Below are 72,089 nucleotides of genomic sequence, written 5' to 3' on the forward strand. Positions count from 1 at the left end.
CCAACGTCAACAAAGAAGCAACACTCTGTTCAACCTTTCTAAAGAGGATATTTGGCATCATCAATTCTTCTGAATTTAGATCACACCTTTTCCAGAAATAAAACGCGTTTGGCTAAGAAAATTTTCAAGTCATTTAACTAATTTGTCCACCTACAAAAGAAACTATAAAAATATCATATGCGTAAGCAATAAATATAAATTGGGAGGTGGGTAAACCGATACATACAAATGTGAAAATACTTAAATTATTAGGAGGTTGACCATTTTTCGGTTTGTATGGTGAAAATCATGTATGAATCATCTATTGCACGATTCTGGCTAAATCACATTTTATATTGGTTTTTTCCTTTCCTTTTTTAATTTGTTTTTCAATAATTAGATATTGTAGGAAAAGAAGGCTCATAGATGGAACGATTTTATATGAATACTAAAATTTAAGACACTAAAGACACAATAATTGCAAGAACAATATACTTAATAATCGATTTTTTTTTTTTTTGGGGATAGTAAGAGAGCTTCCTAAACTGGCCAACAAGAGATTTTAAACTCTGCCAAAGATTCCATTCAAATTCCACAAAGTCTGTGCACACTTTTTTTTTTTTTTTTTAAATATAACTTCATAATCAAGAGTATTACTACCTCAATTATTTGGGCAAAATACACTTTATTCCCCTATAGTTTAGTAATTTTTTTTATATAATCCTCCTATAGTTTCAAAAGTTATATGTAATCCCTTCATAATTTGAATTAAAGTGTGAAAATGACAGAAATGTTCATTTGTAATGGAACCCATGAAAAGATCTAAATTACCCTTGTTTAAAAACTAAAATGACTGAATTAATCAAAATATATGAACATAATATGTAGTATAATACTTTAATTTGTATGGTTTTATGTTTTATCATAAAACTCTCTTATAGTTTAGTATTTTACTATATAACCCCCTTATGATTTTCAAAATATATATATAATTTCCGTGATTAATAAATAATTTTCAACTTTACATAGAGGTACTTTTGACATTTAAGCTGACTCCGTCATGGAATGCAAATTCTGTCATTTTGGCACTTTAATCCAAACTATGAGGGGGTTATGTATAGTTTTTGAAACTGTAGGAAGTTATGTGTAAAAGTACTAAATCATAGGGGGATAAAGTGTATTTTGCCCCAATTTTTTGATTTCTAACTTCTCATAAAACAAATTAATAAATGAAATTATTATTTTATACTAATTGGACGTCATTAAAAAAAAACCAGATAAATTAAATGCTTTTGGTGATTATTTTTGCAAAAAAAAAAAAGCCTTAATTTCATTTTCCACTTCCCACTGAACTAAACCCTACTGTAATCGCACTATTCCCCCTGGTTTGTTCTTTACTCTGTCTCCATCTCTCGCACCCCATTTTTTGCAGCTTCTTGGGGGAAGCATAGATAGATCGGTAGATTGCAGAAAATTGAGAACGAGAAACCTCAAAGATGCTGAGATTGTTGAAAGAAGTGGTAGTCGGATCTGGTAGAGGTCTTAGACAGTTGCCCTACAATATTGGCCAGCCACATTCCTCTGCTAGGGGTCCTCTGGTTCCCTTTAGCGGCACTACCAAGGTCCGGTTGTCCTCTTCCTTTTTTTTTTTGTAATGTTTGTTTCGTCCTGCTATAGAATTTCATTTCTGAAATGGGTTTCTGTTCTATGTGAGAATTTGTACTCGGATATAATGCATCGATTCGTGTACTGTTTGTTTTAGTTTACGTTATAAATAATCGAGAATCTGTTAGAAGATGCGGTTTGGACTCTCTTTCTGAGTAAAGCCTTGAAGGCGTTGGATTTTTGCTATGGGGTTTACTTATGTGGGATTGCATCAGATGGACTTTCAGATTGCTTGCTTCAGTGATTTTGTTGTATTTTAACAGTTTTCTTGCATTGGTTTCTCTGTTCATGGAGATGCTTTTAATTCATTTTTTCTTCTTATGGACTGTGGGCATTTGTTGATATCATTATAGGATAGCTGGTATTAGCCCCAAAATATGCAAATATGTGTGTTTTGTGATTTGCAGAGTTGCTTCTTGTTTGACCGTGAGCAGTTAGTCGTCTTCAAGTATGCAGAGAATATGCTTATATGTGTTCATAGTTTCTGAGTGGCTCTAGTCTAAATTGTGTTGTTTAATGATTGGACTAAATGCTGAATTTTCCGTACAACATGGGGAGCCTAAATTGCTCTGCTATGGGCTATTTGGTTCACTTTGCTGGTACTAATGTGTTCCAGCTATCCTCTTCGTTATTTTTATTCGTGCTACACAGAATTTGATTTCTAGGTATATGTTTTATGTGTAAAACTGTACTCTGCTGTAATGCTTCAAAGTTCCAGGTTTGTTCTGGTTTACGTTAGTAAACAAGGATGATGCTTAAGAATTTGTAAAAAGCTTCCGCTTCTTACTCTATTTCCAGTGAAGCCCTACAGATGCTTGACTTTTGATGGGATTTTATCAATTGGACAATCGTGTGGATGATTGAGATAGCTTGCTTGCTGGCCTGTTTGGGTTAGAATTTGAGAGTGACTGTGTTGTTCATTAACAGTTTCTGGTTTCTCTTTCAATGGAATTGCTTGTAACTCATTTGATCTTCTTATGTCTTGTCTACTCTGGCCATTTTCTGACACTGCTGTAGAACTCTTACTAGCTCCAGAATCTGCAAATATGCTTCTTTTGTGACCTGCGAATTTGCTTCTTGTTCGAGGGTGATCATTTAGCTGTGTTTAGAATGCAAACACTAGGAAAATATGTTTGCTTTGTGGTCATATTTTCAGAGCAGCTCTATTTTAAATTCTGTTATTAAACAACTGGACTAAATGCTGAACTTCTGTTTCTCGTTTTGGTAATGACTATTGCAGTTTGGTGGATTATTTCAAGTTGCTAGCTTCTCTTCAGGACGATCTATATGGAAGGGCAGCTTTGTTGATGCCTTCCTGATGAAAAAGAAGATGAGAAAGAACGTTTCTAACATGAAAATTTGGTCAAGGAGATCTACTATTTGGCCAGAACTTGTTGATTCCACTGTGCGAATTTACAATGGAAAAACTTTTGTCCGTTGTAAAATTACTGAGGCAAAGGTTGGTCATAAATTTGGAGAGTTTGCTGTTACACGGAAACGAAGACCTTCGAGACCGAACAGTGGACCAGTAGGGAAAAAGGGGAAAAAATAAAATGTATGAGCAGATAGATGGTGGTGTTTCATGCACTGATTTTTGTTCTTGTAATAACTTGTACTAATTCTATTCATCTTGTTTAGTCTCTTGAAATGCAAATCTGTTTGTTTAGTGTCCTGATATGTAGCATATGATTTTGACAGTTTATCTGGTTCTTGATAATTGTAGAACTATGAACATATGGTTCTGAATTTCATGCACTGATTTTTGTTCTTGAAATAACTTGTACTAATTCTATTCATCTTGTTCAGTCTCTTGAAATGCAAATCTGTTTGTTTTTTGTCCTGATATGTAGCATTTGACTTTGACAGTTTATCTAGTTCTTGATAATAGTAGAACTAAGAACATATGGTTCTGAATTTCATGCATTGAGTCTAATGTGATGAGTGGGGGTATTGAGATACAGGTAATGGCTGAATATGGAGTTGAAGGGTCTTTGTCCAAGCAGTTTACCCTTGAACACTTAGAAGTGGTTCTGTGGCCTCTGCGATCTTGGAAAGATGGGGAACTTCTCTTCAGATATGAAGATGAAGGTTCTAAGAAACTGATATCCTATGATCCTTCTAGGAAAAGAAAGCAGTATTATTCTGATTTCAAGTCCCCTTCCTTTCAAGTCTTTAATTATGTTGACAGCCTGGAATCTGTAGAAGGGTGTAGAAGAGCAGTTTGTGGGAATGTTCCCTGCTGACTGCTGAAATGTAAACTCTCTTTGGCATGATTTATAGTGGGCTTTGGCCACTGCAAATTCTTTTAATACTGTTGCATTGCTTTCTTGTCCTGCATCTTGGGAATGGTAATGTTATGATTTATGTTTACATTTACTTCTGATTGCTGCAGCTTGTATGAAGGGTTTGATATATTTTGATTCCAATTATCCAATTGTTGCTTCGCAAACTTTATATGTCCTAGGGCGCCTCTTAATCTTGCTAACATGTTGTGTGATGCAATGATATTTATGCTTGTTTTGTATGTATTCTTGAGCATGGTAAACTTTTCGAGCTTATTATAATGGCTGTTGTTGCAGCTCCTGCTGCTGTGTTTCAATAAAGTGCATAGTCTTTCCTGTGAATTTTGGATGCTGCATGGAATTAATTGCTTTGATTCTGGTACCACGGACTGATTTTGTTGAGCCATGCAGTAGCACATGTATCTTCACTTTGTATCTTTAGATGGTTATTTTGAAGCTTCCCTTGTATGGTTAATTGGAAACTGCTTTAGCTTGTGGAAGAAAGACTTTCGTAGCACGTAATTTATGGGACAGATCTGCAAAACTGCTTGTATTAGACAGCATTCTTTCGACTTATTTTGCATAAGCAATTTAATTTGAACTGAAATCAGGTTGCATAATCATCAAAACCCTATTAAGATGGGTTCTATGAATGTGTACGAGGGCATCATGGTGTTTGAACTTTCATGGACTCGAATGAAATATCTAGACTAGAAGCTTACCAGAGAAAAGGGGAAGATTTCTTGCTTTTTCTCCCAAGATGAATTTCATCATATTAGTCTTGTTGGCTCCAAGTTATACACAAAATATATTCCTTTACCTTTTTTATGCTTCTTCATCTGCTTATTTTCCTTTATCTCTTTCTAAATATTTAATGAAGGTATGCTAAAAAGGGAAAAATAAAGTTTTATATCCTCTCCATATATCTGTAATTTCTGTTTTTACTTTATTGCAAATTGTTTGATTCGAGGACCTTCAGACCAACTTGAAATGTCTACTTGTGCATAATTCCTCAATCAATTAAAAGGATAAGACAATATCCAAACTGCATGCAGGCGAACATTCTTGCCGTTGAGTTGTACATTATTGTTTTTAGGGAAATGAATGAAATGGTGAATAATTTGGCTAAAACTGTTATACCATATACATGTTTGATTTGTATTCCAATCCTCTGAAGGATTTGAAAATACCAACAGTAAAAGCGCACAATTCCAGCTGCTTCTCATTTGCTTTAGAAGAGAGGACACACATATGGACTAGTAATGTAAACTGGCCAGTTGGCACAAATTAAGGGTAATTTCAAAAGACTTTCTTGAGATTTCTAATAATTTTACTGTTCTCTTTTGAGATTTTGAAAATATCACTTACTCCCGGATATGGGGCAGGAGCGGTCGTCAGGCCGACCGCTCCTGAACGGTCCTCTCACAATGGTAGACGAAAGGACCACAACGAGCCACGTCGAACAGTTTTGGGAAGCGGCAAAAACGACAGTGTTTCAATTAGTAATGGGAAAAAGAAAATGAAGCTACTAACGGAGCCCGTCATGAAGCGTCAGCTCCAGTCAACAAAATCCCGCGCAAACAAAGCGTCAAACACAAATGCATCGTCAAACACAAAAGTCTTTTGGTTTCCCTCTACACTGACTATTGCCAAATTTCAGTCACACAGAACACTAGAAAACGGAAGTAAAAAGAGAAAATAAGAAAGTGGCTGGAGGCAGAACAAGCAAGTGGCTACAGGCAAGAAAGTGGCTGGGGCAAACTAGGGAAAGGGGAAAGTAGGGAAAAATACATTTGTGACGAAGGAGCAATCCAACATGCAGAGTTGTCACGGTTTGAAATCTGGAAGGGCTTGGTAAAAGTGAATCAAAATTGTAAAGTGGAACGTTGGGGCATCTGAAGAAGAGAAAAAGTAGGAAACACCCAGGTAACAAAACAACAATGTTATGACATCACTTTCGAAACTTAACAAGGTGGTGCAGCGATGTGAGTAGTTGTTAACGTCATAAATGAATAGGTTAATTGATCTTTAATGATTTTGATAGAACAGAATGTTTATTGGTACTAAATAGTATAAGGTATGTAATTTGGTGGCCAACACTGAGGAGAACAGGTGCAGAAAACTTAGTACGCCAAGTGTTTGCAAAATCGTGTGAATGGAATGTGGAATTGCTTGGGTAATAATATAACATTTGTACTAGTTATTGCTTTGAACTTATTGCAGATTTTGTTCGCTAGCAATGGTTGTGGGCGGATTATAGTTTGTTTGTTTGTGGTTTGTACATGTTATTGATGGTGACATACAAAGCGAAAAAAAGTGTTACAAAAATAGTTTCCTTAAGTATATATCAGAGTGTTGTATAAGGAGACATTTGATATGAATAAATAGTGACGCAGAGTAAAATTGTTAAGCTGCGTGAATGCATATAACATTGAGATTGATAGATGCATTGTGGGCAAAAAGGTTACAAGTTATTTTAACCAGGCATGTTGGACAGCAGGTTGGATAACTGTTACATGCAGTGATTCTGAAGTTACAGTAGCAGAACTGTTGTGTAAAATTGCATGAACATATTGTGAACTTTCTAGCTATTGTTTGTTAGTTAACTCATATTTGTATAAGCACAGGATAAAGAGAAGAAGTCGATTGTTGATAGGTAGGGCAGCCGACGACAAGCTGAACAAGGTACGAAAAATGATTTATATAGTGTTCAGTTCGACATACTGAGTGTGGAAAAAAGATTACAAGTTTTGCTCCGCTAGTGTGACTGAACATGAAGTTGGATAAGTGTAACACTCAGTGACTTAGCAATTACAATATAAGAACTACTCTGTAAAATAGTATATTACATAATTGTTCAATTGGTAACTCACAATTGATACATAACTCATATGTGTACAGTAGAACAAGAAATAGAAGAAGAAGTCGATTGTGTAAAAAATGATAAATGAGTGAGAGTAGATCATAAGTGGAATTTGCCCCATAGAATAATTAACTCACTGTTAATTTTGGCAAACATAGTGTAGAAGGAAAGTTACAAGTTTTTAAAAGTATTGTTATTGAGATTTGAGAGTGATGTATTATATATGTTATTACTTTGTAATGCATTCAGAATAATCTGGGAAGTATAATAGAACTGAAGTGCAGTTGTATAACTCTTAGTTCAGATGGCAGGAAAAAGATCGAGAACTTCAAGTGGCCAAGGTGGTAGAGATGAACCAGTAAGAGAGTTTGGTGGCAAAGAACCCGAGGCTTCATCTAAATCACTTAATATGTAAGTGGCTAATGTTTGTGTCTCACAATTTGTATAGCACTCAAAAAGTGAAGTTGGTGATAATTTATCGGCATATTGCAGTGGGAAGAAGGCAGGGAAAAGAAGGAAAAAAATGGCCACAAACACAGCTGAAGATGAGCAAATGGAGGTAGCAGGAACAAGTGAGATTGCGGAACCACTTCCACCGTTGAATCCATGGATGAAATTCAGGTCGGATTGTAGGTAATAGAAAATAGCAATCATTATTTAACAGCAGTATTAAATTTGTTTCACTGGACTTTGTGGGCAGGAAAGAGTATCAATGTAAGGTTTTGGCGAAAGGAGTGAAGGTGACAGAGATATGCATATCCATCATAATAAAGAAAGCAAGCAATCTACTATTTAGAAAGAAGTATATGGAATATAAGTGAGGACACAAGAAATAGATGAATTTAACGTAGGTGATATTACAATGCAGTATAATAATATTGCCCGAGCAGCATACAATGAGTTGAGTAAGGAAGACATGATGAAGCGAAAAGAGGAGTACCTGAAAGAGAAAAAAGCATATGAGAAAGAAATGGCACGTCAGGGAAAAGCAGGGAAAAGCAGCATGCGATCTGGTCGAATCATTGTATACGGAGGAAAAAAATAAGGACCAGAAGGTGGCAATGTACCGGGATACCGATTGCAAAGAAGGATTTGAATATGAATCTGCAGAAGAAGGACATGATGGTGAAGAAAACGAGAAAGATGATAATGAAGATGCGGGTGCCAAAGATCATAATGAAAACCTTCAAGCTAGCGATGGTGAAGGAGGTTGTAGAGCAACAGATGATGCTATGAATGTGAGTGGACAGAGTGAGGGAGAGGACCACAGAAATGGTAAAGGTACAGTGACAAATAACAATGAGCAAACGGATGAAGGTCCTTGCCCATCTTCGAGCACTGTGACACCAATGAGGACAGTCACGGGTGTTGAAAGTAGACGTCCAGCTGAAGTAAACAATGATTTCTTAGAGATGAACAAGAAGCTGCATGCGAACATAGAAGATCAACAACAACAGGAGCTGCATAATAGTCACAGCCGTGAATGTGGTGAAGATAATTGTCTAGAGGAACAACCGTCAAATCCCAGTCAGCATGAAAATCCTGCATTTGATGCAAACACTCCGAGAAGGCTACGTTCATATGGTCGAAATCGACAAGGTTGGTTAAATATTTTTGTCTATATTTTCATGGTTAATAAATAAATGTACGATACAGAATAGTTTTAGAGAGTATTTTGAGAATTTACTTGCATATATTAGATATATAATCTAATGAACAGTTACAAAGTGTTCATTGGTTATTACAAATACGTTGACCTCAAATTACATGCACAAAACCCATTTTTACAGTCTCCAGTTATAACACAAGCTCTGAAATCCTTAATCCTTGTCTTCGATTGTGTCAGGGAAGGAAGTTGAGCAAAGGCCTACTCGAGCAATGAAGAAGAGCACGATGTTAAGGTCGACCGAGTATATCCTGCTGGCACATGTGACAGTTAACTTATATGAGAAAAGGGTTGCTGCCTACGCATGGGACCCAAACAAGAATCCCAAGTAAGTTTCTCACCAAGGCTTTAGTCCGATATCAGCATTTTCTAGCATTTTATTAAGCTGTACAGAGTTGCTTATTGTACCAACTAATTATTGTAAGATTTTGTGTAATGCAATGGTAGGGACATATTGGTTCAAATGTTCCAATTCTCCCTAACACGCGTTGATTTGAAGACACTTGGCAATGGCATGCATGTCTTGAATCGGGTTAGGAATTTAAATTTGATGGCCATGATTAGCTTACTTTTTCAAGCTGCCTTGTGACCAATGATACAGTACCTCTATATTATTTATTTGCTAATATTTAATTAAAAAAAATCGATTGAGGATCAGGTCATTGACATGTTTGCCCGCCTGCTAAATTAGGGTGGGAAAGGTGTCGCAAAGAATAAGATGGAACGTTACATCGTTGAACCCATAGCAGTTGTGAGTTTTTAAATTACTCTTGCCATGTATCAGCCAATTTATTTTTTAACCCAAAATTTGAAGTTTGCTTCGACGTGAACATAAATGGATCAGTAATGGAACTGAAATCCCCAACCCTGTGTGTCACCTTGATGCTCGCAGGAAGGCATTTTGAAAATGCCAAAATTGGAATCACTTTCAAATATCAGCCTATCTGCCAAGCTAACGAAGTTGTTCATATATGTATATACATGTATTGTTTTCCATTTTTGAGAGCAAGTGACTCATTTATGGATTGGTAATATTGTGATGTAACTGCAGGCTGAGTTAAACGAGCTGTATAACATTGCTGTTAATAACCAATGAAGGATATTAAAGATTGCAGAAATATTGTGTTCTCATTCGAGAGCAAAAGCTTCCACTTCTGGGCCTGAAGCATTGGACAAAGGAAAAAAATCTATACATGAGGACTATACAATGTACACGAGTCCTGATACCGAAGAAGAGCTAGAATTTCAATCTGCTGAAAAAGAGGGCAACGATAAAGATGATGATGCTGATGAAATTGATGAGAAATGGTTTGAAGAAGATGAGCATAATGCAGCGCAGTATGAAGAAAACGATGCAATTACGAGGACAAATATTGAAACCAGAGAACTTCCAGAGCTGAATGAAGATGTAATGGACATGGAGAATCCAATTTATACCTCATCAGTTGTGTCTGATAACATCAGTCAGGGATTGCAACAAGGGGCCACCATGACAACAACTGAGCAAGGAAGCAACAGTATGTTTGAAGAGTGTTACAAAATAGTTATTGGAAAGTTACGGTATGTTTGAAGAGTATTACAAAATAGTTTTTGTAGTGTTACAGTGTTTAAAAATTAATACAGAACTGTTATTGTTACTATTAGTTACAGTGTGTTTGAAGAGTGTTACAAAATAGTTATTGGTAAGTTACAGTGTATTTGAAAACTGTTATAAAATAGTTAATAGAATGTTAAAGTGTGTTCGAAAATTAATACAGTGGTGCTTGAAGACTATTAATTACAGTGTGTTTGAAAACTGTTACAAATTGGTTTACAATTTGTTACACAACAATAGATATGAAATCATATGAAATACATGTTCTTCGCATTTTAGGAGGCCTTGACATTGAGATTAAGCACAAGTCTACACATGCAACAAAGAAGAGCACCAATATGCAATCAGTCGAGTAAATTCTACCAGCACATGTGACAGTAAGCTTGTATGATAAAAATGTAACTGCATTCGAGATTGTAACATCGGAGCCTTGTAACATAATCACCTTGCTACATCCAATTATTATGTTTATTGAACTTAACAAGATTGTATGGTCCATGCGCTGTATTTGAGTAAACAGATTCCATTCCTGTGATGTACTAGTTGGTCTCATATATGTTGGGGTCTGATATTTTACCATATTAGAGGGTATTGCGGACTATAAAAGAACCCCCTTGCAGGTGTATATCCCTTACACAGACAAGACTCCAGTTTGTTCGTCCCCCTTTCATTTTCGTCCGTATTATTATTCAATTTCACACTTCAAATTTCTCTTCATATTAAAGTGGCAATGGATCTGTGTACTCGATTCATTTTTTGCTATCTTCAACCTCCCTATAACAAGGATTACAGTCTCATCAATACAGTGTTCAGTTTTAAACCAAGTCTTGGGAGCCAATTAAACGCATCTAGATTTGCTTAATGTTCGGGAAGATCTCGCTATTTTAATGAGATGTTCGAGAAGGCCTCGCTACATGTAATGTTGTAGGGTTCGAAATGATCATCTCTATATTAAGTGTCTAAGAAATTTAATGTGCCGAGAGAAGGAATTATTGTTGGTGCCAAGAGCAATTGCACAAACAAGAGAAGAGGAAAGGTTCATCGGACGTTAAATAACTGTAGTATCACTAGTTGTAACATCGAAAAATATCATTAGTTGTAAAATCACTAGTTTTAACTAGAGAAGACGAAAAGCTGCCGATTGCCAATTCATTGTTGTAATGAATTGTAACATACACCTAACTCGTTGTAACTCAATCTGTACATCTCGTTATGACTATTTGTTGCATTTTAAATATTAGTTACCCCACTTTCAAATTAGTTGTCCCAATGAAATATCATGTTCTTTTGCGAAACTGTTACTTGGCATGTGGTCGTGTGGAACCAATCCGAGACGCCAATTGTAATTTCATTTCCGTACTAAAGGAGTAATACCTATTGAAGTGCCTGTAATACTATCTATAATACTCATCATTAACACAATTATAAGCCACATATCTAAGTTTTAACATAGACGAACATGACAAGGTACCTGTACAAGCACATCAATAAGTTGTAACAGTTTATTAACTTCTTGTAACGTACATATGCGGCATTCCCTGGTAGGGACGACATGGCTGCATTTAGTAAATGTTCGTCCACGAACACCACAAATCTGGTTCTAGACACCTTCATGTCTGAAAAATCTGGTGCTAGACACTGCAAATCTGGTGCTAGACACCTAATGTTTGAAGTAATTTTAGAATTACAATCAACAAGCATAATTCATTGAGAGATTGTACATTAAAACAAGCTTACAATACGGAACCGATCGAAATTGAGCAATATCTTTTCTGGACAAGTACGAACATCAGTAAATGAGGTGAACTTGGGGACGGAGAGCAACAAACTCAATTGTTTGGAATAACCAATTGTTTTGTATTCATAAAAATTGTAGGTACACATCATTCATCAACCTGCAACTGAGGGGAGTTGATGTCAATAGTTAGTCGCAATCCCAAGGTGCTATTTCTTTCCTGAAATACGTAACGATAACAAATCAGTCAATACAGTTAATGATACATACGGTTAATGATATACGCTGTCGAAATATCCAATTAACAAGACACCATATATATATGGGGTAATGATAAAAGCTTGTCACCTGGGGTGATGGTGAAAATACATGATATGCATCCTTATTACAGTGTGTTGAAATTGTTGCACGCTCCGCCTACGTTGTACAATATAATTATTCAATTATCAACAACTCATTAGCAATGCCTATATTGCTCAGTTCCAAAGCTAAATTGGTCTAGACACTATAAAAAAATGATATTTCAAACCATTAAAATATCTCTGACGGAGTTATGTTTGAAAAATATAAAAAATTTGGGGTGCATCCATTCTGTAGGGACACTGCCAGAGGCCCCTGATTAGCCAATCGGTGGATTTTCGGATAATACAAAATAATATGTCATTAAAGCATTATATATTAACTACAAAATATGCATGCTTAGATAGCGTTCGGGTGCCCACCATTACAATTAAAGAAAAAGTAGCTCTACGATACGAAAAAAGGACCTTATTTTATCTACTAAATGTATGCATACCATTAGACTTTCCTCGATTTCGGGAGCAACAGTGTTTAGAGGGCCATTCACTGACTATAACTCATTGAATGCATCTACGAATTTTGTATGGGTCAAATAATTATATAAAACAGACAAAAAGAGTATATCATGAGGGATGTCAGCCATAACAAAATCATCACACAATGTAACATCATCATAACTAATTGTGCTGTAAGAAACATCCAAATAAAAGTTAAAGCCATGTTTATTTTATACTAACCGAAACTGAGTCAATTGATGAACGGCATCCCATAAACATGTGTTCATCAAATGAAATCGATGTCGGCTCCGATTCTGAGACCTGTATTATTGACACGACAATAATGTTATTTTATAGTGAATGGTACTTATGGATTGTAGATAGGGAATTACGATAACATTGTTGTAGCATAAATGTTTACCATAATAGTTATTGGATCCATACCGTAGTCTGTGTAGTTCTTGACAATCTAGATTTTCTTTTTAATCTGTCAAATTTATCGACCCAACTTCGCATCACTTTACTTCTCTTCCCACTGGTACATTTTTTAAATCCTCTTGCGATTACTGCCTCTCCCATTTCATTCACAAATTGAATCTTATCACGTTCCTCCACACTCAGATCATTTTCGTCGGCGCTCGTGTCCTCTTTGGCATCACATCACCTTCGTACTTGCACTTCACACTTTTCTTGTAGCAACTATATCTCCTAGACGTGGTCACGCCATCTTTATCTTTATTCAGATAGTTTTTGCGTATACTAAAACCCATTTTAAAGGCATATTTGTTGTAAAACTTGTACGTATCCTCTTCACTGTTAAACTCCATTCCCAACTCAGGGATCCTATCTTCTGTCAATTTGCTGCAATTCATTATTTCTGCTCCTACCAATTATGCATCAAACACCATAATTTGTAACACTTCATGAATTGTATGTACATAAACGACAAGATAAATGTATATTACCATTCATAATGTATTATGAATCACACATTACTCGTATACCAAATTCTATTATTACACTTATCAATACGATTAATGAATCACATCACCTTACTTTTATTCTAAGACAACGGCATTATTTATGTACTAATAGAACTCCATGTACACTAAGTTATATAGACTGTAACGTATTGGTCACACGGTGTAAGTCTATTTTAACTGTATGTACATCCACTCTGCTGATTATATTTAGGTTCTAGGTTCTTTAGCTCACTGGATCTTATATCATTCGTTAATAACAAGCGCCTAAGCCAATTGCGCATTTTCTACTATTTCTACATTTTGAGGGCCAAACAAAGTATTTTCTACTCATTGTAATATATTTCTTACATTATGTAATTAACTTACAACACCAGGTACACCCTTTTATTATTCACATATATGTCTTTTCATCTGCTTCACCTCAATGAACTTTACGTCTTCATTTTATACACACTGCATGGTCAGGAGAGGAGCAAACTAAGATTGCATGATGAGCATAGACCAACTACATATTACTCATTTAACAGACTGTATTCAGTAACATTACCTTGGTCTTCACCATACGCTTTATGTTTCACCGAACTCGGAGAGCGCAGTTGCTTATGCTATTAAGTTGCACGACAAAATCTGGCTTCGTGAGATGATTAATTTCCTCTGTTTGCTTCTACCTTGCCGCCTGCCTTGCACGCATTCAAAATGGATACAACACTCTCATACCCAGCTTCAAAATGCATACAACACTCTCACTGCACTGTTTGCTTTCTTCCTTATGCACTCAACACCATACCCCAACTCTCTCCACCCAATTTTTTGTCAATTGCTACCTGCAGCAGGACGTCTCCTCTCTTCCCTCAGTTTTGTTTTGTGTGGCTCTCCACTTTTTTGTTTGCTTTCTTCCTTATTCACTCAACACCATACCCCAGCTCTCTCCACCCACTTTTCTGTCAATTGCTACTTTCAGCAGGATACCTCCTCTTTTCTCTCAGTTTTGTTTTATGCGGCTGATTCAAATTTTGAATTTGATTTTCAAAATTCAAACTCTTCCGTTTGGTCCGTCATGTTCCCGTTTTGGCTAAACATTTTTTTTTGAAACGCCGTCGTTTTTGGGGCCTGTTGAAGGCTTCCTGACGTGGAATATTTCTCGCCTCACATTTGGGTCTTGTGAGGAGACCGTTCAGGAGCGGTCGTTCTGACGACCGCTCCTGCCCCGTATCCCTAAAATTGCTGCCGTGCTGTGGCAGTATCAGTGTCAGCAGCTGGATTGGTAATCTCTGATAATTAATTAATATCCGCTTTGCGGCCATAAACATTTTCTTCGCAATCGGACGAATAAAAATTTTCACGCCATGATTACGTTCTCATGCATTAAGTTCTTGTAATAAATGATCGACTCTCACTGAACACGAACTCACATTGGCCTCTAGACACAACAATAGAGAGTAATACACGGTAACATTATAGACATTGTATTCTTGAAGTGAAAAATATTTATGAATTGTCAAAGATTTTAGTTACCATATGATATGAGTGTCTTAAAAAAAAAATAGGGATTGTCAAGTCTAAAGTTTGTTTGTAAGGGGCAAACTGTGAGAACCCGTAATTTTCATTTTCTAAGTTTTATTATTTTTCATGACTTGTTTTCTGCATTTTCGTGATTAGAAAATTTTTCTAGATAAATTTAAGGAGCAGATATAATTTTTAGATGATTTTTCTAGTATCGAATAGATTTTGAGAAATTAAGAGCAGATACCGGACGTGGGACCCACTAGTGCGAAAAGTCCGGAAAAATTCGGCCAACTAGATTAAGTTTTGAATACTGGAATTAATTTATCGGGTGTTAAGAGATAAGTAGAGAGTGCTAAGTGGATTGATATAAGGGAGACAGGGTAGGTGAGCATTTAATTAAAGGTGACAAGTGTCACCATTTGATTGGGCTACCTTAAGACTTTCTTACCATTGACTTAAATAACAAAAAATGATCCAAAAATCATCAAAATTCCTCCAAGGGTGGCCGACTTTCTTGAAGCTCAAAGGAAAGAAAACTCTTCACAATTTTGGTCTCCAATCTTGCTCAATCTCTCAAATCAACCGATTAATCTTCCAATTGTTCCATAAAACTCCTCCACTTAGTGATTTTGAGGTGATTGGTGAAGTTATTTGGAAAGTTAAGGTGGTCCATAGCTCTCTCTCTCTTGTTTTAAAGGTAAGTTGTGAAGAACCACCCTCCTTCTTTAATTGATGCTCAAATCATGCTTAGTGGAAGTAGAAGATGCAAGTTTATGGATTAATTCTTGATTTGAGGTTGAATTGATGACTTTTATTATTTTTGGGGAATTTTCTGTTTTAATTCAAGCATGATGGTGTGGCTATCTATGATGTATGGAAATGATCTATAATGACTTAAGGAGGTGGGAAAAGTGATTAATTACAACCAATTTCTGTTTTGGAAGAAAATTGGAAAATCTAGGGTTCTTAAGGGTACATTCTGTCCGAATTTTTAGGTACTAGATAGAGGCCGAATTGGCCTTAGCTCAAAACATGAAAGTTGTAGGGAATGACATTTTAAAGGTGCCTACAAAATTTCAGGTCAATCGAAGTTGTGTGGAGTGAGATAAGTCGAAAATACTATTGCTGTTCTGTTTTACCCGAAATTGGGATTTGCGACTGTAATGGGTTGTTTTGACTGGAATTGCTTCCGAATTGAGCGTTGAGACCTTCTGATGAAATTTAGCCCTATTTCTTAGCTTTCATTTGGTTTTGGAATTTCTGGATTTGGACATGTAGAGCCTGAGTTATGATATTTCCGCTAGAACGCGTTTTGGTGAATCTGTTTTACATTGTTGATGAAGTATCTTGCATTTTTGACCTGTTTGCACTCAAATCTGGGTTGAGTGACCTTCGGTGATGTTGTAGCCCTGTCCTTTAGCTTCGAGATGGTGGGTCTTTCACCCTCATCCGATACTCGTAGTGGAATTTGTGCTATTACCGTAAAATGACGTCAAAACTGTATTTTTCCGGGCCAATGCTAGTTACATTTCCGAAATTTCTGGTTTCCTCTATTGTTTGTAAATGTTTATGGAACCTTATTGGGGTCATGTTTGGCCTTGGTTTATGACTCGTTATCGAGTCTCATTGTATTTGTTTGCATGTTTTTAGGGCGTGACGGTGGTGCACAACGTTCTTTTGACTAAAGTGTTTGAAACCACATTGTGCTAGCTTGGTGAGTGTACTACTCACTTATGTGCTATTACATGGCTTTGATCTTTGTACTTGAGATGTTGAATGTTGATTGATCCAAGTGAGAGTGTACTTTATCACTTTCACTTATTGTTTCGCATGTTATTGGAAAGTTATATGAAATGTTATATGAAATGAAATACATGACTTCAAATATTATCCATGAGCTCAACCCCATTGGTTATTGATTGAATCGAGCCGGCGAGGGCTTGGTCGTGCCAATTAATGTGCCTTGGGGCAACATCATAGGGAATCTTGTAGTATGAGAGACTCTTGATTTCGGTTTACTCGAGTAATACCACAATGTAAGTGTTTGGATTTCGGGCCCGGTTGAGGAATGTTAGGAGGAAGGAAATGGAAGTTAAGAGGAGTCTACGGTTGGTTACCTTTCAGACATTGACGGAGAGTCAATGAGACCTGATCAAGAATTCAAACGAGGAAAAGGGCTCTTGAGAGCCACCCGTATCCTTTTATCCTCATTATTAATGTGTGGCTTTATTTATTTTGGTAAATTGGACTATTAAGCTTGATGTATCCATGAACTTGGTTGCTTGAGTTGTATTCTCACTGGGCAATTAGCTCACCCCGTTCCTTTTGTTTTCCTTACAGGAATATGACTCTTTTGGAATGAATTTTGATAAATGGTTGCCGAATGAACTAGATGAATGACTCTTTTGTATTATATATAAAATGGGACCCTAAATGTATCATTAGGGCCGTTTTCACTTTTGTTTTGGCAAACCATATATGTAGTGACTTTTGTATCACTTTTAAACGTCATTTTTGGTTTGTAAAGGCTAAATGTTATGTGGTATATGTAATTCGATGTTTGGTTGGGTTCGAACGAGTCGGTTACTATTCATGGCCGACTCCAGATTTCATTTTCTTTTATTTTGGGTTATTTTGCCTTTTGCCTTATTTGCGCGCGTTATAAGTTCCGGAACGTGAAAGATCGCTCTATACTGCACCGTTAGTCCTGGCGAGAGTTGGGCAGGCAGTCCGCTAACCTCTTTGGTTCGCCTTAGGGGAAGGTGGGGCTGTCACACAAAACATTGAACGATGTATGCTGGAAAGTATCATGGCCGATCTTATCAACCTCAATTTTAGCAGCAGGTTGAACTATGTGTGCTGGAAATGATGCCAAGACACAGATAGTTTCTTAAATTTGCACGCAGCCTGAGTATTGTCCCCCCAAGGCCCAAACTCTTGGCTGCAGCATCCGCTGCGCTTCGAATAATCTTAGAATCCTGCATTATTGAACCTCCCTCATTTGTTATTGGAGGTGGCTTTCTTTAGCATTGTATTGCCACCAGCTATGCTGAAGTGCAGAGGCAATTGCCCAACGTTCTTGTTTATAGGGGTGGGCAAAAATATCTGCTAATTCCAAAGTCTATCATATCCGATTCGATTAGATCTAAAAATTAGGATATCCGATCCGTATTATTTAATTGGATCAAAAAGGGTTAGATACCTGCTTATATGCAATGTGGGTTAGAGTCACATAATAAAAATATCCGACCCGTCTCGCACATATATATTTTTAATTTTTCATTTTATATACATACTATAAAATAATATTTTTAGAGATAAGTAAGCAATTTCATTGAACAAATTATATTACAAATATGAAAGACTATAGTTTGTTTACAAAAGTTATTTGTAGAGATCATGATCTTATTTTTTTTAGAAAAAAGTTTAATTAATGTGGACTAGATATTTAAAAAAAGGTGCTACTTATTTCAAAATTTTATTGAATTGGAATTCCTTTAATTTATTCCCTTTTTTCCTTTTTCTTGTATTCTCTTCGAGTACTTGTTTCTTGGTGGGAGACATTTTTGAGAAAAAATATTTATTAAATTTTGGACGAATATGTTTGCCTCGGCTTCTTTCGTGGTGTCCAAGTTCATGCAGCCCATGCCCAAGTGCGGTTGGATATTCTTGGGCTCTTTTGTGGGCTAATCTGATTCTTCAATTATTGGGCCGCTTGATTGAATGACTTACAGTGCGTTTGATAAAATTGAAATTTGAAAACTGAAGTCTGAAATCTGAAATCTGAAATATGAAATCTGAATCCATTAAATTATTGAATTATTAAGTATTCAATCTAATATATTTGAATGCATATCATATTCAGTGATAAGTGAATAGCATGATAAGTGAATAGTATATCATTTAATTTTGAGAGCAAGTTTTACTTAGAAAATTCAGTGTCACTTGATTAATTCAGATATTCAATTTTTTGTTATCAAATAGTCTGAATATATTAAGATCTGAATCCATTAATTTAAAATAGTGAACTGGATTATCAAACAGGACCTTAATTTGAAGTCATTCTTCAATTTCTTACACGAGGCACCGCTTGGATTGAAGGAAAGAGAAAGAAAGGAGAGGAAAGGATCCTAGTGGAAAAGAAAATAAACGAAGATAGAGAAAATCGAAATCAATGCATCTTGTTTGGATTACAAAAGGAAAGGAAAGTATTACACTTAATTCCTTTTTTATTCATAATTTAAAAGCTTAATTTATAAATACATAATATGTGTTTTAGGAAATTTTAAAATTTTCATCAATCTTAGTGTACTTTCCTTTCCTCTGTTTCCACCCACTTTTGGACGCAAAACAAACTAATAAAAAATAACTATTCTTATCCCTCCCTTTCCCTTCCAATCCTTTTGTTTACCTCCTATCAAATCAATCCAAACGTAAAAAAAAATGTTATTTCTCCATTTCCTTTCCTTTTTTTCCCTACCATTCCCTCAAAACAAACAGTCGCTAATGAAATATAAACCTCAGGATAAAACTAATCTTCAATTTTCTTTGGAGATTTTAAGTCTGTTGAGTGACAAGTCCTTTCAAGTTCTTCAAGTTCGTCTTCTTGAGTTCTTCAAATTCCCATGCGTTGCTAAATTGTCATGTTCATTTGTCAACAGGATAGATTAAAAGACATTCTTTCTTAAATCTTTCAGTGCCCTGTCACATAACCATGGAGTAATCTAGATTTGTAGTCTGAATTAGTCCCATGTATACCAGTATCATGGAGAAAGCAGGAAGAACTAATGGATTATATTTCATAAAAATAACATAACACACAGCCCAAATTTATTTTTATATACCTTTGTGATTACAAAATAAAATTTGATGATTATCTGTTTGCGATCTTTAGCATTGTATCCATGATCCAAAAAAGGCAGCTTAGTATCATCATACTTTGCTTCAATCTGCAACGATATAGACTTTGCATTGACCCAACAATGGTTAACAAAAAGATTTCGGCACGAAGGAAGCTTGATAAAGAGTTGTTAGTAACTAAACCAACATTTTTTAATCTATAAAAACATCAGTTAGTACGTCGAATGTCCTTAACTATTAAAAAGAAGGGTTATCATCACTTTACCCCTTTAACGTTTGGTGATACTATCAATTTCCCCTTAACGCTATCTTTTAGTCACTTTACCCCCAAAACCAACAGTCAAACTTAACGAAATTTGTTAATTAAAGTGAAAAGACATGTTTAACTCTTAAAATTATTATCACTTTACCCTTATAAACTATAGTCTTATTATCAATTTACTCCATGAAATTATTTTTTAAACAATTTATCCTACCATTAAACCAACTTAGCAAGTTAAAAAACTTTAGAAAAAAATACTCTCCTCTTTGCATAATAAAAAATTTAGAGTGACTCTTCTCCTCTTTAGTATCAAGAAAAAAAGTTAAAGTATTAATTTCTTAATTCTTGACAATCTTATTAATATCAAAAAAGAATAGAAAGATGGAGAGGGGGTGGGGGTGGGGGAGAGGGAGAGAGCTCAATTCTTTTTTTAAAAGTTATGAATAAGAAAGAATTAAATACTTTTATTATTTTAAAATTATTTCACTTTTTTGTTTACTACCAAATTTCAATCATAATCCCGACAACCTTAATGTAATACGATAATATTAGACTTTTTTTTATTTTCTTTCGTTGTAAAATCTAATTTTCTTTCTTCTTCTTTTCTATCTCTTTTTCTTTTCCTAGTATTAATAAGTGTGAAAAAAAGAAATTTGAGAAAACTCTTTTAGTTTTATGTTTTCCGATCTCTTAAAGTGAAAAAAAAGGAAGAATAACCATTCCAACTTTTTGACTTTTAATTATATAGTAAAAGGGATTATATTTAAAATTTTTTGACCATACTAGTTAGAGTAACAATGAAGTAAAATGCCTAGAAAATAATATTATGAACTAAAGTGATTATATCACTACAATCTAAACGAATAAAGTGATAATAACAATGTAGTAATGCTATAAAATAAAAGGATATTTTTGTCCAAAATTTCTTAACATGTTGAGTTGAATTACTTAGGGTTAATCACATTTTATCCCCTTAAAGAATACCCCATTTCTCAGTTTACCTCCTAACCTTTAATTTTACTCACTTAACCCCCTTTAGGACAAAATTGCCCTTGCATTATTTTGACTTTTCATTTACCTTGTTTTCCTTTCTTTTATTTTTTTTTCTCTTTCTTCTTTATTTAATTCTTCCTCTTTCCCACAAAAATCTTCACCTTAATGATTGAAATTAAAAAAGAGGAATTACAGAGATCTATCTTCTCCTTAAATGATTAAAAAAATATTCAAATCACTTTCCTAAAATACAATTTTTTTAGCCTTTCAATTCTTTTAATTTTGGGTTTTCCTCTTTCCTTTCTAGTTTCTCATTTTATTCTCAAGAAAATATCATAAGATGAAATTGTTTTCCTTTCTTTTATTTCTTTTTCTCTTTCTTCTCTCTTTCATCCTTCTCAATAGAAATTCCATTTCAACGAAATTTTTTTTTTTAGTTTGTAATTGCATATTTTTGGGTGAAGGTTTAAAAGGCATCAAAAACTAATTTTGATTTTTTGTATGATGCTACGTGTCACAAATTTCAATTGATGATTGTTAATCAGGTCACAATTTCATCTCAAGATATTTTCTTGGGAATAAAATAAGAAACTAAAAAGGAAAGAGAAAAACCCAAAATTAAAAGAATTGAAAGACTAAAAAAATTGTATTTTAGGAAAGTGATTTGAATATTTTTTTAATCATTTAAGGAGAAGATAAATCTCTGTAATTTCTCTTTTTTAATTTCAATCATTAAGGTGAAAATTTTTGTGGGAAAGAAGAAGAATTAAATAAAGAAGAAAGAGAAAAAGAAATAAAAGAAAGGAAAATAAGGTAAATGAAAAGTCAAAATAATGCAAGGGCAATTTTGTCCTAAAGGGGGTTAAGTGAGCAAAATTAAAGGTTAGTGGGTAAACTGAGAAATTGGGTATTCTTTAAGGGGATAAAATGTAATTAACCCAATTACTTATGGAGGTAAAATGATTAAAAGATAACGTTAGGGGGTAAACTAATAGTAATGATATAATTTAAGGGGATAAAGTGATAATAACCCTAAAAAGAATTCTCAACCAATGTTGATTGCGTTCGGATATTCGTTCATTATAAAAGTTTTTCTTTCCTTTTTCTTTTTTTTTATATTGATTTCTTTCTTCTGCTGACTTTGTCCATTTACGTTTGTCTGATTATAAAAGCTTTCTTGGCGTTCTTTATAATTGTTACTCCTGATGTTTTTTTACAGTTATGTTGATCGCGTCCATTTATTTATATCTGAATATTCTCTGTTGGCTTTTATTTTGCGATTATGATGTTTTTTTGTTATGTTTCTGGGTCCAAGAAGCTCCAATCTCTTTAGGAGCAGGCCACTAGTTTATTTAAGTAGCCTGAAAATTTGTCAAGCTTTCATCCCGGCTTTTAAGTAGTTAATGTTTTTTACTTTTCGAGGGGTCCTGGTGTGCGTGCTACGTTAGAGAATTTTTTGGAGTTTGATTAAATGACATGACTAGACACTAAAATACTAAAAATTCTTTGTTTCAGTTATCTTCTTTAGAATAAATGATCACTCACCAATTAAAACGTGTATCTTTTTCTACCAATTAAAATGTATAATTTTTTTAGTTATGTGTCAAAAAAAAGTACATTTCCGTTAGTTGTGTGGTAGTTATGCATATTTTATAGGGCAAATTACACCTTACCCCCATGATTTAGTAATTTTTTATATAACCCCCTATGATTTCAAAAACTATACATAGCTCTCTCATGTTTTGAATTAAAGTGTCAAAGTAATAAAAATGATCATTTATAACGGAACCTTTAAAATTGTTGAAACTATACTTATAAATACATGATACACTAACCCTGTATGATTTTATGTTTTATCATATAACTCCCTTATGATTTAATGTTTTACCATATAACTCCCTTATGATTTTCAAAATATACACATAACCCTCCTTGGTTAATAAATAATTTTCAACTTTACATAAGGGTATTTTTGACATTTTAGGTGACTCCGTTAAAAATAATCATTTCTGTCACTTTGACACTTTAATTCAAATCATGGGGGGGTTATACATAATTTTTGAAATCATAGGGGTTATATAGAAAAATACTAAACCACAGAGGAGTAAAGTGTAATTTGCCTTATTTTATAGGTAAATTACTTTAGGGGTCCCTAAGCTATTTCAATCGTCAATTTTTGACCCTATATCTCTTTCAAGTCTCAATTTGATTCCTCAACAATAAACAATCTCAAAATTTGATCCTTCACTCCATTTTTTCCCATTGGATTCGTCAAATTTGCCCTCAAATCCATTAGTTTTAATAGTGGAAATTGATTTTTTTTTTTTGTCAATCGTCATCTATACTCCTACTCTATCCTAATCTAACTAGGAGGAGGCCCAACTGGACCTATAGGGAACCATTGTGAACAGAACAACCACCGCACCACACATAATGTGGCAACTGATGGGCCCCTTGTCTCCCACCGTACCAAAGCCTTAAAGGCTTGGTGGTAGCCACCAGCCTAAAGGCTGGTGGTTTAAATGTAGAAATTGCTTGAATGGTCAAAATTTGACATTTTCATTATGTGGGGCTTATTTAAGGCTTGAAATAAATGTATAGCCAAAATTGACAATTGAATTAATTTAGAGGCTCCCTGAGGAATTTACCCTATTTTCCTTAATTTTATAACCATTTTAAGTATAGAAAAAAAATTTTATTGTCTAAGTAAGGAGTTTAAAAAATTTAGTGAAGATTCATGCCGTGTGCTCTCAATCTATTAACCATGCATGGTACAGCAAAGGCTTTCCCAATGGACACATAAGATGACATAATAGGCTTAGAATAGCAGTGGGGTAAGCTCAATTTTTGATATGGGTTGAGTTATGGTAGACAATCTCACAATAAATATAAAGTCGCCAGGCAAATTCGCATACTTGTAAGATTTTCTACTATAGATCTAAGTCGATGACACACCCCCCTCTTCAGAAGACGTGTGGAGTAGTTTTCCCAATTTGACTGTTCAACATAATTTATTTCATTCCTTGCCTTCCATCTCTAGTAATTTTATATTAGGTATCCAATTACAACATTTTCAAATATCTTTATGTAGCATAAGGTTCACACACCTTAAAAAATAATACGTTAATAAAGAAACTGTTATTGCATGACACTCATGTTAATTGTTAAATAATGAGAAGTAAGGTACTTTGAATGCAACGTTTAAGAGTATTAGTTACTTCTAAAATGAGATTTTACCAAACTATGGCTTATAGGCAAATACTTCTTTTGCTCAATGTAATTTTGTTGCCAAGATAGGAGAAAGTGCTCTTTATCATTGTGTGTACCATTGATGTTTTTGCTGCCACATTTGACAAGCACATTTGCAGAATTTCACAAGTTCTCTATGGAGCCTTGCATTTCAACCAGAGAATCTTTTCAAAATAATAATAAAAAAAAGATAAGCAAGTCGTTAAAATCGTTGTCAGAATTATCAAAAGACCAGTACTTTGTGAAAGAGCTTGTCAGTACTTTTGCTTACTCGAGATCAACTTGATCAGGCTTGAGTGCCACTCGAGTCTTATCGAGTCGGGCACTTGACTCGACTCAGGCCTCTATCTTAGTTCACATTTCCATTCCAGAACCCGAAGTACTCAATTTTTAGAACCATTTCATTTAGCAATAAAGCCGCCAGTGAATTTCCAAATATTTCAAAGGATGTATCATCCAGATTCCAAAATGGCAGAATCAAGCACCATGCTACGTCTTTTCAAAAGCCAGAACTCTGTGCAAATCAAATTATGTGCATGAAACGTGATTACTCAATGCAGAAGCAGAATTCCTCTATAATGTGCACGAAATCAGTAAACAAGACATGCTGATACCTTGAAAATAATGTAACTTCCAGCACGTGAACTTTGGTACAATCTGTGCAAATGGAAGTATATGAAAGATTGATGAGTATCTCTGAGACAAATCCAACAATCTGAAAGATTGATGAACTTTGGTACAATCTGCATTTGTACCTCCTGTTTCTTTCACCAAATGGAAGTATCTTTGACATACCATACTAGTACTACTCTTAACCGTATTGGCAAATAGCAATCCAAACTAGGTACGGGTACCACAGGGAAAAAAAAAAGAGAATGTCCTTAATTTTTTTTGCCAATATTCACAATCTCAATTCTCAATGAACCTCAGGTCTCAACCTGTCACCGATCACAATCTAGCTTCAGAAATGAAAAAGATGAGCAAGCACTGAGGAAAAAAAAGCAGCAATAGAGTTAGTTAGGTGAAAAAGCAATGAGCCAAGTCCAACAATCCAACAATTCATGAGCCAACAATAGAATCATATAAAGTCATAAAGCGGCAACAGAATCACATGAAGCAAGCAGCCATGAGCCAACAATCCAAAATCCAATCTCTAGTTTTCACAGCATCCGAATGCTAAAAAAGCCATCCAATAGCAGTCACGAGCAAGTCCTAGTGTGCTACGACCAAAGATGAAAAGATTATCAATTGTTAGACTTTCAATTAGGAGGACGAAAGTAGATTAATAAACATCTATAATTACAACAGGAGTAGCAGGTACTACACCTGAGCTTGAGTCAAATTTGAAGTAGCCTATCAAGCCTTTGAAAGCTCAATTCTTTTTGTTGTTCTCATTTGCTACATACACCAAAACAGCATATGCATATTTAGCAACATAAAAAATCATAAAAGGAGAAAACTAAAGAAGTAAATTGATCAACAAATAGTGAAAATTAGCCATCTAAGATTCACCTTCATCTTCTTTTTGATCCCATAAAATTTTCTACAATAGTCTCCAGTGCACAAGAGCACTTGAACCATATTTGGAGCCAATGCAACTCGATATGAATTAATTACTCCTGTACAGGCACTGAACGTGGCCTCAGTTGCTATTGTAGTTATCAGAATAGTCAAGATATCGCAGGCCATCTTAGATAAAATCGGGTATGTAATGCTATTAACTTTCCACCACTCTAAGTAGTCAAATGAACTTGAATCTGAGACAATTGGATGGTAAAGATTTTTTTATTTTTGTTGGTGGGGGGGGGGGGGGGGCGCTGAGGACCGGGCTTCGACAATATATTCAGCGAAATCATCCTAATCTGATGACTTTTGCTACCTTTAATCCTGCCCATCAGATGCACTGCCATGGGACACAATTGTAGTTCCACTTGAATTGCCTGTTGCAACAACATATTCCTCATAAAAATCAAACAATGCTTTCCAGACCTTGGTGAGGTTTTCTTCTGACTCAAAAGGCGAATAAATTTTGGGGAAGGATATAAGGCGCATTTTCTGCCTTGGATCCAAAATGGCACCAATTGCCGTCAATAGGTTACATTCACCTCAACATTTATAGAATTTGGCTTTTCAAAACCAATTGAAGACCAGCTTCATTGCTACAATTTCTGTTAAAGTGCATGGCAGAGAGAGGGAAAAAACAGAGATAAAAAAGAAAGTATAGTTGAAAAATCCCGTTGTGCTTAATTCTTTTCCGAGGGGCGAATCTACGGCTGAGCTAAAAAAATGATGGGTGTGAACTAATCAATTTTATTTTTCCTAATCTTAAGATTTTAGTTAAGTTTCTTGAGATTTAGTTATATATGTTTCTCTTCTGTTTGTTAAGGAAGCTCTAAATCAACTTTTTTCTGAGGTTCAATATACTAACCTTATCTTTGAGCGACTTGATTCTAATAATTCATTTTAGTTATTTGTGAATATCATATACTTGGTTGATATGGTGCATGGACATCGAAGTTTTCAATTTTTTTCAAGGAGAATTAGACTTAATAATATTCGATTCTCCCTTGGTAGAGATCATTAAATTTGCATTCTTTTTCTCCTCGTTTTCCATGCAAATGCCGTAGGAAGACTGCATACGTAGAGGAAGTAATTAAGCATTTAATTTGGCAAGAATAAATGGTAAAATGTTGAAATGTTTTTGCAAAAGTACATAATTTTTTTAAAGTGATACCAATAATTTTAACTTTATGTAAAATGACACTATTCTCCTAATTTCTATTATAGGTCTGTTAAATGACCGTTTGAATAATGTTACGAGTGAAACTGATGCAAAGACCAACTAAGGGTTTAAAAGAATGATTTACTTTTTCTTCGCTTGTAGGGCCGATGACGGTATAATTAAACTGCCTTTTTTTTTTATAAGAATAACAAAAAAAAAAATAATTTCTTAGCAAAAGAAGGTAAAAAATTTTTTGGACCAATTTGATAGTTCAATATTGCTGATCTCTTTGTCCAATTAGTGTATTCATCATTTTTCATTTTGTGCAAAAAGTGTTTTTGATCCAAAAAGTAAAATCAGCTTGATGATTGTGCCATTGTCGTGCAATTTTTGGAAGTAATAAGATTAGTTACATTTTTTTTTTTGTAATAATCAAAACTTAAAACACAATAAGGAAAAGCACAAATAAATAGAAGTAGGATATGATACGAGTTTTCTCTTATTTTTGGTCATATTATAAAGAAGTTTATAAGAAAAAACAGAAGTTCAAAAAATTCTTTAATTTTCTAGTTTCTTGTTTGGGGCTTTTTAAGCACTAATGAAGGCTAATGAATAGTTTTAACAACCACTTAGGTAGGGATGGCAATGGAGGCGGGTGCCCGCGAGGGGCTAATGGGGAGGAAGTTGCGGCGGGGGCGGGGGAAATTTTTTTCCCTCGCTTAGAAACGGGGTGGATGGGGCGGGGGAGTGTACTCCCACCCCATCCCCTGCCCCGCCACCTGCTTTAAAAAATAAATATATAAAATAAATATATATGTATATAATTATATATAATATATAATTTAATTAGCTACAAACTTATGATAATGATATTATTAGTTATATATATTATATAATATGTATTAGTATATATAATATAATTGATATTATTAATTATACTAATAATTATATATGTATACTAATACAAATTATTAATTAGTTATACTAAATTTACTAATACATTTATACTAAATCCCTAATTACTCTTAATACAATAACATTTTTTTCGTAAAAAAAGCACAAGTACAATAATGAATTAGTGATTGTATTTATGCCAAAAGTGAAAACTTGACTACTTTAGTTATATTTATTTCATAATTTTTGTTTAATTATTTTTATAAGTTTCAATTGTAAAATTACAATGAATAATAATTTGATAATGTATTGATATTTTAGTACTTGATTATTTGCTAAAATTTAACCATAATAAAATTATATAATAAATTTTTATTAGCCCCGCGGGGGAAGCGGGACGGGGATGGGGCGGGGGCGGGGGATGGGGCAGGGGCGGGGGGAGTTTGTAGGCAGCGGGGAGGAGGATGGGGGAGGGGTCCTCCGCCCCAACCCTGTTCCGTTGCTATCCCTACACAAGGTCTTTAGAAAAAGAAAAAGAAAAAGAGCAATCCAAAATAGCTTGACTAATCAAAAACCAGATCAGCTTTCCATGCGATTGGAAACCATTCGTGCATACCTAAATGATTGCTTTGGACAAGTTGGGCTTACTTTGGTCCACCTTATATGTGATGCCCAAAGACATACAAATCAAAGCCCAAAACTAATTAATAAACCTGGTTAAAGTTTGACTACAGGGTAAGTAACCCAAGAGTCATGACTTGATGAATTGGCGGCGCAAATATCAAGTGAGCAGCCGCCATTTTGGTGAGGAACGAAGCAAGAGAAACTGAGAAAGGGTGAGCTTGCAGAGAGAAGGGATGGAGAGAAAAATAGAACTTTGGAACTTCTGAGGTCTTGATCGGATGGTAATTTAAAATTATATAAAGACGAAATTTTACTTATGCGATCCTTTCATCAAACTTTACTAATATACCAGTTCTTACCATTGATTTTTTTTTTTCTATGCGATAATAATCTTTCAAATCCATTTCTTTGATGCTTGTAGTTTTTGGAAAACAAAATGTAATAGATTCACATTGTTTTGGTTGATATTAATGATGTTGATGTCATCCGAATATTTCGGATTTGCTCATCATCCCATCTTCATCCGCAACTCCTCAAACAATTAGTTTGTTCGGATAGGAGGTTTTTTGAAATAATTATTGTAACAATTTTTGTGATGTGATATATGTGAAATAAAAATATGATTGAAAATTATGTGTATGATATAAGCAAAATAAAACTTGAAATTTTTTTTGAATTTTTTTTTAAATCTTGTAATCCAAACACATTTTATTATTTTTATTATAGATAGATGTAAAGTAACGTGATATAATGTGTGTGTTTGGATGAAACAATTATTTTTAAATGTTATTTTTTGTTGCATCATAATATACATATTTTCTATCCACTTTTATATATTTTTATTTCACTTACAATCAAATTACAAAAAAAAAAAGGAAAAAGAGAGAGAGTTCTCCAATCATAATGCAGGTCGCCTCACCGGTCCAGCGTCCTCTCCGGATGAAGTGGGGTTTTGATCATTCGAATGCCACGCTCCGAACATCAAATTGAGCCACGTTATCCGCATCTCATGGCTAGGCTCCATTATCTATACCCCTTGCAAGCGTTTGTGATTGTTAGGCACGCCTAGCGCACGTGATAGATGTTATATAGACTTACGATTTTTTTTTTTTTACTTTTATTATGTATGCTTGGAAATTCTTTTGGGAATTCTGGATCCTTCCAAGTGTAAAGCAACTTGGGAAAAAAATGAGCCCAAGTAGGACTACAGTATTAGAATGATGAAAACTTATTGGAATGACTTCTTCTTCAAACTAAACTAAGGAATTCTATTTCTCTGGAGAATGTTTATTTCTTATTTAACAATTTAAACTCTTAAAGAAAAATGGGAATTATCTCTTCTCCATTTTCCATCAATGCTCCTACAAAAGCAAAAAGATGCACCTACTTCGCAGACTTAAAAAAGAACGGGACTTTTTCTCTGAAAATTAGCTCCGACACTCAAGTTAACAAGAGAAATAAGTATGAGAGAAAGTTTTTGATTAATGGATGATGGAAGAAAAAGAAGATCGCCCTTTACTTAGTTTTGATTGCGTATCTATACCTGTTTAGTGGTTCGCGCGACTTGTAAGTTTGTGACCTGAGATCAACATTTATCAATTTGTCTAGAATTTGACATTTGTCCTTCTCATTTTGCCCTTTTCAACTCCCTTAGATGATTACTACATGGATTTGCTAGTTATCAAGTATTCATTCATTCACTGGGGTGGTAACCTGATAAAGAATGAAGAATCATGGATTCAATAACCCATCGTGTATATCAATAAACTTACGCTAGAAACTATTTAGGGTTCTAGATTAAGGTAGCTATATTGTCGCTTTAGTAGTATTTTTATTGAGTTTATTCATATTTAGTAGTAAATAAAGTATTGCATGCAGGCAAGAGGCTGAAATCAGAAAGGAATTGCAATTTCGGTCTTCACGAGAGATTTGGCACCAAATCCCATTAGCAAAGGGCCAGATCCCACACCAAAAGTAAGATACGAGGCTCAACTTCTACCTCGGATCCACGACATGGATCCGTCTCTTAGGGCAATGGTTCTACGTGTGGATCCTCATCACGACTAGATGAGAAGTTTCTTCATTTTAGGTTTTACTTATTCTTTTTCGTATTTATTTTAGGCCTTTGCAATCTATGAATAAGTGTATCTAGAACTTTTTATATAAACTCTTTCATCAAACATTATTCAATTTTAATTGTGTGAATTTTCTCACACCCTAGATTCTTGTTGAATCTTGTTTATTTTGAAATTTGATCGTGTATTGGCCCTTAGTTTTTTCTTATGAATTGTGTTAATGTAATCCTATCCCATCCAATTTTACACTTCTGCTTCTGCATTACAACTAAAATTAATTTGATTAAAAATTTCAATTTAACTAACTATCATTAGAATTGAACAAAGAAGAAAAGTGTTGTTGACCTTGGTCGATCAATCCTTGGTTTTGATGATTAACAAACCAAAATGTAGATTTGGGCTAATATTTTTATGTGAGTAATTTGTTAGAACAGATTCTTGTGGCATAAAAGAAGAAGCAAAAACAGGGCACTCATGTGGGACGTCCGAAAGGAAGCTATCGGACGTCCGAAAGGATGAAGAACATCAACGGACACAAGCATCGGACGCACATCGATCGCATCGGGCGTCCGAGAAATTTCGCAAAGATTTGATGACTCTCTGACGACGGTCGGACGCAGGGTTCGGACGTCCGACAGGTGGTTTGGACGCAGGGTTCAGACGTTCGACAGGTGGTTCGGACGTCCGACAGGCCAACGGCTAGTTTTGACAGCATTTAATATTTGACCGTTGGAGAGCCTTTTGGAGCCATTTCTCACCTTCTATAAACACCCCAAAGCACAAGAAGACAAGGGACTTTTGCCAACACAAAATACAAGCTTACAAGTGAGATTTTTGAGTAGAAAGATTCTTTGTTGGTTGTATAAGGGGTTGGGAAAGTTGGGTTGTGAGGTTGCTCAAGTGAAGGTTATTCTCTAAGAGGAGTAAAACCTTGGTGAAGGTGAACCTATCACTTGAAGTGGTAAAACCTTGGTGAAGGTTGCCTCATTTGTGTAAAATAGTTCTTAATTGGGTGAGTGATCTTTCAAGTGTAGGTTGTTGAGGGTTAACTAGAATAGTTGTAAAACTCCTTGGCTCAACCAAAGTGTGTTTGGGGTGAGGAAGGAGTGAGCCTTCACTTGTACATCTTGGTTAGCATCGCCATCTATTGAAGAGACTATTGGATTGATATTTGGTTTGCATTTCTTTTCTTTTCTCTTTAATTAAGTTTTCTTTATTGTGCTTAAATTTGATATATCTTTGTGCATCATTGTGAATTTGTTTGTACTCATTGGGTTGCACCGGGCCTAACAATTGGTATCAGAGCTTGGTCTCTTTTGATCAAGTTTAACCGCTTAGAGTAAAGATCATGGCAACCATAAAAGTTTCTTTTTTAGAAGGGCAATCTATTGATAGACCACCTATGTTTAATGGTTCTCATTTTAGCATGTGGAAACAAAGAATGATGATTTTCTTACAATCCGTTTATATTGAATTATGGTATGTAGTAGAAGATGGTCCTTATGAAACTAGAATAGTTGACTCTACCACCAATTTGAGTAGATTAAAGACTAGACAAGAATTGAATGAAAAAGACAAGAGATACCTTTCTTTGAATGCCAAGACCATGTGTATATTGTACAATGCATTAGATGTAAATGAATCTAGTAAGATTAAAGGTTGTAAATCAGCTAAAGATATTTGGGATAAATTGTGTGTATTTCATGAAGGTAACCAAGATATTAAAGAACAAAAGAAATCTTTGCTTGTTTCTCAATATGAATTTTTCAAAATGCATCCTCTTGAAAATGTTGATAAGATGTGTAGTAGATTTTGTGACATTATTGAAGATCTTAAATTGCTTGGAAAAGAATATTCTTTGGGTGAGAAAAATAGAAAGATTTTGAATGCCTTACCAAAAGAATGGGAAAACAAAATAAATGCTATAGAAGAGGCAAAGGATTTAAATTTTATGTCCATTGAATCTCTTGTGAATACCCTAACCTCTTATGAATTAAAGCTGAAATTCAAAGTGCAAGAGGAAGAAAATGCAAGAATGTATAAGAGAGGCGTAGCTTTTAAAGCATATCAAGTGGGGGATAACCCATCCTTCATGGGTAATGAAATCATGGAAGTGGAGCATGATATAACTCCTCACATCAAAAGTTTCAAGAAGATCTTCAACAAGAGATGCTCAAGAGGAGATTGCAAAATTACATGGGATGAATGCAATTCAAAAAAAGAAAAAGAAGAGTTGGCCCAAATGGCACTAATGGCCGTTGGAGAAGATGAGGTAAGTTCTTATCACTCTTCTTGTGATGAAGATAATGAAGATGATGATGTGAAAATTCTTATGATTAAAATGCATAAAAGTTTGAGAAAATCTTATGCTAAAAATAAAGATTTAAAAATAAAAATAAATGATTTGTTGGAAGAAAACTCCAAACTGTTTCAAGAAAACAAATGTTTGAGAATGGAAAATGATGATTTAAAAAATCAAAAAAGTGTTTTTGATTGCAAAAATAATTTGAAAAGGAAGTTAGAAGAGAAAACAAAGTTTTATGAAAAAATGTTAGAGGAACAAAATGTGTTAAAGAAAAGAATTAATGACTTGAACGAGTTTCTCCAAAATGAAAAATAAAAGTTTTCTCAAACAAAAGAAAGCAAATCTTTTCAAGGCACAAATAAGTTTGCTATGATAAGAAGTAAGAAAATTAGTTGCATTAAATCCACCTATGTGCAAAATACTTCTATAATGTGTAACTTTTGTTGCAAATTTGGACATATGCAAAATGATTGCTATGTAAAGAAAAATATGAGAAAAGGCATGAAATTCATGTGGTTTGCTAGATCATGTCGTATTAACTCCCAAGGACCCTATAAAAAAAGGGTACCAAATGAAATTTCTCATATTTAGGTACATCATGAAGATTTGATCCAAGAAGTGCTATATGGTTGTAAGTACAATTGAAAATTTTGATATTCAATATGGTCTTGATTTGAAAAATAAAGGGAGAGTTTGTTTTTTTTTTTATTGATGCCAAAAGGGGGAGTAGGATTTATTGAAATTTCTTTGTATGTTGGCACTTTCTAAGGGGGAGCTTTATTTGAACTTATTTGATAAAAGAAATCTTCATTTTGTTTGTCATCATAAAAAAGGGGGAGATTGTTGACCTTGGTCGATCAATCCTTGGTTTTGATGATTAACAAACCAAAATGTAGATTTGAGCTAATGTTTTTATGTGAGTAATTTGTTAGAACAGATTCTTGTGGCATAAAAGAAGAAGCAAAAACAGGGCACTCATGTGGGACGTCCGAAAGGAAGCTATCGGACGTCCGAAAGGATGAAGAACATCAACGGACGCACGCATCGGACGCACATCGATCGCATCGGACGTCCGAGAAATTTCGCAAAGATTTGATGACTCTCTGACGACGGTCGGACGCAGGGTTCGGACGTCCGACAGGTGGTTTGGACGCAGGGTTCGGACGTTCGACAGGTGGTTCGGACGTCCGACAGGCCAACGGCTAGTTTTGACAGCATTTAATATTTGACCGTTGGAGAGCCTTTTGGAGCCATTTCTCACCTTCTATAAACACCCCAAAGCACAAGAAGACAAGGGACTTTTGCCAACACAAAATACAAGCTTACAAGTGAGATTTTTGAGTAGAAAGATTCTTTGTTGGTTATATAAGGGGTTGAGAAAGTTGGGTTGTGAGGTTGCTCAAGTGAAGGTTATTCTCTAAGAGGAGTAAAACCTTGGTGAAGGTGAACCTATCACTTGAAGTGGTAAAACCTTGGTGAAAGTTGTCTCATTTGTGTAAAATAGTTCTTAATTGGGTGAGTGATCTTTCAAGTGTAGGTTGTTGAGGGTTAACTAGAATAGTTGTAAAACTCCTTGGCTCAACCAAAGTGTGTTTGGGGTGAGGAAGGAGTGAGCCTTCACTTGTACATCTTGGTTAGCATCGCCATCTATTGAAGAGACTATTGGATTGATATTTGGTTTGCATTTCTTTTCTTTTCTCTTTAATTAAGTTTTCTTTATTGTGCTTAAATTTGATATATCTTTGTGCATCATTGTGAATTTGTTTGTACTCATTGGGTTGCACCGGGCCTAACAAGTGTAACTTCTTCATTTTCCAATTTAAAATCTACCATCGTCCCACATCACTCCCATTTCTATAAGTTCAAGGATTAATTTTTCCTATACTTTTAATATAACGCATTTTTTATACTAGTAGGTCTGAATGCATACATGGCACATAATTTTAGTTTAAATTTAAAATTATGTGTATGAAGGAAAAACTAATTAAATAATGTTTTTGCTTTCTACAAATTTGAGATCAAAGAATTTTGACATCATTAATTTTACATACTCTATGAGGACGTATGCATTGTTGTTAGATTTTTTAACACGCTTACTTTCTCTTTGAAAGAGCGTAAAGAACCATTCTTTTTTTTTTTTTTTGGTGATAATGTAAAGAACCATTCTTTTGTTGCCTTTTTCATCTTTTTTATTCTTTAACTTAGGTGAATATACCAAAACTCAAGGACATAATGGTTATTCTCTTTTTTCTTGTTCTCCAATTTGGTTACTTCTTATTGATTCCATGATAGAATGTGAAAGGTTTATGAAACATATGTAAAATTTGAAGGGGCAACAATTGACCTAAAATGAGAAAGCTTGGGGATCACTTTGATGATGAATATGATCAAGATTATTCTTATATGTCCAGTATATGAGAATTAAAATTTTGAAAAATTAAAAAATAAAAAAAAAATTGATGAAGTTTGGAAATAATTTTATTAACATATTTGACTGCTTCTATGCAAAAATTATAGGCACAATCGGAACTGCTGTAGTACAGTGACCGAAACAAATCTTTCATAAGAAAGTCAAGAATCTTTCAAAAAAGGGCAAAAAACTGTGGTGGTCCTCAAACTTTCAACTTTGCACATTTTTAGTCCTCTAACTAATAAGTGCGTAAATGTAGTTCTTCAATTAATAAAAATGTGTAGTCATAGTCCTTCTGTCTAATTTGACTGTTAAGATGGACGGGAAGATACAAAAATGATACAAAAAATAAAGGGATAATTTCAGAAACCTCCCTTGAGGTTTTTAACAATTTCATTTAGCTCTCTTGATGTTTTACAAATTACACATACCTCCCTTATCGTTTAAAATGACAATATTACCCTTGAATATTTAATGAAATTTCCTTGTTTGGTATGTTTATATTTAGAATGACTTTTAAAATTATTTTTTATTCTTTTTCTTTCTTATTCCTTTTTTTAAAATTTTTTGCCAATAAAATTGTAAAACTATCACTATTATCTCTAGTTTCTATTGCAATCAAATGTCCAATTAGTGATTTTTTTGATGAGTTAACTTTCTATGCAATCCAATGTTTTTGCTGATCTTTATTTTCTATTTTTTGGTATTAAAATTAATAATAAATTAAAAGAAAATGGTCCAAAATCACTATTACATTATGATAATCCAACAATTCGAAAAATTCATAAACACTAAAAGAATTATTTCAACATTTTCTTTTCTATCTTATAAATTTAAGTCCATAATAAAATACCATCAAAAGTATCCTATCATAATGATAAAATTATTATTATTGCCGTTTATCAATAGTAGATACGAATATGAAACATTTGGCACGTTTTTCTTATAATTATACTAGATAATCTTATAATTGTATAGGGAAGTAAATTAAAACTCATTGCACAAGGGTATTTTTGGAAATTCATTTAAAAATTTGACCAAATCAATATTATTTTAAGGTTTTGTTACTAAAACTATCAAATCAAGGGAAGTAGGTGTAATTTTCAAAACATTAGGGGAGCTGAGTGAAATTTTTAGAAACCTCTAGGGAGTTTTTTGTAATTATTCCAAAAATAAATGTCATGTGAGCAATGTGTGATATGTTTCCCGTCTGTCTTAATAGTCAAATTGGACAGAAGGACTACAATTACACATTTTTATTAATTAGAGGACTACATTTATGTACTTATTAATTGGAGGACTAAAAGTGCGCAAAATTGAAAGTTTGAGAACTACCGCGGTTTTTTGCCCTTCAAAAAAATAACAAGGTAAGAAATGTTTCGAAACTGCTTCTATAGGTTAACTAGAGTTAACAGAAGTTAATTGATAGGAAAAAGAATTTGAGCCCTTGAAAAACGGTAAATCCATGCGGCAAAGATCTGATTGTATATTGAGGAAAAATGAGGAGGGAGTGTAATGAAGATAAAGAGGGCTAATTCAGGAAAACTGTCGCTATAATTCATCAATTAAGAAATGGGTTTGGGACACAGCAGAGCAGGGAACAACTTTGCACAGTATTTGGTTTCCAACAGGCTTTAAGATTTTTTCATTCATGATTAAGGTTTGTAAGTAGACATCAACGGACAAAGTTATTTAGGAGAGGACATTGTTAATCACGCATACCGCACGTGATAGTGCTTATATATAGTGACAAGAATCTAAGCAAAAGAAAACTGGCTAAACTTATTTGAACCATGCCAACGCTTTTTCTTTTAAACAAAGCACATTGCATTGGTCATTTCTACTGCCATCATCAGTATGAATTTTTTTTTTCTTGTCAACACAGGAAGTATTCCAGTTTTGTCAGACTAATCTCCCTGCACCTGTGCACCCCGCCCCTAAGAATACACAAGCGGTAAGAGAAGTAGCTCGAACACGCAATCTCAAGACCCAACTGGACTATCCCAAGATCATCCGAACCAATCCCGAGGGACATCATCAATATGAATCACAATTGAAATTTTTGAGCTCCAACAGAAGCTGAATGATTCTTTACCTCAGCGAAATCTATGAACTGCCTGTAGAAATACACCGTCGTGAGTCGTCTTTCTCCCACGAGGATTATCACGCAAGAGTGAGCAATTTTGGGCGTTGGTCCGGAGGAGAACAAATGACAAATGTTCAATCGGAAAATGGAACAATTTTTATTTCGGGGCTATTAATGATACTAAAGAATGTGTCTCCTTGTGCTAATCTCCCAAATTAAAAGAAAAAGAAAAGGCAAAGAATTAAAATTCTCCTAGTGTAATTCACGTGCATTAACTCAAATGCGTAGTTTGTGCTGGTTTTTGGAGTTTAGACACTGGTTGGATTAAATTGATTACTTTTGTTGGTTATAAGTATTTACTTATTATTAGTGTTTCTTTCTTAAATTCTTATTTCTCAAGTACCATTTTATAAATAAATAAATAAATAATAAATATGCATGACCAAGAATGTTGCAATTGAAATATTACAATCACCTTTTTGTAAAGATTGCGTAATTTGAGCCTAATTTCATAAAGGGTCTATAATGGTCACAAGTATTTATTAGGCACTCGTTATGATAGCATTCAAGTGTTGATATTTTGAAAAAATAAAATTAAATAGAAAAAATATATAAGTACAGTGTAAGATAATAATTGTTAGAGTATATATTCATATGATATGTTGGGTGTGATTTAGGTGTACTAACGAATTAGATACCTGTTTACAAATACCTACTTTACAACATTTACTTCCTATGCCATCAAGCGGCAAATAATTTTCATACGAGGTACTATATTCATTTTGATTTGAATTTGCCTGTTAACCCGTTATGATTTTAAACTATCATCAAGAATGTTTGAGCCTGTTTTATTAGGTGCATTTCATCGAAGGTTATCTTTCCAATAATGATTGTAGGAAGTCTCAATCAATATAGGAATCAACTCAGACCCTATCCATTACCATGCTTACTAGCTAGAATGCTCAATCAGCGACTCAAGAATAAGGGTCTTGTTAAAATGGAACTTTCAGAAGGAAATTTGCAATCAATGCTATTTACCCACCCCAAGTTTATTGATGAGGAAAAAAAATTTGCACCGCAAGAAAGCAAAAGGTGATGTCTTGATGGGAGATGAAATTCCAACTAACAAAAGCCTTAGACTAAACACTCGATTTCAATTTTTTATTGACTTGGTTGAGTTGAGAATTATAGCCTAAATAACTTGAAGGCTTTGTATGACTTCACAAGTGTAATATACACATTTTTAGCATGATGTGATCTAATAATAGTTCGTCAGGCACGCCTGGTGCACGTGCTATAAGGTATATATATTTTGACAAGAATTTCTTTCTACTTTGACTATGCATGCTTCGGAATTTTTTGGGGATTTCTGGACCTTAGGAAGCATTTGAGCACAAAGCCACTTGAAAAAAATAATAGATAAAAAAGTGGACTACATTATAGGATCATGAAAATTTCTTGGCATGACTTAAGAAACTAAACAAGAAGCGCACAAGGAAAATTTTTGGAGAGTAGTTCTTATTATTTAACAATTTGAATTCATAAATGATATTTTAAGTCTGGTTTGAGAAAATTAACTAGAGGGTTCTTATCATCGAAAAACAATATAATAAAACAAAAACAAATTAAAGAAAAGTTATCAAATTTATGTGATTTAGTTGAATTGACCTACATTTATAGATGGAGGAAGAGCACAGTACACTAAGAGAAACTGTAGAGTGAGATGTCCCAAATGCGTCACCAAGAGAGATAAGAGAACGACCAGAACTAAGCCTTTTCAAGGCTAAAGCAACTTGATCATACAGTGACATTGATTTTCCATTGCTAAAGGCAAAATGTGTCTTCACTGCCATGTACTCCCTTGCAAGCTAGATGGAGATGAATCTAGATTACCAGCATACCAGGGGTTAAAAATAAAAAGAAAAAAAATCATAATTCTTGCATGATGATAGTAAAACCTTCAATTATCAATGATTTAGAAGCTCATAATTTCCTTTTGGGGTGTCATGGAATTTTTTCGATATTCCAAATTGTAGAATTGTCTATCCTGTGGCTAATCCGATAAGTGATCATTTAAACTTTCCAATTCATTTCTTCTTTATTCTGCATGAAATTATGTCTTTATTTCGATCAAATTAATCTTGAAGAAGTATATTTTTTGTGTTTATCTTTTTGCAATTGTTTCTTTAATTTCAACAGTCTTTTGACTTTCTGAAAACTCTCTACCCGCATAAGATTTTTGTCAAGCCTTTCGTCTATCCCTTTTAAGAACATTTTGGAAAATGAACAGTAAAAACTATTATGTCCAATTGGCATATTGCGTAATATTTTATTGACTGAAATGCTGCATAGTTTCTTTAAATGCACAAAGATAATTTGAAAGTACTTTTTCTCTTTCATTTAACATGTCTTTGGTTGTATAATCAATTCAATAGATATTATGCGATAGGGAAATAATAATTTTTTATCTCACTCATACTTAAAATTTTGAAGTTTATTTTCTCCAAATTGTTTCGGGTTAAAACGTAATTTCTCAGCAAAAGAAGACGAAGTATTTTATACCATTTTGATACTTCGATATCGTTGATGTCATTGTCCAATTAGCGTATTTTCTCATTTTCTGTAAAAAAAAAATGTATTTGATCAACAAGTTAAAGTGAGCTTGATGATTGTGCCATTGTCGTGCAAATTCTGGGAGTAATAAGGTTAGTGACATTTTTTTTTGTAGTATAAAAAATTATGACGCAATAAGGCAAAGCACAAATAAATAGAAATAGGGTATGATGCTAATTTTCTGACAGGTATTGAGCCTGTGCAATAATAATTACCTACTTAAGAAAACTACAAATTTTGTATATAGCGGTGAGTAGGGTCGAATTCACAGGAACTTGGGATAATTTATTTCTTCTAGAATCCGAAGTATGGGATATTTTTGGAGAATATAAAATAATTAATTAACTAACTAATGAAACTACTAATAAAATTAAACAAGAATTAATCAATAGCCAATACGACTCTAGTCAAAGGTGCAACTTTTCAGACACGGTCCATTCAACTGATTATCGATACAAAGATAATTCAATTACTCATTACTAGATTGGTTATAGCTATCAACACGCTCTAACAACCAGTTTTTCCTTACTTTTTCGACAGCCAAGGTACGACCGTTGACTGCTTCTCTAACCAGAAAGCAACTCTAGGTACGACCATAGGAATTTAATTATCCAGTTGCATTAAATCTAGAAAAATCAAACCCTAACCAATAAACATGCTAAGAGAATTTATTTAAATTAGATCTTACGCTTCCCCAACACAAAGCCAATTATGATGGTTGTCACCGGTTATCAACTAAACGAACAATTACGGATTCAATTTAATTAACGTGACAGTAGGCTATTAGATTAAATTAAATATCTGGCCGTTGATGCTCAATTAATAAAATAATCATAAATAATTAATTCAGGAAATGCACAAATAGTAACAAATTGGAAAAAATAGTGAAAGTTCGATTAGATCTCACAGATATTATGAATCGCGCCTTCGCGTCGACCTTTGGATAGAAGAGAAATTTAGCCGCTCCTCATTATATCAATCTCGTGTGATTTGATTAATTCCATCCACACAATTGCCAAAGAATTGGGAAAGATGAATTAACGAAGGAACGGACGAAAGGTCTTGCTTCCCTTTTTTTTGGGTTTCGTGTTCGTACTCGAGCGGAAAGTAAAAGCAAAGTCTAAAGAAAGAGTTGTACAAAGCCTAAAGCATAGAGTAAATCGTCTAACAAGGAAAACTAAAAGCTGATTATTAATCCCACGTGAATCTGGATTTTGTTTTATTTGCCGCAGATTGCTATCCCAACGAAAACGTAAGAAAGCTCCCAGCCAATCTCCTTATTCCACGTGAATCTGGCTTTTGCCAATTCCCCCAAGGTAGCCGCCGAAAAGAAAAAAAGCGTCAGAGACTCTACTTCCTCTAGGAATAGAGATTTTATCCCTTGGACCACCGTGGCCCACGAGCCTTTTGATTCCCTAATTGCCCACTTTTGCTACCAATCCCGCGGGGTCCGTATTTTGGCTATCTTTCTACAGTTTCTGGCGTGGGCACGCCCTGGGATGGAAAGTCTTCTGAAAATTTTCTCCAAGATACCACTTTGAACATCAATCGTCTACAATTTACACAAATATCAAATATGAGTAAAATCTCAATACTTAGCACAATAAGTAGTCAAAATTATAACCACATAATAGTGCGAAAGGTGCTCAATAATTGCTCTATCAAATCCCCCCACATCTAGACAATGCTTGTCCCCAAGTATTTCGAAGCACAGAAATACAATCAAGATGGCAACGATTGCGTAGTGATCTATACTAACACAAGCATCTCGCACTCCTGACAATGTCACCAAAATTAGAACATACCGGACATGTGGTTATCCAAAAAATATGAATAGTAAAGCACGTCACCTTCAAGAGAATGTATAAATACTAGGAACGCTCAAATCAATATTACGGAATGGAATTACCATAGGTTTGCTCATTTACATCTCTACCACTCAAAAATGAACTAAATATACAAATCAAAGGGACTTTAATAGGGTTGTAATGGGGCTTAGGTAAAAGACGGGATAAGAAGGTAAAGATAAGGTGTAATGTGTCAAAAAAATGTCCGATATCCACTACATAACCACAATACTTTACCAGAGAAATTCCACAAGCAAGGCATTTCTATTTGCTATACTCACTGTGCAAGTGTTGGAACTTTTTTTATATTTTCTCTCTTTTTTTATTTGAAGAGCATCTTGCAAGGCATGGGTATGCCCTATAAGCTAGAGTCTTTTATTCACCAGCTTGTCTATAGCTTTCTCTTTTTTTTTCTTAGATGCACAGAACTGGCACCATACAACTTCTATTCCGACAACACTTGCGACTCTAGATTTATTTGTCTTGCACAAGCAATGAAATTCAAACATCTCTTAATGACACAAGGTTGAATAAGAAAGTCTAAAAACGTCCTGAATTATAAAACACGACTAACACACAAAAGATAAAGATAAAAGCTTAAATTGGTTCACTATTGGGAGACAATATGAAGGCATGGTTTGTAGAAAGCTAAAGAAGGTTAAATCTTAAATGCCCTTATCATTTCAAATGTATCCAGTTCAACAAAATGTGGCCTCGACATATATAAAATAGTAAGTTCTAGAATGCCGATACCATGTGTGATATCCACTCAACAACACAAACGAAACAAACAAGAATAATGTGCTTGTGCATGGCTCAAAAGCTCCCAAAAGTTACAAGAATGAGTCAAGTCCAACATATTCAACATTCAACAATATTGCCAAGAAAAAATAAAATGCACAGCTAGCATATATGGCCACATACACGTGTACCCTGATTGTGCAATCTATCATAGCAACATGCTCTATCAGCTAACAAATGTAGAACTAAAGAAGTCAACTAACTACACTATTTTTTTTTCTCTGTTTGTTTCATTTTTTTCTCTTTTTTTTTTGCACAAAAGGAAATAATAGAAACCATCCCCTCCACACCTAAAACCTACATTGTTCTCAATGTAGCAAAAAGAAATAGATTGTAAGAAGAAAGGGGGCGAAACTTCCCTGACTACCGAGAGGGTGTAGCGAGACACTAAAGGGGAGGAGGATAAGGCGGCTGAAATCCAATATGAGCAAAGAAAACTGCTTGATTCTCTGTCTGAATACGGGCGAAAACTTGCAGCGCTGCAAGACGACAGTGGATACGAAGTGAAATTGCGACTCCGGGCAGCAGATGGCTGGAGGGCAACTTTGGCGACAGCAAACAACAATAGCTATGGGGATGGGGGGATTGCAAAGGCCACGAATTAGCGACGGCGACGACGTGCAGATCAGCAGCAACAGCAGCGAACGAACAAGAAAAGGGAAAAAGTAGAAATTAAAACTAAGACAAAACAACGGAAAGTGAAAAGTAGAAACTAAAACAAAGAAAATTGAAAAGACAAGACAAAACAAGAAAACAAGAAAATCGAAAAGTAGGGTTAGAGATGGTCCTGGTTGCATTCGATTTTCATTGTCACAAAGGTTGGAAGGCGTGGGCACGCCTTGGAAAGTAAGGTTGTCACAAAGGTTGGAAGGCGTGGGCACGCCTTGGAAGGTAAGGTCATCTGCTTATAATATGCCCGACATAATTTGCTGTGTGGCGTGGGCACACTTTGGAGGTGGAAGTTCTCTGTCCACTGAATTTTACAAATGTCCATGTGCGATGAATACAAGATGCGGGCACGCCTTGTAACATGATGTTTTCTGCTCACGTTTTTTTTGCTCCTAACCTAGAATAAAACTGCCCAGAAATACTCATGACCTACAATACAGGTTGTTTGTCAATAGGAACTTAAACTCACTAATTTTGAACACACGAATATGAAAGAAAACACAATTAAAATTCTTGGATTGCCTTCCAAGTAGCGCTTTTCTTTAACGTGTTTGGCTATACATCGCCATGTTTATTCATGGAAGATAAAATCATGTATCTCGTTTTAGTGCTTCATCTTTTATGTATCCCTGATAACCCTCGTAAATAAAGTAATTCTTGAGCACACGAGATATGGTCTTCCATGGATTAATAGATGGCGCCAAACAAGTCAACAAGATTCTTAATTCTTCACTCACTCCTCCATCACGAACACTTACTGGTTCAAGATATTTTATCATCGCAACTCTTAACTTATTCATGCAATGAAACTCAAAATCGTCTGGTATAATAAAATCAATCTCAATAATAGGAATTAAAGAATAAGAGTCAGGAGAATATTGATTAAGGAATGAAGAAGATGTCACCGCATTCAGAGATTGTTCACTTGAGCAATTTGATATCGGGGTCTCATTTCTTGCATTTCAACTTCCTTTTCAACTACATCTTTAGATCTTTTTTCTTGAAACTTTTGCAGTTCCATGTCATTTGTCAGGATAATTGCACTCTCATCTTCATTATGATCGATAATAGTCTGTGAGGGCAATTCTTCATAAACTGGAGGAATCAATTTGCTCATTGTAGATGCCAATCTCATCTTCATCCTTTGTGTCTCCTGTTGAAATTGATCTGTGTTAGCGGCTACTAATTTCACTATTTTTTTAAGAGACATATCTGACATGGATGACGGTTCTTGAGACTCCAGTTGTTGAAAATCTATTGGCCTTTGTTTATAATTAAAATTGGAATCATTCCACCATTCTTGATCATACCCGTTTGAATAATGGTCATACCACGTTTGATATTAATGTGCAAAAATTTCAAAAGTATCGATTGGAGCACTTAAGCTATCTTGAAATGTAAGGCATATGTCAGTTGAATGATTTGAGACAAAATAAGTTTCACAATTTGCAACAACCCACTGATCATTAGAAAAAGCATGAGTTTCATAACCCCTTCTAGAAATAAAATCCAATCTATCACCAAAATACGGATTGTTAGCAGCCATAAACTATATATAAAAAAATAAGGGAAAAATAAAAAAAAAAGAAAGCAAGATAAACTCAAAAAGAAACAAATTAATCAGGCACCAGTCCCCAGCAATGGCACAAAAAATTGATAGGTGTCGAACCTGTGCAATAATAATTACCTACTCAAGAAAATTACAAATTTTGTATATAGTGGTGAGTAGGGTCGAATCCACAGGGATTGGGGATAATTTGTTTCTTCCAAAGTCCGAAGTATGGGGAATTTTTGAAGAATATAAAATAATTAATTAACTAACTAATGAAACTACTAATAGAATTAAACAAGAACTAATCAATAGCCAATACGACATTAGCCAAAGATGCAACTTTTTAGACACGATCCATTCAACTGATCATCGATGCAAAGATAATTCAATTACTCATTACTAAGTTGGTTATAGCTATCAACACGCTTTGACAACCAATTTTTTCTTACTTTTTCGACAGCCAAAGTACGACCGTTGACTGTTTCTCTAACCAAAAAACACCCTAGGTACGACCGTAAGAATTTAATTATCCAGTTGCATTAAATCTAGAAAAATCCAACCCTAACCAATAAACACGCTAAGAGAATTTATTTAAATTAGATCTTACGCTTCCCCAACACAAAGCCAATTATGATGGTTGTCACTAGTTATCAACTAAACGAACAATTACGGATTCAATTTAGTTAACGTGACAGTAGGCTATTAGATTAAATTAAATATCCGGCCGTTGATACTCAATTAATAAAATAACCATAAACAATTAATCCGGAAAATGCACAAATAGTAACAAATTGGAAGAAATAGTGAAAGTTCGATTAGATCTCACAGATGTTATGAACCACGCCTTCGCGTCGACCTTTGGGTGGAGGAGAAATCTAGCCGCTTCTCATCATATCAATGTCGCGTGGTTTGATTAATTCCATCCACACAATTGCCAAAGAATTGGGAAAGATGAATTAACGAAGGAACGGACGAAAGGTCTTGCTTACCTTTTTTTGGGTTTCGTGTTCGTACTCGAGCGGAAAGTAAAAGAAAAGTCTAAAGAAAGAGTCGTATAAAGCCTAAAGCATAGAGTAAATCGTCTGACAAGGAAAAACTAAAAGCTAATTATTAATCCCACGTGAATCTGCTTTCATTTTATTCGCCGCAGATTACTATCCCAACGAAAACGTAAGAAAGCTCCCAGCCAATCTCCTTATCCCACGTGAATCTGGCTTTTGCCAATTCCCCCAAGGTAGCCACCAAATAGAAAGAAAGCGTCAGAGACTCTACTTCCTCGAGGAATAGAGTTTTTATCCCCTGCACCTCCGCGCCCCACGAGCCTTTTGATTCCCTAATTGCCCACTTTTACTACCAATCCAGCGGGGTCCGTATTTTGGGTATCTTTCTACAGTTTCTGGCGTGAGCACGTCCTAGGATGGAAAGTCTTCTGGAAATTTTCTCTAAGATACCACTTTTAACACCAATCGTCTGCAATTTACACAAATATCAAATATGAGCAAAATCTCAATACTTAGCACAGTAAGTAGCCAAAATTATGACCATATAACAATGCGAAAGGTGCCCAATAATTGCTCTATCATTTTCTCTTATTCTTGGTCATATCACAAAAAAGTTTAGAGGAAATAACTAAAGTACAAAAGATTTGATAACAATCGAATTCTGAATAATAGCTATTTCACAGTTTTTCCTTTAATTCTTTGATTTCTACCATAGTGATTCCTTATCCTTATGTTATATAAGAACGAGTTGTGGTCAAAGAGCGGTTTGAATTTCAACTGCATAGATAGGGTCATTTTTGAAATATGAAATGATGTGGAGTTTATTTTTAACTTTGGATACAAGTGATGGTAGTATCTGTTTTGATAGTTTACAGAAATCTCCTCATATTTGTACATTTAAAGCACATATTTATGGAGACATTTGGGTATTTTTGAAATATGGAATTATTTTATAATCGTTTTTGCATCGAGTACAAGTCATACAAGCTTATATATTAGTGTAATTACTTAAATGGTATTGCAAACACATTTACTTGAAATGTGGTATTTATTGTGCAATTGAAATGACGGCATATTATTATAATCTTACTGCTTGAGAATATTCTTTTTTTTTGTAACTCCTTTATTTATTCAAATCGAACTGAAGAAGATACAGATAAGGTTGGAACACCCGAATAAAAAATCCTAAGCTATCCTACTCTCCTCCTTCTGATCGAGGGGATGCCTGCCCTATCAAGGCGAATTTCCCCCCGTACTAACCGTGGCATTGCACTGAACTGATCGTAGACAGTAACCCCCAGTCCCCCAGTTGCAACCCCCATATTGGCCAAACAGTCCGCCACTCTATTTGCCTCTTTGTAACAATGAGTAACCTGCTCCGAATCAACACCCATACCCCAAATTTGGTTAACCTCCCTTTGAACCATCCACGGGCAGTCTAGTTCCCGATGAAGAATCCCAACCAATACCTTTGAATCGACCTGAATATTGACATTGGCATACCCCAATTGTTGGCATAGCCTGAGACCCGTACCCAATGCCAATACTTTTGCGCGCATACTCAAAGCCACCCCGAACGAAGCCGAGAAAGCAAAAATTGGCAAGCCTGACGCATCGTGAAGTATTCCCCCACCTCCGCTTTCCCCCGGGTTTCCCTTGGAGTATCCGTCCGTGTTTAACGTTAACATGCCATCCCCCATTGCCCTCCACCGCACCAGGTATAACTATAGCGGGGTGACTGATTAGTCCATTCGTATAGCTGAGAAAACGTGTGCACTCCAATTCTCTACTTGAACTTACCTTCCAACACCCCCTTGACCTCTAGCATGACGTCCTGACAAATCTTCACCACCCTCATTTGGGTTCCTTCAAAGAATGCTTTATTCCGAGCCTTCCAAATGTGCCAGCAAATAAAGCATGGAAGGACTGAAAACAGAAGCTAACATTTGTCTGACCTAGGTGCCGCCATCCACCAAGCCATTAGCCAAGCCCGTAGAGTTGAGCCTCTCCGCACAACCCCACAAAGCCGACCGAAATAGTCCCATACTTCCTGCGCAACTTGCCCCTCCGAGAAAACATGCTCAACTTGCTCAGCCGCCCCCTCTGGGCAACATAAGCATTTAGAAGCCAACTGGACCCCCACCCTCCACAACACCGCAGTTAAGGGCAACCTATCCCCTAGTAAGCGAAGCATGAAAAAGGAAATTTTCAAAGGAATCTGAGGATGCCAAACCTGTGAATGGAGTACCGAGGTGTTTCCAGCTTGCCGGATATCATGAAAAGTGGAAGCTAGCGTGAATTTCCCCGACGCCGTCAGTCGCCAAATGACTTCATCGTTACTTTCACTTGATGGGACCGGGTACCGTAAGATCTGATGAAGCTGCTCTTGTGTCACATGCTGGCCCAACCTATTCACGTCCCAAACGCCATTTGCAATAAAATCCTTGAAGTTGAGCCCTGGAGTTGCCGTAGTTTTCAGACATAGAGCTCCACTCCCCATCCAATTGTCAAACCAAAAATTGCACGTTCCCCCATTCACCAACCATACCATGGATAGTTCCACCTGCCGACTTATATTTAACATTCTTCTCCATGCTGGCGAGTCGTGCGGCCTCATCTCCACCTGGCCCGGATGGAGACCTTTGCAGTACTTTGCCCGCATAAATTCTGCCCATAGTGAGGAGCCAGCTCGAAAACTCCACCATAATTTGCAAGAGAAAGCTGAATATACCTCTCGGAGCCTTCTGAAACCTACGCCCCCTCCGCGACCAGGAGACATAACTGAGCCCATATGATCCATTGGAATTTTGCCTCATTTTTATCTGACCTCCATAAGAAATTTGCGCACGCCTGCTCAATTCTCGTGAAAATCGAGACAGGGCATACCGTAGCAGAGAGTAAGTGGACAGGAATGGACGACAAAACATGCTTTATCAGGATTATTCTCCCACCATGGGATATCAACCTTGCTTTCCAAGACATAACTCGAGCCAAGATTGCCTGACACACCTCCCCAAAAAATACTGCTTTGCTTCTCCCCGTGTACAACGGAAAGCCTAAATAACGGATTGGAAACCGTTGTCTAGAAAATTGCGTAACCCGCTCGATCACCCTCCTCCTAGCCGGAGGAAGCGTCTCATGGACCAAATAGCCACTCTTATGAGCATTTACCAATTGCCCCGAGGATAACTGATAAGCCTCTAGGACCTGTATAACACGCTTCAAAGCAGCCGTGGAACCATTCGTAAAAATGAGCACGTCATCAGCAAAGGCCAAGTGTGTGACGACAGGACAGCCTGGCGGGACTCTGAACCCTACGAAACCCTACTGCAAAGCTAGAGCATTGAGGCCTCTCGAGAGCATCTCCGAACCTATGATGAACAGCACTAGAGATAAGGGATCCCCTTGACGTAAACCCCTACTAGATTTGAAATACCCATGAGATTTACCATTGATAATTATAGAGAACCAGACGTTCGAAATAAGTCTCCAGACCATATCAATCAAACTCTCTCCAAAGCCAAAAGCGCGCAGCATGGAAATAATGTGCCACCACGACATCCGATCATAGGCCTTGGTCATATCAAGTTTCAATGCTACATTTCCTCCTCTCGTCTTCTTGCCGATGCCCAACACAAGCTCCTGAGCCAACAAATAGTTATCCGTTAAAGTACGGCCTTTGACAAACCCTGACTGCTGAGGGAATATAATTTTTGGCACTACCGAAGCTAGTCGACCCACCAGAATTTTGGACAGCAGTTTGTTGAAAAAATTGCAGAGACTGATCGGTCTAAACTTTGAGAAATCTTGAGGATTCACAACTTTTGGCAACAAGGCGATTGAGGTGGAGGTAATGAACCGAGGCAACTCACTGCCACAAAAGAAACTCACCACTGCGCGGTGCACGTCTGGAGCTATTACGTCCCATGCAAATGTAAAGAACCTGCCCGTAAACCCATCTGGCCCAACTGCACTTTCCTCGTCCATGGCAAACACCCAGTGGCGAACTTCCTCCATGCTAGGGACCTTGGCCAACATTGCATTTTCCTCGACCGTGATTATTTCCGGGATCAACTGCATCAACTCCCCCTACTTGGGTTCCATAGAACCCGAGAACAGGTCAGTGAAGTACTCAATCGCTGCCTTTCCTATGTCGTCTTCCTTGTCCACCCACGCGCCCTTTGAATTTTTCACCCTGTGTATCGCCCCTTGCATTCTCCGCTGTTTGACCACTGCATGAAAATACCTCGTATTCCGATCACCTCCTCTAAGCCATTTGACCCGAGCCTTTTGCCTCCAAAACTGTTCCTCAATCGCCAAAGCCCGATTAAGCTCTGCCTGCGCCCTGTGAACATTCTCGAGATCCCTGTCGGATCCGTCCTGTGTTAATTCCTCCTCGGCCCTAGAAAGGCCCACCTTTGCTTCCCTAACAGCTGTTTCAATATCACCGAAGTGTTGTTTATTCCACAAATGAATCGCCGGCTAACAGTTAATAACTTTGAGCATAGGGCTCGAAGTGGCGACCCTTGCACCTCCGTGTACCATGCATCCCTAATGACCCCCATCAACTCCGGTTTGGACGCCCAAACATTTAAGAATCTAAACGGCCGCGGCCCATTGTCCATTCTCGAGGCAAATAAAATTTTTAGTGGGGCATGGTCTGACGGATGTCGTGCCAGATGCACAACTGAAATTGCCGAAGCCAAATCTGAATACTCCCCATTAATGAGCAATCTATCCAACCTCTTCCAAATTCTAGCTCTACCCCGCCTATTATTGCACCATGTATAGCTCGACCCCGAAAATCCAGCATCGAAGATCTCAGCCTCCTCCATAAAAGCCAGCAATTCACTCCCTTCTGACACCGTAAATGGCCGCCCCCCTCGTTTTTCATGGCCATTCACAATGACGTTAAAATCTCCCCCAACACACGAAGACAGTGAATGGGGCTTATCAGCCAAAAGCTTAGCCCATAAGTCCCGACGACCCTCTACTGTATAGAGGGCATGCACAAAAGAGAAGATCATCGGCCCAGGAAGCCACAGATGAAGAATAGATAAAGAAATATGTTGTTCGGATGAGTTAATCACCGAACAGGTAAACGGGCAATTATAAAAAATCCACAGATTCTCCGACTCATTAACAATGACGAAGTCAAAAGCTAGCCCCAAACGAATATGCTCAACACTCTAGACGTCTAATTTTGGTTCAGAAATAGCTACAAATTGGATGCCATGCATTCGTATGATATGTTTCAAATGACGTAAATTGGCTGCTCTAGACACCCCTCTTATATTCCATAACAACGTATTAATCATCACAAGGTACCTGAGTTGAGTTAGAGGTGGAAGATGAGGATCGAAGGCGCCTGTCTGATTGAAACCGCACTCGCAACCCCTTCCCTTTAGCCTTCTTAATGCTGTGAACGTTCTCTGCCAGGGAATCAACGTTTAATGCTGCCATTGTATCAGTCCATGGCTCTGTATGCATGACCACTGATCTCGGAGATAAGCTGCCTGCCACCCGCGGTAGGTCAATTGCCCTCTCTTTATCACTGCTTTCGCTGTCTTCCATGGACTCCAAACCAGCGCTCATGCCTCTTAGCCCTCCATCGGGATGATCAGCGACCAGCGCTAAAGCATGCTGATGCCAAACATCTTCCTCTACCTGGAGGTCCACAACCAGGCTCGCCTCTTGGTCAACGCCAGCAGTTGCACCAGCGCACACCGTCGTCACTCCTGCCGACGTCTCCCCCTTATCTCTCACCCTCTGAATGTCCGGTACGTGTCCAGCTTCCCGCACTGGGGAATGGTCCTCTTTACTGATCCCTCCCGTAGCAGCAACCTCCAATTGCCCCTCGCAATCTGATCCAAGGCCCGTGGCCGATACCAAAGACATCTGCACCTCCAACCGTCCATCAGAAGCCTCTGGATGTTGTTGCCCAGAATTGCAGACCTGACCTTCAGCGCAGTGTGTTCCAGACGCATCCTCCTTTCCTTTGTCAGTCTCCGCCATTGCCTCGCCGACCCCGTCCCCAAGCCCAGGTTTGGTATTTGTTTGCTGCCACAAATTACGCACGGGTTTTTTCCTCTCCACCTGCGGTTGTCCCACCAAGTCTGAATTCAAAGCTGGATTTTTAACACGACATTCATCCTCACTGTGCCCCTGGTGCATACAAAACCCACAATATTTAGGGAGATTTTCTGGCACCAAGTACTACCAGAAACCCATCTTATCTCCGACCTCAATCCATACCCGACTAGGCAGTGTCTTCTGCAAATCGACCTCAATGCATAGCGGGCTACGCTTGGCCGCGAACCCGCAGCAGTTGCCGCATCCACTCGCAGTGGCCGACCAAGACAAGCCACAATTGGAAACAAGCAATCTTTGTGAAAAAGATGGATTGGCAGCTTAGGTAAAACGAACCAGACTAGCACAACCGACGACTCCCTATCCACATGAAAATCAACAGACCATTTAAACACCCTCATTGGTGCATCAAGAACACACCATACACTACGAGACCAAATCCGATAGTAATCCGCATCATTTGTCAAGCGGATCAGTATATGTCGACGATCCAGCAGGCCAAGAGAAACCTCTTCCTTTAAATCTAAAGCCCGAAAGAACTTCTGAATCTCCTCCATTATCGGTCGGCCCCTTGAAAATTTTCCTACTAACGCAAAACAAAACGGAATAGCCACGCGTTCAATATCATCAATTGCAAATCGCACAGCCGGCTCTCCCCTATGTGTTGCGGTTACAGTTTGCACGCGTGCACCTCCATCTGTAGCAGCCGCCAACGGTGCGACCGACTTCTCGCCGATGACCTCTGCAAAGGACCGGGAGGTCGTTGTTCCTGCAGCAGGAGGAATCCCCTCCCCCACGGCAGAGGCGGCCCAAGCCGCCATGCACAAACCCTAAAAGCTTAGCAGACAGAGTACTAATTCCAAGAGAGAAAATCTTTTTTTGCGAGTCCTGCTTAAGGATATTCAATTGCCTGAAACATATTCAATTGTCTTTGCCATTTGCATCTCAATTAAACTAAAGAAAACGCGGGTATGTTAATGAATTAATACCTCAACATCGGTTATCATTGTTCAAATGCCTTCTCCTTCACATTCTTTGGATTTTTTTTCTTGACTTCCAAGATTGGGCTATTTTTGTTGCCTTAATACTTTGCACTCCAAAATGGTTTCCAGGCGAAACTATTTTTGGTGGTTCAGTTTGAGGTGAGTTTCATTCCTTAATTTTATTGTTTGTGTGGGTGGGTTTGGTGGCGTGTAGTGTTCGGTGATTGCTTCCATCATAAAATTTGAAAATCTGATTGCATAATTTATTGTAATATTATGATTTTTCCACAAATTTGGTTGGCTTGTGTAATTTGAATGGTGTGGTTATGATGTAATATGTTTGGAAGAACTGCAAGAAAAAATTTTTCAAAGGGTATCTAGAATAAGATAAGCCAGAAAAGCATCTTAATTAGTTTGGTTATGATGTGTTTTTTGCTGCATGTAGTAAGTTATTCATATATAGAATTCATTTTGATAGTAATTTGATAGTGAAGCATTGTGAATTGGTAGGTTACATGGTATATTGCTGATTTGAGTTTGAATTCTTTAATAGAATAAATATTTTCTAACCCATTCATATTGGTAGTGTTTCACATATACCTTCTAATTAAGCAGAGGTAATAGACATGGTCTGATTTCCTTAGGCAATGATGAATTTATAGAAACTCTTTCAAACTAACCACTTTAATGAGTGCTTTCTTATATTATAGAACAGTGAAAGCTTTCTTATATAGATAAACAAAACTAAAATTGCTGTGAAAAACTAAAAAATGAACCAAAAAGAAGCGAAACAAAACCTCACACTATCCAAGAATGAGTGTGGCTTTGAATTTTAACCTCAAGAAAAGATATGTAGCTAATGAAATTACTTGTAACCCATGAAATATAAATTGAATAATAATATGAAGAAAGGGAAACTTAAATGACTTTTTTACAGATGCTATAATCCTTATTGATTAACAGGTTGATTAACATTTTAACCCCAAGAACAGATATATAGCTAATGAAATTACCTATAATCTATGAAATGCAAGTTAAATAATAATCTAAAGAAAGGGAGACTAAAATGGCCTTTGCAAACAATTTATTATTGAAACATATGCTACGAAATATTATTGTTTAATATGATATCCCACTCTTATCTTCATTCACTTACTCTTCTAGCAGTTTGAATACTTTCAAAATTCCACAAAATAACAACACAATCACCAACAAATAGCTATCTTAAAATCCTTTTTAACCACAAGTACTAAACACCCACGCGATACGCGGGCACTCCTTCCTAGTAGTCTCATACAAAAGCCTCTTCCTACAATATTTCTAGTTTCTTGTTTGGGCTTTTTGAGCACCAATGAAGGAAAATGAATAGTTTTAAACACCTGTTTGAATGGGTTTTTTTAATTAAAAAAGAATTAAAGGAATCGAAAATAGATTGACTAATAAAAAACCAGGTCAGTTTACCATGTGATTGGGGACCATTGGTGCCTCTCTAAATGATTGCTTTAGACATGTTGGGCCTACTTGGGTCCACCTCATTTGTGAAGCCCAAAGGCATTGGAGTTGAAGCCATAGCTAATTAGTCAACCTTGTCCAGGTTTGTTAAGCAACCCAAGACTTATGACTTAATGAACTGAAGCCCCAATTATCAAGCAAGCAGCCACCACTTTGGTGCGGAATGAGAAGAGAGAAACGGTGAGCTTGGAGAGGGAAATAGAACTTGGAACTTCAACTCTTGATTGGATAATAATTTAAAATTCCATTAAGACGATATTTTACTCATTCAATCCTCTCATCAAACTCTACTAATACACTAGTTTTGATTATTGATTTTTTTTTTGGTGTGCTAATAACCTTCGAAGCTCATTTCTTTGATAATTGTAACTTTTGGGAGATGAAATGCAGTAGATTCACTTGGTTTTGGCTGATGTTGATGATATTGTTATCATCCAAATGTTTTGAATAGATCTATGTGATTTTTTATTGCACTAGATCTTGTGGTTTTTCACAATTTGAGTTTTTCATATTAAAAATCTCTGTGTTTCGTGCTTATTTACTTTTTGTATTTTACTATTGTTGTTCATATTGTTAATTAGTAATTTGGTTTGTTCATGTTTTAATTGATACTTGAGAAAAGAGTAATTTGACTAGGGTCAACTCTGATTCCCCTTTCCATACATAACTCTAGTTACAATTGATGCAACCAGACACATAGACATATGACATAAGTATGCATAAACATGAACACACAAACAACGAAAGAATCTGCAAGTATGATCTTAGCTTGATAGGTGTCCTTAACAAGAATATAAAAAAGAGGAAATTGGATTTTGATGAAGGTTCTTGAATTCTCGAGTACTAAAAAAAATTTGATGGGAGAAGATCAACTTACAAGTTGAATATGGGTTTCTGCAGGTAGGATCTTATAGCTTGATGATAAGTTTTCTTGGGAAGAGATACTGGATGATTAAAATAAATGGTTTTGGTTCAATGGGATGGCTGTTGAATTCACAAGTACAAAAGGAAAGATGTGATGTGAGAAGATGTAGAGAAACGAGAGATAGAGCGTTCTAGGGCAATCAGTTGGGCAAGGGAGGGGGTAGGACAAATGACGATGGATGGGGCAGAAATCATCATGAGATGAGAGAGTAAGCACACAAAGGTTAGAAGGTACTAAGAAAGAGATGAGAAGATGTAGAGAAACGAGAGATAGAGCGTTCTAGGGCAATCAGTTGGGCAAGGGAGGGGGTAGGACAAATGACGATGGATGGGGCAGAAATCATCATGAGATGAGAGAGTAAGCACACAAAGGTTAGAAGGTACTAAGAAAAAGGTTGGTGTGCCAAGAAGGGAACAATTGGAGAGCATGCAAACTACTACTGCTAAGGAAGAAAGAATATGAATCGATTTGGGACTTGGGAGATTTTAGAACTTTTTTTTTTTATCAAATATGCATATGGGGGACCTTTTATATAATTTCTTTTATGAAATATTATTCAATTTTAACTATGTGAGTTTTTTAACATCCTAGATTCTTGTTGAATATTGTTTATTTTGGGGTTTGATCGATTGTTGACCTTTGTTCTTTCTTTTAGACGGTGTTCATGTAACCGCATCCTATTTAATCATACTAAATTTAATTCGATTAAAAATTTCAAATGTAACTAACTACTATTAGAATTAAACAAAACAGAAAAGTGCAACTTCTTCATTTTCCAATTTAAGATCTGCGATCATCCCACATCACACTTTTTTCCACAAGTTCAAGGATTAATTTTTCCTATACTTTTAGTGTAACACATTTTTTATACTAGTAGGTTTGCATGTATGTATCTTTTGTTCATTGACTACTACCAGTTTTTATATGTTGGAATGTGTGGAAGGCTAGGAACATATATTTCTTTGAAGGGAAACCATTGAATTTTGATACGGTATGTAGTAACATCATGCAAGATCTGTTTACTGCATTTTCCATTAAATTCAAGTTTCAATTGATTGCAACATCTTGGGTGGTATTTTTGGACAAAATTGCTGCTATTCTGAAGATGTTCCCTATAAAAATGGTTAAGTGGTTGCCTCCCTCTGTTGATTCTTTCAAATTGAGAACTGATGATGCTCGAAAGGTAATCTAGGATTGAGTGAGGGAGGTGGAGTGCTTAAAGATTCTACTGGTCGGTTGGTGTTTGCATTTGCTCGTCATTTGGCCGGATAGCCTCAAGTTTGCAAGCTGAGGCCAAAGCTTTGGTTTTCGAAATTCGACACTGTCATCAATAGGGGTATAATCATATTAATGTTGATTTGAATTCTTTAATTTTGGTCCACATTCTTCGACAGAAATGCAAATGCCCTGGTCTATTCTCTTAGAGCTAGAAGAGAATTTGTGGATGGTTAGTGTGATTGATAATATCTCGCATACTTTTTGTGAAAGCTAACAAGGTTGCTGATGCTTTATCTAATGCAAGGTGTGTCATTTGGATCTTTTTGATTTACACACAAGAGTCGAAACTTCCAAAAGCAGCCAGAGGGGAAATTTGAGTCGATAGATTAGGATTCCCATCTGTAAGGAAATGTAAGTGTTAATTCTATTTTATTTGGAATATTATTGTAACATCTTCATGTACTTCTAGAGGTTAGGTTTATTCCCCCTCTGTTTTAATAATTAATAAAATTTGGGGCTTGCATTCCCTCCCTGTGTACGGGGTTTGCTATTAAAAGAAATTTGAATGAAAAATTAATTAAAGAATTTTTTTGCTTTCTAAAAATTTAAGATAAAAGAATTTTGAAATTATTAATTTTACATACTCTACAAGGATGCATGTATTGTTTTTAGATTTTTTTAATACACTTGCTTTTTTCTTTGAAAGAGTGGAGAGAACCATTCTTTACTTTTCTTTTTTTCATTCATTTTACTCTTTAACTTAGGCGAATATACCAAAACTCAAGGAGATAATGATTATCCATTGTTTAATTTCTTGTTCTTCAATTTGGTTTCTTCTTATTGATTCCATAATAGAATGTGAAAAGTTTATGAAACATACATAAAATTTGAAAGGGGAACAATTGACCTAAAATGAGAAAGCTTGGGGGTCACTTTGATGATGAATATGATTAAGGTTATTTTTATGTGTCCAGTATATGTGAATTAAAACAATATAAAATATATAAAAAAAAATTGGAAAAGAGAAAGGTTTTTTTTAAAAATTTGATGAAGTTAGGAAATAATTTTATAAACATATTTGACTATTTCTAGACAAGAATTATTGGAAAGATCTATTATAGGCACAATTAGAACTGTCGTAGTAAAGTGACCGAAACAAATCTTTCACAAGAAAGTCAAGAAGCTTTTAAAAAATAACAAGGCAAGAAATGTATTGAAATTGCTTTTATAGGTAACTAGAGTTAACAGACGTTAATTGATAAGAAAGTTGTGAAGACTCAAAATTTTCTTTATTTTATTTTATTTTACTGGTTTAATTAATTATTTAATTCGACTATTTAAAATCCATTTATATGGAAAAACGCCTCTCTTATGTTTTTAAAGCGTTTTGTTAGAAAAGTTACTTTTCGAAAACTCGTTTAGTTCAGAACAACGAGTACACATTTTTCAAGACTATATTTGAATTGAGAGTGTTTTAATTTTGAAAAAAAAATAAGAATGATCAATAGTAGATTAAGAAAAGTCGTGAGGACTCGAAAAGAATTTATTTATTTTAAACTCCTGTTACAAGCTTATTTAAATATTTAATTGCCTGTTTGCCCCGAATATTATTTTCTAATCTTTTTAGACCCAATTACATGGAACTATGATTTTCATGTATTTTTAAAATGACTTGTTATGGAAATTAATTTTTGGAAGCTCGTTAGTGAGAATAGTGAATACGCGTTTTCGAGACAGTGATCGATTTGGGGATACAGTGAGTTTGAAAAATTAGAGACTTATACATCAGCCTTAAAAATAGGTATTTTATGTTTAAATACTCAAGTATTAGTTAGTAGTACTATCGTTATAAGAATTTCTTAAAAATTACACTTTATCGTGCACAAGTCGGAAGTTCGCATTTTTACGCGCGCGATCAATTAAGGGACTTAAGGCATTTATTTTTAGACTATTAAGCGTGAATAATAATAGTATGAATGGAAGTGCATTAGAGATATAGTGCACTAGTGAAACAAATTCAAGAGAAAACGAGCACGAAACCCACGCACGCGCACTATTGAAGAGTTGACTTTAAGACACTTTTGGGCCACACATTTGAGCTTCCTTGAGAAGCTTTATCATCAGCAAAAACTCCCTCCTTTTTGCTCCAAGACAGCCGAAACCAAGAAGAAGAAAAAGAGACCAAAAGCTCTTCATTTTCTTACTCATTCCTCCACCATTTCACCTCAAAATTTAACTACAACTTGCAAACAATTTGGAGATTCACTTAAGTTAGGAAGAAAGCTTCATTTTCACAGTTTTTTTGGGGTTCAAAGTGACCAAAAATTTCTGATCTTGATCATCTACGGAGGTAATGACGATCAACCCCGTGAATCTTAGTTTATGGAAGTAGTATTGCACTTATAAGCTTGTATTTCCATGTGGGTAGTTTTATTTATGTTGGATTTTGGTGTATGGGCTCTATGAACTCCCACAATGATTTGAGGACTGATTTCATGAGTTTTGATGTTATTAATGTTGGTTTAGTACTTAAATTAGTGAAAATAAGTTGTATTGATGAAAGGAAACTCAAAGGAGGTGAAGAGCAAAAATATTCCGATTCTGCCCTTATGAATTTCGTGCACTTTAGTGCAAATTTTTGAGGTTCTAATGACTTGTTTATGATGTATATATGTTGTATAGATTGTGTAGAAAGTTTCCACCAAAAATTAGGTGATTTGGTTGGCCAAAGGTTGAATTTTCGAAAGCTCTTCAAAACTGGAAATTTGTTCCCGGATTACTCGGGTAGTATTTTTGTTTCGGCAATAACTTTTTACTCTGATGTCAAAATTGAGTACCGTTTGTGGCACTAGAAACTAGACATTCCCATCTTTCCAACGGTATAAAATACACATTCTGATTCCACCCGAGTGAACCATACCAACCATTTGAACTTGACTGTTCTGTTTCTCGGGTTCACTGGAAGACAGAACAGGAACTACAACTTGATGCTCAAATTGGGGCTAGTTGTGGATAGATTTAGAAAATGGTTTCTTCTGAGCAATTGTAGCTTTATGAATGTGTTGTCTAACGCCACCAACCACACTCAAGTCTGAGTTGAATTGAGTGAGTTGTGGCTAAAGTTTGAAACTAACTCAGTTATGAAATTCTTCATTTTGGACTGATCCTTCACTAATCTTAGTTTGGGGTTTGTTATCCGAAATTTTTGGTGTTAATCACCTATCAAATGTACCCTGGACATATCTTAGACATTATCTACTAAAATGAACCGTGTTTGAGGTGTTTTATTGGCCAAACGTTTTGAAAACGGAAAAACGGAAGTCCAAGGCAGATTTGCCGAGGAACTTCTTGGGACTTTAGTGATTTTGTTAACCAAATTTCCAAATGAATTTTCCTATGAAATTTGGTAGAGGAATAGCCTTTATATGGTAGGATAATACTGCCAAATTTGGTGCCATTCTGAGTCCATTTCGATGTTCAATCAAAGTCCCAAAGTTGTGAATTAAACCTGGAATTTACTTAACAGTTTCACATTTTCACTAACTTTGAGCTACCATATCTTGGTTCTCAAAACTCCGATTCTTGCTCCGCTTATTTTGTTTTAAACTTTCATTGTAACTCTAATTGAGTTATAAATTTTGAAAGTTGGTTTGCAACGTGTGAATTTTACCGAATTTCCAAAGTTGCCCAAAAACTAACCTTGAAACTGTCTTGGTATTCTAAAGTAGTAACTTTGAGCCAACTTTTGAATGTCATCCATTTGGAATAATAGAAAAGTGTCTTCTAGAAACTTTTAGTACTTTGGATGTAGTTTCCAACGGTACCAAGTTTTCAAATTTTGGACTCATAGAGAGTGAGATCTGATTTTTCAAAATTTGCTTGTCGAATCTGAAATTTCTGAACTTAAAGGAAATTTAGGGTTTCAAACTCTCCATGTTCCTCCGATATTGCTAGACCGTTTTACACTTGATTTCAAAGGCGACAATCAGATTTCTCTTGTGTTTTTGAATGCCACTTCCGAGCCTCGATTATGAATGACTAAGACTCAATTTATGAATTCTCTTTAGAGTGAACACTGGTACAATCTTCTCGATAAGTAGGGAATTCTAAGTGATAGTGTATAATAGTTAATCCTTATTTGCTCAGGCGCTCAAGAGGACCTTCAAGAGGAACTCGAAGCAGACGCCTAAACACTTGTTCGAGCATGTACTCACTTGTTTGGAATAGGTGGGTGTTCTATATAGGAGTACGTAATTTGAAAAGTCCATGACGTGCTTATCCCATGATCATTAAGTGTTAAGTGCTACATGTTAAGTATTTACCACACTTATGCATATTTAAGTAAGGTATACTTGAATTATTCAACATGAAATACTTGAAGTGCATATATTTCGATTACTCGACATGAAATGTTTGAAGAGCATATTTACATGACTACTTGAATTACTCGATAAAAAAAAATGCTTAAAGAGCATATTTACGTAATGTGTTTAAATGATTAATTATGCTATGGCACCACAAGTCGATTGGAGTGAATCTCCTCGACTCTTACATGGTAATAGTGGGACACGGCCAAAGGCGGCCTATTAAAATGACATATGTCTACCAATTAACCGTAATTACTACCATTTATCGTTTACCGTTTACCGTTAACCATGTTTACTTACCGTTTTCTAATCTATTTGACTACCTGCTTACTTGATTACTTGATTACCGTAAATTACATGTTCACATGAATTTATCAAATATTGCTTATGTGTTTATGTGTTAATTGTTGCTAGTAATTGCTCATATGAAATTGTCCACCATTTTAAGGCGAGTGTGTACTTTATCTCACTCGACCTACCAAAAGAATAAATTTTTACCATTAGCCAAGTTATTTGATTACTTGTACATGTTGTAAGCTCTAAACTGAACTTGTGCCCTGTCCTTGGTTACTGACCTACTCGAGTCAGGACTGGGTTCAGTCGGGTAGGTTGAAACCCTGAGCCACCGTTTCGATATACTCGAGTATTACCACTGGAGGGAAAAGGCGATGGCCAGACAGTACCGTAGGAACCGAAAGTTACAAGGTGTAGTTGACCGAAACAGTTTCAATGGAATACCGTATCCTTTAATGTGTGTTTATTTTACATAATGATAACCGTTTCATGCAAATGTACTATACCTGTGATGTGCTCAAATTACTTATAGAATGATAATTGTCTCATGTTCTTATGTCAACGTGCAACCCTGAACCATAATGTGGTATGCTCCCTTTACTTGATTTAATAGAACTGCTAGAGTGTCTTGGAACCTCACTGGGCTGTGCAACTCATTCCACGTTGTGAATTTCTTTTACAGGGTTCGAGATCAAGAGTGCCCGAGAATAGTACTAGATTGCTTTCTTTTGAAGATTTTAAGTTGTACTATAGCGGATGGCTGTAGTACATATTTCGTTGGATTGTATTTAAGCTTGAAAGTTAACTTAATGTAAGTATGAGATATTTTGGAATACTTTAATTATATATTGAAGTTATTTAAAGTATTTCGATTTTTTGAATTTTGGATTGTACCGAGTCCTAGCGAGAGTTGGGCAGACGTCCCGCCGATACCCTTAGGTTCGCCCTTGAGAGAAGTGGGGGCGTCACAAAAGTAATTTGAGCCCTTGAAAAATAATGAATCCATGTGGGAAAGACCTAATTGTATATTGAGGAAAAATGAGGAGGGAGTGTAATGAAGATAAAGAAGTCAAATTCGGGAAAACTGTCACTATAATGCATCAAGCAAGAAATGGGGTTGGGACTTAGGACAGCAGGGAACAACTTTGTAAAGTATTTGATTTCCACCAGGCTTTAAGATTTCTTGATTCATTTGTCTCAGAACTTTGAAAACCAACTGCAAGATGATTAAGGTTTGTAGGTAGACATCAAGGAACAAGGTTATTTCGGAGAAGGCTTTTTTTTCGAGTTGAAAAGAGCCCAAAAGCCATAGGAATTGCAACAATAAAGAAGGAAAATGACAAAATGAACTGGTATTTAATTATATCACTTGATTAATATTCATGCGTACAGATGCATGTAGCATAGACCGGAGAGTAGTATATATTTGTTGCATGTTGTGCTCTTGTTACTATTGGGAAAGGGGTACCAATACAGGTACACAATATCAGAGTTAGCCCAAGATAAATTTTTCTTTCCCCAAATACCAGTTAAAATAGGAATAAATCAAATCACCAAGTAATAATACCAATAGTGATAATAAAATGCAAAGAAAAATAAAAGGCACGGGACACCAACATTTTTACGTGGAAAACCCAAATTGAGAAAAATCACGGGATCTAGTCCAATGAAAAAACTCCACTATCACAATAATGGGAATACGCAGGTTTGTCCGAAATATTTGGACGACAATAATAGCACCAATATCAACCAAGCAAATTGGTACAAAATCATCCCTCAAGCTCTCTTTATTGCACAAGTGGGTTGCCCTACACCCAACAATCTCCCCCTCCAACTCATTTGAGGGGTTCCACCAAACCTGCTTCTTGTCTGCAAAACAAGAGTTTCTCTTTAGGCAATGCCTTGGTAAACATGTCAACACAATTATCATCTGTATGCACTTTCTCAAGCGTTAACAATTTGGAATCCAATACTTCCCGAATCCAATGATACCTCACATCATTGTATTTGGACCGAGAGTGAAATGTGGAGTTCTTACACAAATGAATAGCACTCTGACTGTCACAATAAAGACTATATTTCTCTTGTTTCATACCCAGCTCTTGAAGGAATTTCTACAATCAAAGAGTTTCCTTGCATGCTTCAGTGGTTGCAATATACTCTGCCTCCGTACTAGAAAAAACGATACACTTCTGTAGCTTACTTTGCCATGACACTGCTCCCCCTGCAAAAATCATCAAGTATCCAGATGTGGATTTCCTATTATCAAGATCACCTGCCATATCTGCATCAGTATATCCATCTAGCAAAGTTTTACCATTGCCGAAACATAGACATAATTTAGAAGTTCCCTTGAGATACCTAAGAATCCATTTGACAGCATTCCAATGCTCCTTACCAGGATTAGAGAGATATCGACTGACTACTCCAACTGCATGAGCAATATCTGGTCTGGTGCAAACCATAGCATATATCAAGCTATCAACAGTCAAAGCATAAGGAATCTTCTTCATGTCTTTTTTATCTTTTTCACTTGTAGGACACTGTTTGATATTCAATTTAAAGTGATGTGCAAGTGGAGTTGAGACTTCCTTAGCATTGCTCATGTTAAACCTATTGAGCACTTTCTCAATGTATTTTTCTTGAGACAACCATAGCTTCCCAATTTGCCTGTCACGTGAGATTTTCATTCCCAGTATCTATCTAACCGGACCCAAATCCTTCATTGCAAATGATTTACTTAGTTCCTTTTTCAACCTGTCAATCTTCACAGTATCACGACTAACAATCAACATGTTATCAACATATAGCAAGAGAATAACAAAATCACCATCTGAAAAGTTTTTCAAATAAACACAGTGATCAGATGTAGTCCTGTGGTACCCATAGTCTGTCATGAAGGAGTCAAACTTCTTATACCACTGTTTCGGTGTCTGTTTCAATCCATACAAACTCTTCTTGAGACGGCATACATGATTTTTCTTACCACTTTCTTTGAACCCCTCCGATTGCTCCATGTAGACCTCCTCTTCCAAGTCGCCATGCAGGAAGGCTGTCTTCATATCAAGTTATTTGATCTCTAAATTCAAACTGGCTGCAATATCAAGAACAACTCGAATTGATGACATTTTTACTACAAGAGAAAAAATTTCTTCAAAGTCTACGCCCTTCTTTTGGCTAAATCCCTTCACAACCAGTCTTGCTTTGTACTTTGGTTGTGAGTTGTGCTCCTGAGTTTTCAACTTATAAACCCATTTATTCTTCAGAGCTCTCTTACCCTTAGACAGTTTCACTAAGTCATAAGTATGATTCTCATGCAGGGATACCATCTCCTCTTACATGACTCGCAACCAGTCTTCTTTGTTTTCATGCTCTAGAGTCTCACCGTAGGACTCGGGCTCTCCTCCATCTGTCAACAACACATATTCATGAGAATTATATCTGCTAGAAGGTATCCTCTCTCTGGTAGATCTCCTAAGCCTATCTTGTGGTGGCGATGGTGGTGTAGGTGGCGCCTCATGCTCAGATTCATCAGCAGTAGGATTATTACCATCATCAATATCCTCTCTCTGTTCCATCTCAGCTCCCCCTTGATTAAAATCAATAGGTACTGGAATTGGATCTAGATCTGAATTTGAGCTTGCAGGAATGTCATCTAAAGATTTTAAGTTATCATTTTTATCAATGTCTTCAATAGTTTGATCTTCAAAGAAAACAACATCTTTACCCATGATCACCTTCTTCTCAATAGAATCATACAGCCTGTAACCAAAATCTTCATGTCCATAACCCAAGAAAATACACTGTTTTGATTTTACGTCAAGTTTTGACCTCTCATACTTGAAAATATGAACAAATGCCCGGCAACCAAAAACTCTCAAATGCTTAAAGGACACATCTTTTTCCGTCCATACCTTCTCTGGGATATCACCATCTAGAGGAACTGATGGAGAAAGATTTATCAAATCAACTGCAGTCATCATTGCCTAACCAAAAAGGGTTTTGGCAATTTAGCATTAGAAAGCATACATCTGACCCGCTCAGTGATGGATCTGTTCATCCTCTCTACTACTCCATTCTCTTGAGAAATTTTTGGTACAGTTTTCTCCAATCTGATTCCATGGGACTTGCAATAGATTTCAAATGGTCCTCTGTACTCACCACCATTATCAGCACATACACACTTTAACTGCTTACCAGTTTCATTTTCAACTTTGTTATGAAAGTCTTTAAACACATCCAAAACCTGATCTTTGGATTTTAAAGCAAAACACCAAACCTTTCACGAAAGTCATCAATAAAAGTTACAAAATAAACAGCACCACCAAGAGACTTATCTTTCATATAACAAACATCAGTGTGCTCTAATTCTAAAGCATTCAATTTCCTAGATGGAGGAAAATTTTTGAATGCAACTCTGTGTTGTTTCCTATAAATACAGTCAATACAAGGTTTAAGTGCATTACCTCTAACTTCAGGTAGGAGTTGTTTGCGAACAAGTGTCTGAATCCTCTTTTCACCCATATGTCCAAGTCGCCTACGCCAAAAGTCAATTGAGGAATCACAAACTACATTCACTTCTTCCTTCCTCAACTTGGCTTGCATCACATAGAGGGTACTGTGCTTCTTTCCTCTGGCAATAACAAGATTTTCTTCGCTGAGTTTCCATTTTCCTCCACTTTGCGAGCTATAATAGCCCTCATCGTCAAGTTTTCCTGTAGAAATAAGGTTAAATCGAATATCAGGAACATGTCGAACATTTCTCAATATCAGCTGGCACCCGGTATCTGTGTCCCAGTATATGTCTCCCATGCCAATAACTTTGCATGAGACCTCATTTCCCATCCTAACATATCCGAAATCTCCTTCGATGTAGGTTGAGAAGAAATGCCTGTGAGGAGTAACATGGTAGGATGCACCTAAATTAACTACCCAATCACTGTCATAATGAATAATATTTACCTGACCATCATCACAGAACACAAACATATCATCATGAGCTGTCACAACTGCTATAGTGTTCTCATCATCTTTTTCCTTCGCCTTACCCTTTTTCTCAGGCTGATCCCGTTTTAGGATTCTGCACTCCTTCATATAAGGCCCATTCTTTTTACAATAATAGCATGCAACATTTTTTCGTGACTCAAACCTACCTCTGGATTTGTCATTCCTATTATGGGAACCTCTATTTTTACTTCTTCCTTTTCTTTCTTTCTTTTCTGTCACCAGGGCCTGGGACTCATAGACAATTCTTTGTTCCTTCCTCCTGAACTCTTCATTCATCACGGTCTCTTTTGCAATAGCCATGGTCCACACACCATTCAGAGCTGAATTACTGATGGAGACCACCATGATTTTCCAACTATCCGGTAGTGAACTGAATAATAATAAAGCCTGCACTTCATCATCCAGATTCAAATTTAATGTAGTTGTCTGGTTTATCAATCCCTGAAAATTACTCAAGTGTTCAGTCATATCTTTCCCAACCTTATATCTCATTCGAGTAATCTGCTTCAGACAACTAGCCTTGTTCCAATCTGTCTTTCTTTCATACATACTCTCCAGTTTTTTTTCATAATATATCAGCTCTGGTGTCATAAGTAAAATGTTGAAAAATATTTTGACCAATCCACATTCTAATATTACCAACAGTTTTCCTATGCATATTAACCCATTTTTCATCACTTATATTACTTGGTCTACATTTATCCCCTAGAACAGGTTCAAACAAATCTCTACAGTACAGGTAGTCTTCCATTCTAGGTTTCCAAATCGAATAATTAGTAGCATTCAATTTTATCATGCAACCACTATTCGAATCATCCATTTTTAACAGGTACAATTGAGCAGCTTGACCTGACTGCTCTGATACCACTTGTTGGGAAAGGGATACCAATACAGGCACACAATATCAGAATTAGTCCAGAATAAATTTCTCTTTTCCCAAGTACCAGTTAAAATAGGAATAAACCAAATCACCAAGTAATAATACCAATAGTGATAATAAAATGCAAAGAAAAATAAAAGGCACAAGACACCAAGATTTTTACGTGGAAAACCCAAATTGGAAAAAACCACGGGATCTAGTCCAGTCAAAAAACTCCACTATCACAATAATGGGAATACACAAGTCTGTCCGAAATATTTGGACGACAATAATAGCACCAATATCAACCAAGCAAATTGCTACAAAATCATTCCCAAAAATTACAACTGTCAAAAAAGTGAATTTGGAAAGGTGTTACCAAACAAAAATGAAATCCAAAATCTGAATTGGTAGATGAGTAGAGCTTGATGAGAGGATCTCGTGTGTAAAATTTCGTCTCAATTGGGTTTCAAATCACCCTCCAATCAAGACGTTAAAGTTTCTCTCTCTAGCTCTTTTTCTCTCTTCGTTTTTCTCTCAAAGTGGCGACTGTCCTTTTTCTCGCATGCAAGGACCGAAGCTTCAATGCAACGTGCGGCTGCTGCTTCCTTTTTATACCTCTGTTTTCAAACTCGGACCGGACCGGCCGGTCGAACCGGTCGAACCGGGAACCGGCCAGGTAGCCGGTCCGAGTCAACTTAGAAAACCGGAAATTTTAAAACTCGGTCAAAGCCGGTCAAAATCCGGGTTTGACCGGGAAAAAACCGGTTTTTCCGGTTCAACAGTAATTTTTAAAAAAAAAAAATTCAAACTTTATAATATTATGTTTTGGCCCCCTAAATTGTTAAAACTTATTCGTATACCTCAAATATTTGATACTTTATAAATATTGTCCTACAATTTGATGTTATTTTTCAATTAAATTCATAATTTTAATTCTAAACTTGTTAATATTTATTAAATAATATAAATTGCTACTTGATTGTTCTAATTTCTTTGTATTTTCTTGTTAAATATATTTGAAACATCAAATATATATGAATATACCTTTATTAATATCAATATATTATTAGATATGATATATATAATATTTTAATTTTTAAATAATTTTTATTTATGACGTCATCCGGTTCGACCCCTATCGACCCCCGGTCGAACCCATTGACCCCTGACCTTGGCCGAGTCGCTATCCGGTCCGGTTCTGAAAACATAGTTTTATACTTGAAAAAAAACCCTCAAGCTCTCTTTATTGCACAAGTGGGCTGGCCCACACCCAACAGTTACAAATTGTACTAAGTTGTTAATCACGCATATCGCACGTGATAAGTAACCCAAGACTTATGACTTGATGAATTCAAGCCACAAATATCAAGTGAGAAGCCGCCATTTTGGTGAGGAATGAGGAGAGAGAAAGGGTGAGCTTGGAGAGAAAAGGGCTGGAGAGGGAAATAGAACTTGGAACTTCAAGGTCTTGATTTGATAATGATTTAAAACTCCATTGAGACGAAATTTTACTCATTCGATCCTCTCATCAAACTCTACTAATATACCAGTTTTGATTGTTATTTTTTTTCTTTTGCATTTGGTAATAACCTTCCAAAATCATGGCTATTTACTTTTTTTGCATTTTACTATTACTATTGATATTGTTAATTGGTAATTTGGTCTGTTTATGTTTTAATTGATATTTGAGAAAAGAGAAATTTGCCTAGGGTTAAATGTAACACAAGTTATAACTTATGTAAGTAGACACGTACACGTATGACAAAAGTATGCATAAACACGAAAACACAAACAACGAAAGAATCCGCATGTATGATCTTCACAAGATAGGCGTCCTTAACAAGAATATAAAATGAAGGGTTCTTGAATTCTCGAGTATTAAAAAAAAATTGATGGGAGAAATCAACTTACAAGTTGAATATGGGTTTCTGCAGGTATGATCTTATAGCTTAACGATAAGTTTTCTTGGAAAGAACTATACTAAGTTGTTAATCACGCATATTGCACGTGATAGAGGTTATGGATAGTGACAAACTATGCCAACATTTTTTCTTTTAAAAAAGCTTATTGTTTTGGTCATTTCCACTGCCATCATTAGTACGAGTCAGGATTGAAAATTTTGAGCTTAAATATACAATTAGCAATTTTTACATGTTGATTGTCACCCATCTTCATCTTTACGTGTGGTGTGACAGTGAACAAAATTTGTGAAACACAGTTTATCTTTCCTGTTCTGAGAACCAATTCGGGCTAAAATTTCTGAAAATGAAATAACAAGAAAAATAAAACAAGAGAAAAATGCAGGAAAAGTTATAAAAGTAGAACAATATGGGTGATAGACATATTGGAAATGGAAAGCCACCAAATAATAAATGTGAACTTCACACTGATGAAATGAAAATTTGAGGGTAATTCATGATATGAACGGCAAGCTAGTACTTAGAAATTTTGGGCATATGAAGTTTACCTAAAGTCCCAGGATAGTGGTAGCTAGGTTGATGACTAGGTTTAATTTGTCAAAGTTCAAATATTGATCAAGTAACAAATCTTACCAAATTTGAGCAACAAAATTTTCTTTGTTTCGTTGTTAATTTTTTTAGTGGCATTCAGTAAGTTAAACATGGGAAAGAACTGTGATGTTCCTAACAAAATATTTTGATGAATAAACCTTTAGCTTTTAAGATGAGAGAAGATCAACTTAAAAGTTGAATGGGGGGTTTTTGCAGGTATGATGATGAAGTTTTCTTGGGAAGAAAATCTGGATGACAACTATAAATGGCTTTGGTTTAACGGGGAGATTGTTTAATTTTCAAGTGCATAAGGGCATGGAGTTGATGCAAAATTTAAACACTAGAACCGACTTACCGTGAGATTGTTCATTGTACGTTTCCAATTTGTGCCCCAAACTAAGATCAATGAGTCTATCCAAAAGACCAACGTGAAGGAAAACATATCAACAAATGCAACCAAGGAGAAAGGAAAAATTATTCAGCTGCAACACGAGTTCTCAAGCATTGTACATGTAAAAACCACAACAACATTTCCTGTTGTTTTGGAAACTTGCCTAATAGATTTGACATGCAGCATAAATGACAAAAATCATGACAACAGAAGCAATCTCTTGAATGTTGAAGACAACTGCAACTTGATTTGAACTGCAAATAGAGAGAAATTTGAGCAACAACCCAAGGTTTAGGTTGTTAGAGTAACAAGAAAGCTGTGGTTTTGCAGAATAACAGGAAAGTACGAGTGACATGCCTTTAAGTTAAAAAAATGCGAGTAGAAATCTAGGTATACAATGATTGACTGATTTTAAACCATATAGTATATCAAAAAAAATATGAACTTTCAGAATTCAACTAAGCAATCATTGCATATATTCTTGCTTGCCTGCAGCACGAATATAGGCTTTCTGCTCTTTTTGTGGATTCAAAAACTACTCTTTTCAAGTTGTTCTCAAACAATGCACCAGCCACAAGGCTATCCCAGTAAAATGAACTGGAATGATAGCATACCTTCTCTATTAAGGACTTCTGGTCAACTAATTCACCCATTTTATTAGCTAAGAAAAACAGCAATTGATGATGACATGAACCATGAAAAGTGTCTATATTTGGAGTTGCAGAACCAAATAATCGTCAATATTCCTATTGCAGAGAGAGGTGAAGAAAAGAACCACGTACCACAAATTGTCAGGTTCAATGCTCATCAAAATGTTAGAGCAAATGATTTCTTGTCCTGCTAAAAGGGACTTACATTAAACAAGCAACTAGTTTTAATGAGATATAAACACTTGCTAGCCCCACACTACATCTTATTTTGTAGCTGATTAACCAAAAAAAATATTCTACTCTTTCTCCCAGCATTCATCATAATTAATACAAGGCATGATGGGGATGACTCAAAATTTATGAAACCAAACAAATTAGGGATCTCTCTTGAACCTATTAAATATGCATTCTTTGACTAATGATACATAATTGCCGTAGTTAGATAAAGCACAAGTCAATCAAATCACCATCATTCAACCAATATATCACAATTCAATTTTAAATTAACCTAAGTAATTTCCATTGAGGATGTGAAATTTTAAATTATGCAGAATGGCGATTGACATGAACACATACATATGATGCATAAAGATGCTGAGGCCGGATAATAGTACCCCTTGCAAGCATTGTGTACTTTTTTTTTTTCCTGCAACGTTAGATATTTGTATTGATTGGCAAAAAAACTTATATGAGCAAAGGCTCAAGGAATTCTATACAAGAGTGTTAGACACACTGAGGATTAATCCATTCCTCATCTTGAAATATGCCTAAAGCATAATCACTAATCGCTTCACATCTAGAGTCTAAGCTCCTATCTAAACAAAAGGAGCATTTCTGAAATAAGGACCTGAGATCGTTAATATCATCTATCAAAGTAGCCATTTTGATGTCCTTTGCCTTCCTTTCCTTTATCATCTTCAGTAGCTGGGGGCTGGTGATGTGGACAACAATTTCCTTCCATTGCTGGTGTCTAGCCTTTATGATGGCCATTTTCACAGCTTCTGCAGTAGACTGCAACTGATTCACTGTTTTTCTGTCAAAAAGTGCCCATGCAGCCACCCAATGATTGTTGAAGGTAGATGCAAAAATCCCCATGCCAACTCGGTTGGATTGGTCTTGCTCCTTAGTTGATATTCTGATCTGAATTTCATTCCTTCCTGCCTCCTCCTGATCAACTTCCTCATCTGCTCTTACCGCATCTTCAGTGACTATTTCCTGCTTGCTCTGGACATCTTTTTGTTCTTGCC

General features: G+C 35.9%; 4 protein-coding genes and 1 long non-coding RNA gene across 5 annotated transcripts in view; 2 read left to right on the forward strand and 3 right to left on the reverse strand.

Moving 5' to 3' along the window:
* The first annotated feature begins 1,278 nt into the window (after positions 1–1,278).
* Positions 1,279–3,399, forward strand: LOC113691920 (uncharacterized). The gene is made up of 2 exons (XR_011815970.1): positions 1,279–1,601; positions 2,885–3,399. It is a non-coding gene; the product is annotated as an uncharacterized lncRNA (long non-coding RNA).
* A 4,118-nt stretch (positions 3,400–7,517) lies between these two features.
* LOC140008666 (uncharacterized) lies at positions 7,518–10,025 on the forward strand. The gene is made up of 3 exons (XM_072053507.1): positions 7,518–8,388; positions 8,636–8,783; positions 9,554–10,025. Exons 1-3 carry the CDS (start codon positions 7,749–7,751, stop codon positions 10,023–10,025), a joined length of 1,260 nt encoding a protein of 419 aa, XP_071909608.1. The 5' UTR covers positions 7,518–7,748.
* Positions 10,026–47,972: 37,947 nt separating this feature from the next.
* LOC113693109 (uncharacterized) lies at positions 47,973–48,824 on the reverse strand. Its single transcript, XM_027211687.2, has one exon. It carries the CDS (start codon positions 48,822–48,824, stop codon positions 47,973–47,975), a length of 852 nt encoding a protein of 283 aa, XP_027067488.1.
* A 1,298-nt stretch (positions 48,825–50,122) lies between these two features.
* On the reverse strand, positions 50,123–51,060 carry LOC140008667 (uncharacterized). The gene is made up of 2 exons (XM_072053508.1): positions 50,576–51,060; positions 50,123–50,459 (listed from the first exon to the last, which is right to left on the reverse strand). Exons 1-2 carry the CDS (start codon positions 51,058–51,060, stop codon positions 50,123–50,125), a joined length of 822 nt encoding a protein of 273 aa, XP_071909609.1.
* A 20,505-nt stretch (positions 51,061–71,565) lies between these two features.
* The window catches only part of LOC140008668 (uncharacterized), a 1,347-nt gene continuing 823 nt past the window's right edge, over positions 71,566–72,089 (reverse strand). Inside the window, exon 1 of the mRNA XM_072053509.1 lies at positions 71,566–72,089. This exon is cut by the window's right edge and continues 823 nt beyond it. Coding sequence (XP_071909610.1) covers positions 71,566–72,089 — 524 coding nt within the window.

This window comes from Coffea arabica, chromosome 6c (assembly GCF_036785885.1).
Source record: "Coffea arabica cultivar ET-39 chromosome 6c, Coffea Arabica ET-39 HiFi, whole genome shotgun sequence".
Lineage (NCBI taxonomy): Eukaryota > Viridiplantae > Streptophyta > Magnoliopsida > Gentianales > Rubiaceae > Coffea > Coffea arabica.

Excerpts from the sequence above, each read along its gene's own strand:
- LOC113693109 (XM_027211687.2), bottom strand. The coding sequence starts at position 48,824 with ATGGGCTCAGTTATGTCTCCTGGTCGCGGAGGGGGCGTAGGTTTCAGA.
- LOC140008667 (XM_072053508.1), bottom strand. The coding sequence starts at position 51,060 with ATGATCTTCTCTTTTGTGCATGCCCTCTATACAGTAGAGGGTCGTCGG. Across the intron at positions 50,460-50,575 it reads GGGGTCATTAGGGATGCATG|GGAAGCAAAGGTGGGCCTTT; the intron begins GTACACGGAGGT and ends AACAGCTGTTAG.
- LOC140008666 (XM_072053507.1), top strand. The coding sequence starts at position 7,749 with ATGAGAAAGAAATGGCACGTCAGGGAAAAGCAGGGAAAAGCAGCATGC. Across the intron at positions 8,389-8,635 it reads ATATGGTCGAAATCGACAAG|GGAAGGAAGTTGAGCAAAGG; the intron begins GTTGGTTAAATA and ends CGATTGTGTCAG. Across the intron at positions 8,784-9,553 it reads GACCCAAACAAGAATCCCAA|GATATTAAAGATTGCAGAAA; the intron begins GTAAGTTTCTCA and ends TAACCAATGAAG.